Source organism: Parus major, chromosome 11, assembly GCF_001522545.3.
Source record: "Parus major isolate Abel chromosome 11, Parus_major1.1, whole genome shotgun sequence".
In the NCBI taxonomy this organism is placed as follows: domain Eukaryota; kingdom Metazoa; phylum Chordata; class Aves; order Passeriformes; family Paridae; genus Parus; species Parus major.
In genome coordinates, this window is record NC_031780.1 from 6,744,851 (window position 1) to 6,812,052 (window position 67,202).

Sequence of the window (67,202 nt, forward strand, 5' to 3'; positions counted from 1 at the left end):
CATGTTGTCCTTGTGTAGAACAGCATGTCTCTGAAAACCAGAGACAGCTCGAGCTTGTGCTGTCACTGTCCCTGTGGCTGGACGTGGTCAGCCTTTGTGTTAACAGACAGTGCTACCTGGAAAGGTTTATTCCTGCTTGTTGGTCTGATGAATCTCAAATTGCAATTTCTTATCCCTAAATTTTAATTTCCAGGTGTTGTGTAAAACAGATCATAACCAAAGCTTGAAATTGAAGCAAATTTTCAGTCCAGGAGATGTTCAGTGTTAAAACTGTTTTCCCTCAAAGAGGAGGGAGTCTGGAGCAGAGGAGGGAGGTAGAATTAGTGTAACATTTTCTTTTGAAAGTGAGTTCAAATTAGCATTGGCTTGTGTTGGTAACCCAGCTGAGAGTCTGTTACAAGTCCTGAGGCCATTTTCCATCTGATGAAGGAGTGGGAGACAGGGATCACATGAGGAAAGGATATAGCAGGCTGTGTCCAGAGACAGTTAGTGTAAGACACCAGGGCTTCTTGGAGTGTCTCCACATTATTCTAAAGTCTCTTGTTGGATTTTTTTTTTCAGGTCGCACCAGGAAACTCCTCTCTAGCACTGGAACTGCAGGAAGTGGAGCCCTTGGTGGTGCCCCAGGCTTCTCCCACCCGTGAGCGCTCCCCAGACGTCATTTCCTCTGCTTCCACAGCCATGTCCCAGGATATCCCAGAGATTGCTTCCGAGACCCTGCAGCGCAGCTTTGCGGCGGCTCCGCCCGGGCTCCCTGGGGAGGTGCTGGAGCCCGGGCACCACGCAGACAGTATGGCCTCAGCTGCCTCAGCCCTGCACTTGCTGTCTCCCAGGAACCGCCACAACTCTGAGCACAGCCACCACTCTTTGGACATGCCTCCAGTGGAGGTGGACAGACTGAATGCTCCATCATTACTGGAGACTGCTTTAACTCAGGAAAATGCATCTTCTGACAGTGTTGTGAGTCAGCCATGGCCAGCAGCTCCTGACATAACCCGGGAGACCAGGAACAGCATGGCAGACAGGTAATCACTTGGGTTTATCTGGCACAGGGCAGTTTGTTTGCACTTGCCAAACTGGCAGCTTGGTGAAAAGCTCTTATGTTGTGATTAATCCAGGGCAGTTCTCCATCCCTCTTTCCCTTAAATGATCTGATGAATCAGCCTTCCTGTGTGCTTAGGCTGTATGCTGTGTCCTGAACTACCTAGGCCACCTCTAACTATTTTTGCTCTCTGATACCCTTTGCAGCATAAATGATCTCTGTTAAGAAGGTGAAAAGTCTACTTTGTTGGCCTTAATGTTCACATGGAGACTTGAGATTTTTTTTTTGTGTGCTCTGGAAATCAAACCAGTACAAGCTACGTTCTGCCCCAGGTGATGCATTCCTGCAGGCTTTTATTGAATCAATTGACAGCATAACTGACAGGTTTGCTTATAGGTTAATTGTATGTCTCTCTTCTAGGATTGGCTCTGTGCAGCTAGTGTTATAAATAAACAAAGTACTTTAGCAGTCAGAAAATAAATGACAGTGGAGCAGGAATGAGGGATGGTGCAACATCACTTAGCCTGCTTAGAAGGAGCAATCTGTCATGTTGGACCAGTGCTGGGTTTGGTTTCATCACAGAATTAGTGATGATGTAGTCTGTCTTGTAGTGGGATGACAACAGTGAGATGTGTTTGGCATCTCCAGAGACCACTTATGTTGGGGCTGCCTGCACCATGTGAACCTGCAAACACCCTCCTTTTCAGCAGGACTAGAAGGCTGAGAGGGTCAGTGTTGTCCCTCAGGTAATCCTGGACTGTTCCCTCATCAGAATTGCAAAGAAAGGCCTCACCTAGTGCCTCCACAGCTGAGGATGTTGTTCCAGGAAACAGTCCCAACTGATGGCTCTGGGGAGGGCATTAAGACTGTGACAATATTTTTTTCTTTTACTCATAATATGAACCTGAGAAAATACTTTTCTAGGAGTTTGCAACTCCCCTCAATCTCACTCTGAATCCTTCAGGATGCCTTATATCAGAGTACCAGATCAGCTTTCTCTCACTGTGAGAGATTTTGCAAGTGCTCACTTCTTTTTAAAGTCCTTCCTGCAAGCTGCATTCAGGCAGACCTAACTAACAGTCTAGAAGCAGGTGCAGTTTGCTTTCAAAATCATTATGATACTCATAGTAGATCCAGTGTTACAATTCTGTCAGTTTGAGCTGACCCATCACATTCACACTGATGATTTTTACTTCACTTATCAGTGTTAAATGAGGAAAAACAAACCCAAGATGATGCTATTCATGGAAGTATGGTGTGCTGCCAGGTTTGAGTAGTGGCTTACCTCTCTTGCATGAATGTGTTGGGAGGTTGTTCTTGGTTAGTACTTCAAGCATTGCTGAGCTGCTTCTCCCTTTTTGAGGCCCCAGCGAAGCACATGGGCAAGTTCAAGTGTTTAGTGCCTCTACACAACACCTGCCTCTTCCTGGATCTGTGGGATCAGTGTGGGCTTAATTTTTGTTACAGACTTTCTATCAGGATCTCTCATGAGACATGGAGAGAGTGAATACCCAAGCTGATAGAGACTTTCATGATGGTATTTTCTTTTTTTCCCTCTCTAGCCCAAGGGATGAGGTTGAAGAAAAGCACAAGAGCTCTTCCTACCATAGACACAGCTACCACCTCCTGCAGCATGACAGCCAGGATGCCAGTGCAGAACAAAGGTACCAGAGTGCTCAGCCCCCTCTCTTGCCCTGCATGGACTCAGCTCAGGCTGCATTTGTGCCTCTGTCCCCAGCCAGCCTTCACATGTGGGGTGAATGTCTCTGCTTTGTCTCCTGACTTAACGTGTGTTTGCAGCTCAGCTTCCCTAACGTTCTGATGACTTCAGCTTATCTCAAGATTGGCCTCTGGGCACTCTCCAGTTTATTCTCTGTAGGGAAAGGTTTAATTGTGCTGCTTTTTAAAGCATGGGCCAAGCTTGGTTTAATTACCAGTAAAAACCTATTAAGGGATAATTTTCCAAATATTATACTTTATATAAGGTACCAAGGGTACTTCAGGAATAAGTTTCTTGCTTCTGACATCTTTCCTGCCTTATTAGCCTGCCTTATTTCCTGCCACAGGCCTGAAGTTCTGTGGGCACATTCTGTGTGCCTGACAAGCTCAGCCCTGTTTGACAGCTGAGGGTTGTCCACAATCCACACATAAATTCAGACTGAAATGTGCAGCCTGCATTGGAAACCGGTCAGCAGGTGATAGTCTCCAAGGTACTGAGGATCACAGACCTCAGGATCACCTGTTCCTTCTCTGTTCTTGCAATGCATTCTGTGTCCAGTGCTCGCTGTCTGTAGAGCTGTAAGGATGTGCTGTGCTTGGGCTCCCTGCTAGGCCATCCTGGAGCTCCTGTGCCAGTGTTTGCAGCTAAATGAGCATCACTCAGCCACGCTGCCTGGGCCCCTGCTGTCCCTAATGCAGGGACCCTCCAAGCTGTGCTGCACAGCACTCGAGCTCAGCCACAGCAGACCCAGATGAAAGCAGAGCAGCCTGTTCTGAGCTCTGTAGAGGTGACTGTGAAAGGTTAAGGTGGGGCTGTCTGTAGCTGACTCTGGCCACGTGTGGACGAAGAGCTGTGAATCCATCCCTGCAGTGAAGGCTGACACAGTCCGGTTTTGTGAGTGATGTCCTCTCCCCTGCTCTTCCTTCACAGTGACCATGATGATGAAGTTGCAAGCTTGGCTTCTACGTCAGGTGGATTTGGTGCCAAAGCATCTGTGCAGAGGCTGCCTGTGAAGGACTGGAAAGTCAAGGCATCCCCACGGGCTTCCCCAAAGCTGAAGCGGAAGGGCAAGAAAGATGATGGGTACGCTGTGCTTACCAGGGCACAGGAGGCTCCAGGACCAGCTGCACAGGGCCACAGCCTCTTGTAGCATTGGGGTCTGAGGCAGCAGCCAAGTGCTCCCAAGCCTCACCCCATTTGCAAAGGGCAGGAGCCCCACAGAAAGCATTGCTGGTTACTCAAACAATGACTGGCACTTGGGTGTGGGAATAGTTCTGCACTGTCTCCACCTGGGACTCAAATTCCAAAATATAGCCTGGGTTTGAGAAGAATGTGTGGGAGGTAAATTACACGTTGTGAAGGGACACTGGGCCCTTTCACTGGTTTCAGTGAAGGCTTTATTGGAACTGTGATGCTGTGAGTGTCACAATGGCCTCCATTTTTAATTAGCTTCTGAACAGTGGCACAGTGCCCTTGTTCAGCAATATCTGTCATTTGTTACCTGCTTGCTTCTTCAGTGTGTTTCTAAACATGCCTATATCAATATCCTGTAAATGAAAACTGGTGACTGGAAAGGTCTGTCCATGGCACATTAGGCCAATCTGTCTGCATCGGTGTGAGGAGAGCAGCACAGCTTCTGCACGGGGCTCCCTCCTCTTCTTGTGTTCCCATAGCTCCGTGATTTGATCACAACAAAGATGGGCAATGGCATTTAATGCTGGCTGTGGTCCTGCACAGTGACACTTGGAAGCTCTTGACCTCTGAAATGAGATTCACTTTTTCTGCCTCACTCCTTTTAAAGTTGCTGAGTGGGTACTGTCTGGGAACTAAAAGTGTTTACTTTTCTTCATAGATCTGTGACTTTGATGGAGACATGCAACATTAGTGAATCAGTTCTGTGTTTTTCTTTATTCTGCTGTATGAGCTGGAATGCGTCACTAGTTTCTTCACCTTGAGAGCTGGAGTCACACTAGATGATTTGTGCTCATTCATTCTAAATTGTAACAAATGAATACTTGTTTTTTCTTTGGTAAAATACTGGGAGACCTTCAAAAGGTGTTTGGCAAAGTCCTCCCTAGCTTCAAATTTGGACAAAACTGAAAATTCAGTGTGCAGTGTACTTTGTAACAGTCCTCATTAACACTTGGTTCAGGTCTCTTCCCTGCAAAGGGACCAGTCTGTAAGGAACATCAGGGTCTGTGAACGGTTCAAATGATAGTGTCACAGTGCTGAAAGGACTGGGATTTCATCACCTTCCCATCATTCTCCATGTTATACATGGCAAAATAGAATTATGAGCTGGAGTGTAAAATTCAAAGCAACCACAAAATGTGTGATCTGTTTTGGCAGAAGACTTGGATAGTAAGAGGAGTTAATTGACACAATTGGGTTACTACTCCTCTGTTTATTTCCAGGGATATGAACCAGTCACCAAGATCATCTAACAACCAGGTGAGTCAGAGCTGCTCTTCATGATGCTTCATATCTTACTAGGGAAGACCTAAGAGAAAGTTCATCTCAGTTCCTTGAAGTATCATGGGTCATGCCCTAGAAGATTGAGATGGGGCTGCCCTTGGGCTTGGAATTGTTCTGTGCTGACATGCAGCAGAGAAGGAGCTCTGTGGTCTCCAGACTGATGATTTCCTTCTCACTCTTATCTCTGCCTGCAGTAAGATAAGCTGTTCCCAGCAGAGAAAGGGTCATAAGGGATTGGCTTTGATGTGTGTGTCTCCTTGTTCCTTCCCCTTAAGGGTGGGTCCTCACACTCCTTGAATTATATTGAGCTGGTGAGGAGACAACATATATATTGTGTGTATGTGTATGTATATACATATATACACAGGGGTTGGCTCAATACTGAGCAGAAACCTCAGCTGATCTCCAGTCCTGTTAGAAATGAATGCTTGTCCTCTCCACATGTAGGTGACACCAGAGTTTCAGGATGAGCTGATGTGCATCCTGAGGAGCCAACAGCGGGAACTCTCCGAGCTGCGGCAGAACCAGATGGAACTCCTGCAGAGGCTCACAGATCACCTCGATGCCATCCAGAGCTCCCTCATGGGCCACATGGAGAGGGTGATTGACTCCCAGCAGGAGCAGGAGCGTATCCTTGTTTGCAAGCATTGAGTGGAAGGCTGCAAGGCAGACTAGAGGAGTGAGGAAGGCTCAGAAAGGTCAAGGATCTTGGGAGCATGGTGCCATAGGTGCAGTACAATTGCCTGGCTGCAGTATAACTATTTCAGTTCCTCTCAGACCCTATCTAAGGGCAAGAAACTCAGAAATAGAACACAGAAGAACTTTCTCTGTGCCACTGAATCTTGGTTACCCATTAAGCCATAAGTGCTTCAGTGATGGTGTAGACCAGAGGTGCACTTGGTACATTATCCCACCTCAGGCAGTGGCCAGTTGCACAGGAGTAATTATGGGCTACCCTTTCCTTCCTTCCTTCCTTAAGGCAAGTCAGTACTTGCACCAGAAATAGCATCTGGCTGCCACACTGCATATCTGGATATACAATTATCTTGTTTGTCCACATTTATTCATATGGTGATCTACAGGTCCCTTATGTGCTGCCTGGGAAGTGTTTCCTTTTGGTGCTTTCAAACCTGGTATCCAATTATTTGTATTGTATTATGAGTCACTGGATCCTGTGTACATTTGCTGCACTGAATTTGGTTATGTTCCCCAAACTGACCATCTCCAGCCTATCTCATGTCTGAAACCACTCTTAACTTCTATGACAATAGATTTCTCTATTAATTAGTCTTGGATTTTCCTTTTTTGACCACTAGTCTGATATTCGCAGATAATTTAGATGCCTTTCTAGTGAATTTCAGTGTCTAGAGCTATATAATAATAACAGAATAATTTTCCTTTCTCCACAACTTTATGCGTGGACTGAATTTTGTCAGTGGCTGAATTGTCATGTCATTGTTTGTTTTGTCAGAGTTTGGAGTTATTTTGTTTAAGATGTGTTTGTGTGATAGCTCCTTCAGAGAGGTTGCTTGCTTCATGAGGTATGAGTAGTCTGAAGCCTGGGTTTGCTCCCATGCACTGTATCACTTAGATCCACTAATTCCATCCTCTAGAAACATATTTACCAACTTGCTGTTTATGGATATTGGAGCTGATGGTTTCTGCTGTCCTGGTTTTGTCTCAGAGTTAATTTCTTCACAGCAGCTCATGTGTGTTATGTTTTGATTTGTGACCAAAACAATGCTGATAACACCCTGATGTTTTTGCTGGTTTTGCTTTTTCTAAGCCCTGTCAAGGCCTTCTCTGTTTCTCACGCTGCTCCACCATGATCAAAAATTGGGAGGAGACAGAGCCAGGACAGCTGACACTCAGTGACCAAAGGGATGCCCCACACTGTCTGGTGCTGTGCTTAACAGTAAAGGCTGGGGGAAAGGAGGAGGAAGAGGGGACACTTGGATTGATGGTGTTTGTCTCCCCCAGCCACCATTAGGTGTGAGGGAGCCCTGCTTTCACTGCCTGCACACATGCTCACCAGTGGAAAGTAGTAAATGAATTCCTTATTTTGTTTGGTTGGCATGTGCAGCTTTTGCTTAACCTCTTAAAGTGTCTTTACCTCAGCTTGGGAGTTTTCTCACTTTCACCCTGCCAGTTCTCTCCCCCATCCTGCTGCAGAGAAGTGAGTGAGTGGCTGGCTGGGGCTGAGCTGCTAATGGGGCAGCCAAGTTAATTACAGTATGCAGGAAACAGTACTGTCCAAATTATTTTAGCTGTTTGACTTTGCTGTCTTGCCTTCCAAAGCTCTTTTCTCACACTGATCAATTGTTTAAGAGCACCCTGTTTCAGGAACACAGCAGTAATGTTAGGAGACCACTCTTTCACCAGAGCTGCACATTTCCTCTCACTGAGCCTCTGGAGGTGAGGCTGCTGTCCACCTTTGTGGATGGGAATGTTGTGGGTAGACAGGAAATCTTTAGTTGTGCTCCTTAACACAAATTGTCCTTAGAGAGAAGACTGGACCGGGTGCTGATGGAAGGGCAGCAGCGCAATGGGCAGCTCCAGGAGCACCTGTCCCAGCAGCTGTCCCAGTCCCTGTCCACAGCTGTGTGTAACCGTCTGGAGAGGACCATTCGGGAGGAGATGAAGAAGACAGTGCCCCAGTGTGAGTGTGGCTGCCTAAGTCTGGGAGGTGGATCCCTGCAGGTAGCTCCATCAGCATCTAAAGCACACTGGGAAAGTGCTGGCATTGTATGAAGCAGGAGTTAGGGTGTGTGAACAGCAGTCTGTCTGCACAACACACTGCTCTGGGGCCCCCTGTAGTCTGAGGGGAGGGGCTGTGGTTTAGAAGCAGCATGAGGCTCCCAGAGGGAAGCCTCTCTTTCCAGAGAGTGTGGTCTGACCTTACATTATACTCTCTAAAACCTTTGGAGTCTGTTCAGTGGAGGAAGGTGAAAGAGGCTGATGAGTTGGGCAATGCTAAGACCTGTCTGGAGCAAACTTGAAGTTGTCTTTGCCCTTTCCCAATGCACTGGCACCATGCATGTAAGGAAATGTTCAAAAAACTGCTGGTGGGAAAGCCAGTAACTGCCTAAGGCAGGGCTACCTGCTATTCTGGATCAGGTCAGCTGTGACTTTGTCACACTAACTCCTGAAAACCTTCAAGGCTGGAGGTTCCACAACTCATGGTGATTTTCAGAGCTGTACTACTTTCCTAGCAAAAACTTCCTTCAAATGTCCAACCTTAGTTCCCCAAGCAAAGTTTACAATCATTGTCCCTTGCCGTGTCATATCCAAGAATCATTTGATTCCATTTTCTTTTCTAAGCTTTGAAGTGTGACTTTAGGCTTAAAGCTGCAATTTTGTCCTTTTTTTGTTATGCTTAGGCATTTCCAAGAGCATGGACCCTACCATCAGCCAGCTCAGTAATACTATTGCTGCCAAGCTCACTGCTGTTGAGGGGACACTGAAAGAGAATATTACCAAGCTAGTGAAATCAAAGGTAAGGAGTACTGGAGTAGCTTTTCCAGGGCACACTGAGTTGTTACCTGCCTGGGTAGAAACTTCTTATGCCTTTTCCTCTCACCTCTGTCTCTAGGTAATGCCAGTTTAGCTGCTGGTAGTCAAAGTTTTGTCATTAGAGGACAAGCTCTTTGTATACTCCCCTGCCCACTTTGCCTGATTAACACTTTTTTCATTGACCAAGTTGTACATTTTCTACTATAGTAGAATTTCTCACCAGTGACTTTTAGGGCCAACTCAGTCAAGTCAGTCAGCAAAGATTTGACTGGCTCCATTCTGTTCTCCATATCTACATTATTTAGGGGGCACAAACTGCTTACTTACCTTGGCAGGGAATGTTTGTTTGGGAAGGAAGGAGGAGAAGAGGACAGGCTGTGCCTGACTCTGCCACCTTCCCTTGCCCTACAGCAGAAGTACAGAGAAGGGGTGCTGGTTTTGGGCAGCCCCTGAGCAAGCAGAGGTTCTGGTGCAGCCTGGCCAGTGGGAAGAGCCAAGGGAGCACCCTTGGACACTGGGCTGTCCTTACCTGCTGTGGGTGTGTTGCAGGGACCTGGTGTTTGCTCATACCCTTAGTCCTGGAGCAGACTGTAGTTAATTTTCTGGAATCTTCTGTGTGTGTTTGTAAGAATCTTACAGACAGTGTTGTGAGGGCCACAGCTGACACTCTGCAGGGACCCATCCAGTCAGCCTACAGGGAGGCCTTCCAGAGCGTTGTGCTGCCAGCCTTTGAGAAGAGCTGCCAGTCCATGTTCCAGCAAATCAATGACACCTTCAAGCAGGGCACACAGGAATGTGAGTAGGTTTTCTTCTTCAAGTCTTCTCTGCACTACTTGCATTAGTGGTTGGCAACATGCTGGCCATATGTTTTTACCTTTCAGAGTTTCATTGGTGAGTGTTTAACCTCTTAGCCCATCCATGTGTTCTGTTTCATACTTGGGAAGGAGAAGTGGGGAGGTTTTTGTGGGTGGTGCCATAAGAGTAGGGATTCACTTCTGGTCTTTGTAGCCCACATAGCAAAACATTCAGCTGTGTTCTGGGGATCTGTGACTTCATCTATTGAGTAGGAAACCCAGCTGCAGGATTATTCCATCCTGGTGTCAGGAACATGATGAGTGGAGAGTGTAGTAGTCCTGTAGCTAGGCCCTCCTCTCAGAGGGGTAATGGATTGGAGAAGGTTTACAGAAGGGTACTGGGATGATCAAAGGTTAAACAGTGGCTGAACAGTGTGGGCATAGGCTGAACTAGAGTATACCCTTATGTAAGGAAAGCTATACACTGATGCACTGCAGAAAATCATTCCTGTTTTCAGGCTTGGGATGCAGATCCATGGCCTTTGGGGAAGCTGGACAGGTATTACTCTGCAGAGCTGGCTTCTGAGAGGGCCTGAATGTAGGCAGTGTTAGCATAGTGACTTCTGTTGGCCATAGATCTGCAGGGTGTCTCCAGCTGTTGTTTGTTTTGCACCTTCCTCTGTTGCACAAGTCTCCCACAAATATGAGAGCTTACATTCTTCTCCCTTTTGATCAGGCCAGTTCTTAAGATATTTTAAAATACAGGTTTTAAGTCTCAGGAGACATGATTTCCTTTTTGTCAGAAAAGTTCCCCCTCTTTCTTCATGAGCATTGAACTAATGCAGATCACAATTCACACTATGTATGAAATAAAACACCCTCACTCGTGCCTTTATCTCCCCTGAACAATGAGTGCCTGGAGAAGTCTATTGGAGGAGAACTGGTGGGTTTGTTGCTGTGTTGTGTGATCCTGTGTGATGGGGAGACTGGAGGATGGGTTTCTAGTTTAATATAATACAGCCCAAAACAAGGCTTGTGCTTCTCCTCTGTCCTGTGCTCATACACAGGCTCAGCAATTACTTCTGCTGGAGAACATGTAGAGCCTGGCAGCTGGATTTGTGCCCTGATCATCTCCACAGGTACAGATGGCACAAACATCTCCCTCTCTGCTTGTTGCAGATATCCAGCAGCTGGAGGCTCACTTGAAGAACAAGAAGGTACGAGAGCAGGAAGTGCGGGACCCGCTGCTGAACCAGCTTCGGCAGCTCATCAGCACCTTCCAGAGCACCACGGAGCAGCTGGCGTCCACCATCGCAGCCAGTGTCCATGCTGAGGTGCAGCACCAGCTGCACATCATCGTGGGCAAGTGAGTTGGCAGCTGGGCTTGTGGAAAGAGATGTCACTGAGATGTACCTGCATGTATCACAAGCACCTCTCCCTGCTTAGCTGTGGAAGCAAGCCAGGAGTGCTGCAGGGCTGCCTGTTGGCCCTGCACATATGGCAAAGCAAGTGGGTTGGTGACTGTTACCCACAGAAGGTTTCCCAGCTGTATTGGGAAGCTCAGGGCCTGCTTTTCCCCAGGTCCCATGTGCACAGTGGAGATCAGAAGGATCTAAGGCACCTCTAAGCACACTCAAATCTGAATACTTCCTGAAGATCATTTCAGAGGAATCTTTTGAAGGCTTTTCTTTACTCAGTGTCCTCAGGCATACAGTTTCTACATGCTACTCTCTCTCCCCAGAGCTGCTCTGCAGCAGTTTGTGCTTTGTCCTCCTGGTTTCAGGATGGGATCCCAGCAGTGCCTCCAGCACATTCATGCTGTGAGGCAGTGGCAGATTGCCAGGCAATGGGATTGGCTGGTGGTCACCTGTGGGGCAAAACAAGCCTGTCTATTTTGAGCCACCAGAACATATGTCAGAACACACTGGGGTCTTCAGTGCAGGCCAAAGTTGCCAGAAAGGACACGAGACTAAATTCTGGTCTTGTTGCATGGTCTGTGCTTGTTCCCAGGGAAGTCCTGCTTTTCTACCTGTGGTAGAGCAGGTTTGATGCTTTGTACCCTTTGTGAGAGGGGAGAATCCAGTCCTTGAGGGAAAAGGTGTCACACAGAGCAGCAGAGTCTGCACTGTGAAGTCCTCTTCTGTGGAGAAGTCACAGGCACAGTGTAAGTGTGTTCTCATTCTAAAGGTGTCATCTGCACACTAGGAACTACATCTGACAGATCTCCTGTAGGAGGCTGGCCCCATTTGGGTATAACCCCACAGCTTAGTCGCCTTGCTTGTGAGCCAGAGACATTGAAGATTTAAAACACTGTTTAATGAGAGACTTAGTGCCCTGAAATGTCACTTTCCTGCACAGAATCCCAGCATCTTCCAGGTGCACCCTGGGACTGGGACATTGTGGTGTTGGCCACAGAGTTGCCTGTGCCTCAGATCTGTTTGCATGAGCCCTTAGGGAGCCACACTACAATAAGCAAACCAGCCTGTGCTTTCTCACTGGTATAAGCTTTGTGCAGTGTTATCCCTTGGCTCTTCGTTCTCAAGTGCCCATGGGTTCTGTTTTGTTTTTTTCAGCATGCAGGAGTCTATTTTGGCCCAGGTGCAGAGAGTCATTAAAGGAGAAGTGAGCCTGGCTATGAAGGAGCAGCAAGCAGCTGTCACCTCGAGCATTGTCCAGGCAATGCGCTCGGCAGCCGGGACACCCATCCCCTCTACTCACATGGATTTCCAGTCCCAGCAGACTCACATCCTTCAGCTCCTCCAGCAGGGACACCTCAACCAAGCTTTCCAGCAGGTACCTAGCTTTCCTGGTAGTCATCCTCTGCTTGCTGGGGACTGAGAAGGAAAAAAGGACTCCTTGAGGGCGGGCACATAATCTCACAACAGTTTACACAGGAGTTGACTGAAAAGACCTGTGGCAGTGGAGTGCTTGAGGGGTGCAGTTGCTCTCATGCAGGTGGAGCCAGAGCCATGCAGGTTCCATGATTTGGTAGCAGTTTGGTAGCAGTAGTCATCCCTTGCCCATGTCCTGGCAGGACAGTGTCAGTGCTCCAGTAAACCATCGTGTTCTGCCATCAGCACTGACACGTGGAGCACCTCTGAAGAGCAACAGCTTCATAAGCCTCTCCAGGCAGATCTACCAGCTGGGGCCTGACCTTGCCTATGACTTTTGAACATGCAGGCAGATCTGTTTGAGCTGCTGCAAACTCCTCTGGCAATCATAGCACTGCTGGCCCTGCTCCATGCTGCTGACAGTAACCTGCTCCCCTCTGTCTGGTTGTGCTCTCTTCAGCTTGGAACAGACACAGGTGTCCTCAGAGCATAGAGCAACGACCTAAAGATGGCCCTGGTGACCTGTACAGCAGAGGTGCAGAGATTTTTGCTCCCAGAGGAGGCTGTCAAGCCACTGGGCATCCCAGAACTGTCATTCTGTCCTGTGTTCCTCACCTGCCTTTTGGTTCCTTTGCATTTCTAGCTGTGTCTTCCTTGCAGGCTCTAACAGCAGCTGATCTCAACCTGGTTCTATATGTCTGTGAGACTGTGGATACTCAGCAAGTATTTGGACAGCATCCATGCCCTCTGTCCCAGCCTGTGCTGCTCTCCCTCATTCAGCAGCTCTCCTCAGATCTGGGCACGCGGACAGAACTGAAATTGAAGTGAGTATGACCAGAGAACTGGGTCCTGTTCTTAGCCCTGGCTTTAAATTCACTGCCTCGAAGTGGGAGGTGGAACTTAGACAGAAGTTGGGGTTTCTGTAGCCTGTTACTGGCATGTTTACAGCCAGTGGTAACTCAGAAAAATGTCAGCATTGCCACAGAAAGCTTTTCTGCCCTGAGGTAGTAGTGGAAGGAATACCCAGCAGTAGGTGCTGGTACCTCTGGAATTGTAGCCTGTAAATATTTGCAGCCTGTGCAGTGATCCCCATTCCTCAAGGATTGATTTCCTTGTGGAGGCAAAAGGAGGGATAGTGCCATGTTCCCTGGACAGTCTAATAACCAGGGCAAGTTTGCTCTGTCCTCAACTCTTAACCCATCACTGGACTTTGTGTTGGTAGCTTCTTGTCGTGACTGTCAGCAAGGCTCAGTGGGAGGCTGCAGCAGGAGCTACTGGTACAATTTCTGGTGGATGTTCCAAGCTTGTGTGACAAAATAGTGACTGTACTGATACTTGCCATGAACATTTTTAGTGTCTGAGTCAAAACCCTGCTATCTGCACTTAAAAGCTGAATTGTTACGGTACCTACAGGTTTTGACTATGGCTTGTATGGAAAAATTACTTAAATCGAGTTTTTAAGTCAATAAGGACAAAGCAAGGTAGAAAAACTGAAAGAAGCTTCTAGTTATAGTCAAGTTACAGGCTGGTAACTGGGGTTAAAGCTGCTGCTGTAAAGTTTAAACTGGATTGTTATTGAAAACCTGCAGTGACCACATTGCCTTACTCAGGCTGTGTTTAAAAGCTGATGGCTCATCTGAACTTGAGTGTCTTGTTGGTAAAAGTCCTGATCTTCTCCCACCCCTTCCTGGATGGATTTTATTGTAACCCTACACAAACTGAGCCTCATTGCTGACGGGTTGTACTGTCTAATGAGTGACTAATTCTGCCTAAAGGTATTAGAGAAAATATTTGCTGAGAGTGTCCTCCAGCACCGTGGGGAGTCCTCGCTGGCTGTTGCCTCTGCCTTAGTTCCAGCAGCCAGGTTGTGGAGCAGGTGGGCAGGCTGGGTGGGAGCTGTAGGGTGACCTCACATGTTTAGGAAGGGATAGGTGGACTCTGCTGTGAGTCAGGAACATTTATTTCATGACAACTGAAAATACTGCAGAGTTTGGGTGGAGTGGGGAACAAAACTGTGCATCTTCAGTGCTAACACGAACTGAGTCGGATTCTGGGTTTGGTCCTAACCTTGCTCTCTCCTTCAGCTACTTGGAGGATGCAGTGATGCACCTGGACCAAAGCGACCCCATCACCCGAGACCACATGGGGTCAGTCATGAACCAGGTGCGGCAAAAGCTCTTCCAGTTCCTCCAGGTGGAACCCCACAACCCTCTGAGCAAACCTGCGCGTCGCCTCATGATCATGCTCCAGGGCCTGGTCACCCCTGGCATGACCTAGGAGGACCTGGCTGCCTGGTGGGCTGCTCCACCGAAGCCCACCCAGCAGATCCATAGTTACTAACGGCGTCTGGCTGGTGTTAAGAGCTCTTGCCAGAAAATCTATCAACACGTGTGTGATGTCTCCAAGGCGAACGCCATCTGTGTATAGTTCCAAATAGTCACTGAACATTCACTTGGCTTATTTTTCCTAAATAGCCTCTTTTTTGAGAGTTAAATCTCTTCTTCACCTGCCCATCCGTCCCCAAGGCTGGCTGGCAGTCCATGTCTCATGCAGCAGAAGCCGATGGATTTCTTACCCCTTTAGAAGTTTGGATCTGCTGCCGTCAGCAAGGGAGCAGCGAGGTGTGCGCTGAGCCCGAGCACAGGGGCTGCCAGCGCTCCTTGCTGCCCAGAAACCTGTACCCACACCTTAGTGAAGGGCTCAAACTCCCCCTCCCTGTCAGGCTGAAGGCACAGGGAGGAGGTCAGCTGAGCAAGAGGGATTAGTTAAAATTCATTAGTTAGTTAGTTACTCTGAGGTTCATTAATTCCAGATCCACAGTGGAGTGCCCAGCCCACCTGACCCAGAAAGGCAGGTTTGGGCAGGGGGTGATACCTCTGGAGTGCCCCAGGGAGGGGCTCTGGGTCAGGGTGCTGAGGCAGCAGCAAACTGCAAGAGCCCCGGGGGGGGCCGCCAGTTGTGCATCAGAGCATGTCCATGTTTCAGACATTAGTTTTGATTTTCCACCAAGGTTTTTTCTTCTTATCTAAATTTTGAAGTTTTGGGGGGTTTTGTTGTTCGTTTTTTTGTTTTTTTGGAAATAACATTAAGAACAATTCAATAAAAAACTTTTTGAGAAAAAAAAAAGTGGAGACTTCTTCTGTTGTGTGATGGAGGGAAGACTGAGGCGTCTTTGAGGATATCAAACGATCTCCAGGCTGGAGCCTGAGGTGAGAGGCCAGGATGCCCTCTCTATTCCCAGATTTTTTCTGAGTCTCTGCTCAAGCTTTCCTATGTGAGTCCAGCAGGGCATATTGGTCTTGCTTCCTGGGAGAGGCAGGAGGTGATAGTGGCCTGCTGGCTGTGAGGAGAGGACATTAATTCCCCTTTTCACAGCAAAAAGGTCTCTGGCTGTTCCTTCCTGGAGAAGAGAAGGCTCTGGGAAGACCTTGCAGCACCTTCCCAATACATAAAGGAGCTCCAGTGGAAGTGGAGAGGAACTTTGGACAAGGGCATAGAGTGACAGGACAAACGTGAATGGCTTCATACTGACAGGTGGCAGGATTAGATTGAATATTGGGGAAAGTGTATTCCCTGTGAGTACAGTGGGTCGCAGGTTTCCCGGAGAAGCTGTGAATTCCCCATCCCTGGGAGTGTTCACAAGACCAGTTGGCACAGGACTGGACGGTGCCCCTGCCGGTTTGGAACGAGATGGTTTTTCCGGTCCCGTCCAACCAAAACAATCGTGTGATTCCGTGAACTGCAAGGGCCGGGGTGCAGCCCCTCGGCGGGGCCGGCAGGGCGGGCCGGGGGCCGGTCCCGGGGCGGTGCCGGGCGGGCCGGGGGCGGGCGGCGGGGCCGGGGCTGCCGGCGGCGGCAGGCGCGGAGCACACGGCGGCGGCGGCGGCGCGGGGTCCGCACCATGGGCGGCGGCTGCTGGCGGCTGCTGGGCGTCGTGTGCCCGCTGCTCCTGCACCTCGGTGAGTGCCCCGGGCTCTCCCCGCCGGGGTTGGGGGACTGGCGGGTGGGAGCGGGACCCCCGGGCGCGTCCCGTCCCCTCTGTAGCCGCGGGGAGCGCGGTGCCCGGGTGCCCCATGGCTCAGCGATCCGTCCACCCCTGTCCCGTGTCCTGAGATGCCGGGCAAGGAGGAACGCGGCTTCACGGCGGTATCCGGGATCTCTGCTCGGGCGGGGACAGCTCCCGAGCTCTGGCTCTCCAGCCCTGTGTGCCCACCCCACGCAGCTGCTGGCTTTCCCTGCTGCCCTCGTTCACCGGGGCCGGAGAGCATCCCGATCTCTGGGGGACTGTTACCCGACAGGTCCGGCACCTCACTGGCACCAACGTGTCCCCTGCACACTCCCGCTCCTCCGAGAGCCGAGGGAGGATGCGGAGCACAGCGGTACCCAGTGACATCTCTGCTCCGAATAAGGATGGGGAGCCTGGGATTAACCTGGTCCGGCTGCACGGACGATGGAGGACAGGGACCACCAGACCTCTGATTGATTTTAGGCTCAGAGAGTGGGTGACTCCGACCCTTCCCTAGGAGCAGGATGGCTGCGTCGGCACCCGCTGGGGAGCTAGGGATGCTCTGCAGCGCCCTGGGAAACTTCCTCCGTGCTTTTTGCCTTGGGCTTTCTCCCGACGGAGCCGGGAGCAGGTTTTTCCCCATGGTTTTTCAGCAGAACAGCAGAGGTGATTTGCCCTCCTGCTTTGCTCGCCCTGCCCAGCCTCATGGCGAGGGAGCTGAGCGTAGGGGAGGGCTTGTGCCGGACATTAAAGGAGTCCAGGAGGTGAAACCTCAGCCTGCAGCAGGGACCAGCCGGCTGAGGGGATGTATCATCTGGCCTTGCCAGCTGCTGAGTCCTTGGGCTGGTGGGAGGCAAGCTTCTTCCCTGGGTCAAAAGAGGAGCAATGGATCCCACTTTATTGATACCTGCGATGTTTATGACCCACGTGTCTTGCATTAGTCCGATAGTTTCCTCGGTGCTGTACTCAGGGGGTTCTCATCACAAACACCTAGAGTGCCCTAGAGTGTTTGTAGCCGGACATGATCACCTAGAGTGATCATGTCCGGCTAGCACTGGTGTTCGTCTCTACTGCAGCCACTTTGCTCAGGACCCTGTTCCAGGGGTGCAGGCATGGGATGCCAAGAGCAAGGTGCACAGCTCCCTGGGGACATCCTGGCTGCCTCAGCAGTCATCAGGAAACTTTCAGCTGTTTCTGAAGTCACCACAGGGGTCTGCCACAGGGCTCTCCTCAATTAGAAACCTCCCTGGTGCACACCCATGTCACTTCCAGAACTTTCGGAACTCCTGTGAACTGGCACAGGGACCCCACATCTTCTGGCCTGCAGGACCTCTGGGGTAGAGCTGAGGACCATGCAGGTTTGCTCTGTGATCCAGTCACACACCAGCTCCTTTTGGGCTTCCCACCGCTCATGGATGCACTCGCAGCTCTCATGAACACACCCTGTCACCCATTGTCCCATGTATGGCACCAGGGCTTGGCCAGTGCCAGTGGTGAATCGTTTGAGAAGTGGAGAAGGGAATCGGGGCTTCTCAGAATGAAGCAGCCAGACTTGCACTTGTGCCTTTTCCTTTTGAACTTTTTCTTCCCCTTTCCCTCCCCCACTTCCCCTTCCTGCTTTCCCTACCCCTTTTCTCTTGATCCTTTCCCCTTTCTTGTTCACCTTTCCCCTTGCCTCTTTCTCTTCCACCTTCTTCTTCTCACCTTTCCTCTTCCCCTCCTTTCCACTTTCCTTTTGCCTTCCCCTTTCCCCTTTCCCCTTTCCTCCTTCCCTTCCCCTTTCTCTTTCTCTTCCCCACTTTCCCCTTCTCTTTCCCCCTTCCCCTTTCCTTTCTCCTTTCCCCCTCTTTCCCACTGCAGCCAGAGCAGGGACTTGAGCTTGCTGAGCCTTTGCTTTGTTTTTTTCTGTTGTAGTCACAAATTAATCTTTGCTGTCAGGGGATAAAGGCCGGGACAGATGGCTCTGGGGAGAGCCCGGGAGGCCCGAGGGGACGCGGCCGGCAGGAGACCTGCGGTGAATGGCAGCATCGCTGCGGGGTCGTCACATCGCGCCGGGCTCCCTGGCCAGGAGAGAAGGGTCATTACGAACGCCCAGGGAGGGTCCGGGGGGATGTTGAAGCCCCTCGCCACGTTTCAGAGCCCAGTGTCACCCCCACCCGGTGACACCCTTACGCCGCGCTCCCCTGAGCCGGGCAGGCGGGGGCTGCCGGGGGTCGGCGGGGGCTCAGCTCGGTCTCTCCCCTCTGTGCCCCGCAGCCGCGAGCCAGGAGCCCGTCAGCATGGCGGGGCAGTGCGACACCATCTACAGGGGCTTCGCCAGCTGCCTCATCAGCCTGGGGGAGAGCATGGCCCAGAGCGTCCGGCAGCAGCAGCAGGAGGAGGGCGGCGAGGAGGCGCAGGAGCTGGACACCATCTGCAAGTGAGTGTCCCCGTGGGAGCCGCTGGGATGGCGGGGTCACCTGCCACCAGCGCCGCTCCCGACTCCCGCCCTCCTCCCCAGGTCCTGGGATGATTTCCACACCTGCGCCAGCGAGGTGCTGTCGAGATGCCCCGTGGAAGCGGCCACCATCTGGGAGTCGCTGCGCCAGGAGTCCCGCAAGATCCAGTTCCAGGGGAACCTGCAGGAGCTGTGCAGCGCCCGGGGCCGCCTGGCCAGCCCCCAGGGCTCGCCGGCCGCTGAGACCAACCAGGCCACTCTGCGGAGCTCGGCCCCCTCCCTGCACCCCCGTCTGCTGGCCCTGCTGGCCCTGCCGCTGCTGCTGGCCCGGCTGTAGCCCTGCTGGCCCGCGGGGTGCCCAGGTGATGCCGGGTCGGTTCCCCCGGCTGCTGGCCGGTCCCCGCCATGCCCACCTCCCTCCGGGCATCCCTCGCGGGGCACGGTCCTCTCCCGCAGCACTTCAGATGGATTTATATTTATATTAAAAGACACTTTTACATTTCTCACGTCTCTCTGCCATGGGATGCTCCTTGAGCCCCTGCCAAGCCCCGTGTTTGCTCTGAGGAGTGGAGAGGAGATGCTCCCTGCACCAGTGCCCAAGAAGGGTCAGTGGGAGGGTCTGTGACTCCGTTCCCACCGTGTATTGCCCATGGCCATGCCAGGCAGTCCATGGGACCATGGACAGCCCCAGGAGGGGGCGATTCCCACTACCCTGGTGCTCCCCGACCCCTGCTTTTCAGGGCTGGCATAGCAGATACTCCCTTTAGGGGTGGGTCAAATGTTTTATTCGTTTTAAAGGGCACCTTAGGAAAACACAGGGTGCAGGCTTCTTTGTCTTTTTGGCAGCAAATAGCTTGTCCTCTGATGGGCACCTCCAGTGACATTTTCTGTTTTACACTCCTTTTATTCTGGCCTTGCTGTATTCATGGTTATGAAGAAAACTATGGGTTGCAGGGAAGAGAGAGTTTTTGGGATTTTTTTTTTTTAACCAAGATGATGGAGGTAAAAAAGCTAGGGAACTGGAAATCTCATCCAGGTTTACATGGACCTTGTTGAAGTTAAACCAAGATGATTTGTGGGTGTTGCACTTGGCTAAACTTGTATCTCATCAGTGGAAAATGCTCTAATTCCCATCCCTGTGGCTGTTATGCTGAAAACTTACGATATTTTCCCCAGCTACTAAAGCCCAGTGTGCAAACCAGCTCCCCAAGGCCTGGGCTGGCAAGGCATCCTCCCCACTCTCCTGGGCACAGCCACCACTCCCCACCCACTGCCTAAAGGGCCACTGGAATTGCATATGGGCCACCCCAGCTGTGGTGTGGCTCATTGCTGGTGTGGCCCCCAGGCCCCAGCAGCAGTGGTATGGGCATGTGGGAAACCATCCTACTTGGGAAAGGCAACAAAATCCTTTGGCCAACAACACAAATGCCACCGCTCTGAGGATTGTTCCAGGCTCAGTGGAGAGCAGGAGCCATGAGCTCCCATGTGCAGTGGGTGGCAAGTTGCTGCTGTTTCTGTGATTTCCTGACTTTAAGGGTGTCCCAAAAACATTCCAGCAGCTGGGCACATGGTTTTGGCCCAGGGAAGCCTTTGCACACTCTCCTGTGGCAGAAAACCTTCAGTGTGTGAGCAAGGAGCTCAGAAGCCACTGTCCCCATTGAGCCAGGGAAAAATATTGCTTGTTTCATCATAAAACCTGTTCCTGCAAAGTCTGGAAACTTAAACATGTGATTGGTAACCTCTGGGATGTCACCCTGGCTGTCCCAGTCCTCTGCCAGGCTCTCGGTCTGTGAAACGCTAAAAGGATTGCTGGTTCATCGCATGGGCCTCAGCTGTTGCTGCTGATTCCTCCGCTCTGTGGGGGACACTCTATTTATTTCCCGTTATTCATCTCACTAACCAGCCTGGAGCTGGCTGGGGGGGACACAAAACATCTGGTCTCCCGGCAGCCCTTGGCGGGGGAAGATGCTGATCCCGGGGCCGGTGCCCCATGGGACACGGGGCAGGACACCGCCCCAGCTCTCCTCATCCAGCAGCTGCCGCTCTCCGTGTGTAACGCCAGCGCCGGAGGATAATCCTCCGATTCTTTCCTTCCCAGTTCCTGACAATCCTGTGTTTAAGGGTGAATTAGTGCCGATCCCGGCAGGGTGGCTAAGAGGATAAACGCCGGCCGGGCGCCGGCCACGCACCGCGCAGCGCCCGCCGGCACCTCCGCGGGGGTGGGAGCGGTGGGGTGGCAGCGGGGCAGTGGGAGGTGGCCGGGGACACGGAGCGTCACCAGCCTGGTGCTGTGACAGGCTGACACCACGATGGTGACACTTGCAGACAACAAACTGTGCCACTCCGATCCAGCCGCAATCAAAGCCTGGGAAGATCTACTCACACCCACCAAACACTCCGGGTGCCTCACCCTGTGTGCAGAAACACGCACCACAGAAGGTCCCATGTCCTGGAAAATGTCACCGTACATGTCATGGACCCTAGGCTATGTCACCACGCGTCCTGAGCACCAGCACTTGCAGCTGAAAGGTGTCACAGCCTGCAGGAACTGATGGCTCTGGGAAGCCAGGGCTGGGATTTGGGGGTGCTGGCAAAGAGTGCACCTGTGGGTCACCACTGCCTGGTGACACCGCACGTGCAAGAGTCCCCAGCAAAGCACTGCCCAAACCCCAGTGTCACCTGTCACACCAATCCTCCTTCAGGGAGGTGCTGAGGGCAGCAGTGTGACAGCAAGGGTGGGCATGCTGACCCTAGGAAAGCTCCCTGGTGCTCCAAAACTCGGACATTGAGCCGGTGTCTGTCTTTCCATTGGGTTTAAGGGTTTGGGACAGTCCTGCAGCTGTGTCCTGCTGTGGGAAGGGACAACATCCTTGTTCCTTTCCCCAGAACAAACAGCTGGCTCCCTGCACACTGACAGCATCTTAAAGCAACTGTCCAGGCTGAAAGGAGCGGATGGTGGGGAATGAGACTGGTGGGTCCCGGCACCGGGAGCCTTTGGAGCACCCGTCATGCTGTGAAAACCCCTCATCCTGGTTACAAAACTCCGGTGACCTACTTTACACTCCCTGCTTTTGTTCTTAATTCCCAGATATGGCTGCTCTCCAGATTTTGCCCATCAAGGCAAATTAATTGGAGTAGATCCTAATTTGCTCTCTGCTATTCTTTGGGCAGAAGATTAAATGCTCTGCAGACATTATCTCCCTCTCTCTTCTCTAAGAGACAAACCTGAATTATTAAAAAAAAGAAAAAAAAAGGGATAAAGGCCAGCTGAGTCCAGCTGAGTTGATGATTGAAATCACTTTTGGTAATCGTAGAAGGGGCCAGGAAGGCCCTCATATCCCTGGGAAGTTGGAACCACATGGTGACACTATCCTGGGTGGCTGTGTGAGACAGCAGACGTGGCACAGTGACATGAGGGCCAACCTCTCACCATGCCACCCAACACCTCTGCCACACGATGGCTGAATTCTCCATTCCTTCCCCCAGGGAAATTCCTCCTGATGGAGCTGCCAGCTGGGGAATGACTCCTCGTCTGTGGGGACACACTTGGGTTTCTCTCACTGGATAGACAGGTGTGGAGGCTACCAGTAGAGGGGTAATGGTTCCTGGCCCTTGCATGGTCCCAGTGCCACTGTCCCAGCCTGGCATCCCCAAACAGGCACCAGTTTCACCACATCCAGCTTTGCTGGCACCCCAGGGGGAGCGGGAGCACTGGAAAACAAGCATAGCCTGGAGGACACTATGTCCCAGTGCTGGCCACTGTCCGAGTTTGCATGGGGATTTCTGCAGAGCCAAATGTCCAACTTTCCAAAAGGAAACACCAAAAGACAACCTCAATCCCTACAGATTGGAGGTAGTGGGAATAGCTGAGCCAGAGTCACCTCTGCTGTGGGGGCTGTGTTTAGCCCCCCACCTGGCACCCCATCTGCGCTCAGCTTTGGGGCTGTTTTATTCTCCAGAGAGGCATATGGAAAGTTGGATTTCTTTTTTAAGCAGCTTTAATTGAACATCCTCCTGTTACGACCTCTGCTCAGCCTTGCTGGGACAACCTTGAGCTCTGGCTCAGCATAGCTGCTGAGGCTTGGGCTTGCTGCCACACAGGGCAGGGATACAGCTCGGAGGAAATCCAGATTTCCCGCTTTAACCCATCCATTTGATGGCAGATGAGGGGCCCTGTTCTCCTGGCAAAGCAGAAAACCCTGGGATCCCCAAATTGCCCCATGCTCAGGATGTGCAGCAATGTCCCAGGCAGCTTTGTGGTGCTGGGTGATGCTGGAGGTGCTTCCAGCCATTCCCATCTTTCCATAGGGAATTACAGCTCATTGCATCCCAGGGAGACTCTGGAGTCAGCTGGCAGCACCACAGACAGGTGTGGGATGCAGAGGGAGCTCTGAAGTTCCCACTGCAAGCAGGGTTTTTGCTGGTGCTGGAGCCAGCTCTGGACCATCTCTGCATCTCCAGGGAGAAAGGATCCTGCACCTGTGGGCACCCAGCACTGCCCCGCTGGTCCCAGCCTGCCTTTAGCAGCTTCCAAAGGAGAAGCCTTGAAGAAGCCACTAACAGGGGATACAAAACTCTAAGGGAACCCATCCCTGCAGACAGGTGAGGGGTCTCAGGAGGGAGCAGCCAGGCTGCAGGACCAGGGGAGTGGTGGCTGCCCCATCCCTGGAAGTGTTCAAGGAAGGGGTCTGAGCAACCTGGCCTGGTGGAAGTCATCCCAGCCCATGGTAGGGGTTTGGAACTGGATGACTTTAAAGGTCCCTTCCAACACAAACCATTCCAGGATTTTGTGATTCTTCACAGACCTTCCTACCTCAAGGACTGAATCCTTCCCATGGGGCTAGAGGCAGGCTGTAGGTCTTGGGCATCAGAGCTGGCAGGGGATTTCTGAAGGGGTCAGCATGGAAGAGCAGGGGGAGGCCCCTCTCCAGGGGGACCAGCATCTTGGAAGGGAGGAGGCAAAAAAAGAAATGACAAGGAGACAACAGCCCATTTTACCCTTTTGTTAGACCCTGCTCAAGCGCAGCACTGCTTTGTGAGTGTGTCAGAAACCTGTTACCAGTCCCCTCTTGCAGGAGGGAGAAAAAAAAAAAGTTTTTTGGCTGGAGCAGTGCTGGTGGGAGCCCAGCACCCAGAGTCTGGCAGGACGAGCAGCTGCAGAGCCTCTCAGTGCTCAGAGCTTCACGGCCAGTGGCCCCAGCAGCAAGGTACTTATCCCGGTCAGAAAATTTTCTGCTGTAGCTGCAGAAAAGGCTCTAGATGGAATAACAGGCATCAGGAATCAACAGGCAATGACCCCAAAGTCAAACCGGGTGCCTGACCTGGCAGGCAGTGGATCACACGGATGAGCAGACAGTTCCCTACCTCATCTCTGGGTGTTTTGCCAGGCGGATGTTGGCTTTGTGCAGATGTCTGGTGTGAAGTTCTCTTGGCTCCAGTGGGTCTCAGAGCACCACCACAGCATAAATAATACAAGAGCTGCTCTGATTGAGGTTCTCAGAAGTCCGCGGTTCTGGCCCAAGGGTTCAATGCCTGTTGGCTCTTGGACATTTTTCAGCGGTGATGGACCTGGAACTGCCTCATTCAGTGTTCCCATGAGGCTGGTCAGGAAACAAAGCTGTGAGGAAGTGACTAATGGAAGATGCATCCCCTGAGGGAAACACATCCTTGCAGAGCACTTATCCCTGTGTGAGCATCTGTGACCAAGGGGAGGCAGCCCCACTGCTCTGCACCCGTCAGCCACGGTGGCAGAGAGGAATGCGCTGGTGGAACCAAGATGGATGACCTTGAGAAACAGCCTAAAATAACAGGATCAACCTAAACAGGGACACGTGCAAGGTTTCACATGTAAGACACAGGTTAAACCACCTCTCAGGGACAGCGTGGGGGATGTGTGGCTGTGGAAACCTCTCCAGGAAGAAAGTGAGTGGATTAGAGGGCTGAAAACCTACCAGCAGCACCATTACTGTGTGGGACAGCAAGAACTGGGGAGTTTCCCTTGCAGAGAACTGCACAGCTCACCAGATCTGTCAATTCCAGCCCAGGCAGCCCCTTCCCAACCTTCACACATTTCCACGTTTTGTTGGGAATTACACGGAGAAGAAGCTGATGACAATATAATGTGCATCAGCAGGTACAACTTTTACTACATTATGACTTACTAATCATTTTAAAACAGCCGAAGATCCCAGGAGCATTAAAATAAACCCGGCTATTTTTAAAAGCATGGTAGGAGTGTGAAAATAGCCCCGCTCCACCTGAACCGCCTAGGGAATGACGTGACAGCCAAGCTGGAAAACAAACCCGACAGCGTCGCGTTTGTATATCCCCAAGGGAAAGGAGTGCCGTCAGCATCCCTGCAAGGTGTCAGTCACCCCTCTCTCCCTCCTTTCGGGTCATCCAGGGCTGGGACGTGGAGTGTTTTGTTTGAGGATGAGGAAAGGCTATGAGGAAGAAAGTCCACAGGCAGTTACCAAGCAAACTTTGCGTGTTTTGTGGCACTTCGTAGCTGGGGCAAAGAAAGGATAAAGGAATGTGCCTCGTTATTCTGCTGTGCACAAGAGCTATCCCACAGGGACTGAGTTTTCCCTGCCAAGGAAGAGGACCAAGGCTTCCGGGCAATTCTCTTGCAAAGGGAATGTTTTTCCAGAGTCCCGCAGCCCAGCGGGGAGCCCTCGGAGCTGCTCCATGGGCTGTGGGCTCCAAGGCGCTGCTGGGGAGCTGTCAGAGCTGGATTTGGCTCCAAAGAAGAGGCACTGTGGCAGCTCTTCCAAGGCAGGAGCATGGGGAGCAGGAACATCACCCCTGCCAGCGACCACCGACCACCGGCTCAGCCCACGGAGCTGAAGAGGGACGCAGTGTTGGAAAACACCAACATCTATCAACATTAGCTTAAGTGTTGCAAAATGCCAAGAATGTCAACATTAGCTTAAGTCAGGCTGTTCTTTGATGTAAGATGTTTGTATACTTTCAAGCCTAATCAGCAAAAAAGGATACCTAATCAGTGGAACAGCCAGCAGCCAGCTCCCTCATTCAAGGATATCCTGGAACTAACGCGATTTGGGGATGTAATTAACAAAAATGTTAGTGTTTACTTATATAAACATTGCTAACTTGGCAAAATACTCCATGTCCCTGTACCCTAGAGCTATCTTCATTGTAACACTAAAAATCACTCCTGCTGGTCAAAAAGACCCTGCCCAGGTGAAGACCCTTCCCCTGAGCTGGACTTTCTTGATTTCTATGGAAATTACTAACCTATTTTAATAAAGGGGCTGTGTTTGGGAAATTACCAACCCTGAACTTCTCTGTGTAAGTAATGGCAGGGAAAGTTGGGGTGTGCTGGATTTGTGGAATAGCACCGAGCACCCAGGCTGGGGCAGCTCTGAAATAAACAATCCGTGTTTCTCTCGAGTGTGTCAGTATCAGTTCGATGCACACCAACGAACGAACTCGATCTTGTGGGTAACAGCAGGGCCAGAGCGGTGAGGGGTCCATGAGGGTGAGGAGTTCCAGGGGCCCGTGGGGCTGAGGGGTCTCAGACAGGGCTGAGGGGCCCCAGAGTCCTGAGGGGTCCCAGGCGGGGCTGAGGGGTCCCAGAGGCCTGAGGGGTCCCAGGCGGGGCTCAGGGGCCCCAGGGGATGCTGTGCGGCCCCGCAGCCCCTCACGCTCCCGGAGCCGCGGGCGGTCCCGAGCCGGCTCCGGGCTCTGGGCGGGTCCCGGGGGCCGATCCCGCCGGCCCCGGTAGGGGGCGGTAAAGCTCCCCCGCCCTCCCCGCGCCTCGGCCCCGCCCCTCGCCCCCTCCTCCAATCGCCGCTCGCGGTGCCCCCACCCTCCGGGCGTCCCCGGCGCGCGCTGATGACGTCAGAAGGCGGTGCCGCGCCGCGGCCGGAGCGGGCCGAGGTGAGTCCGGGATCGGCGGCCCCGGGACCGCCCGGCACCGGCTCCACCTCCGCCTTCCCTCCCTTACCCTCCCTCCCTCTCTCCGGGGGCGGCAGTGGTGCGGCCCGGGAGGCGCGGGCGCGGCCGGCCTCGGCCACACAGCCCTGCCGCTGCCCGGGACGCTGGGCCGCGGGGACGGGCGGGCCGGGGAGGGAGCCCTGCCCGCTCCCGGAGTATCCCCACAGTGGGGCGGGCCCGGTGCTTCCCAGCTCTGGAGCCGAACCTGATGCGGGACGAGCTCCCAGCGCCGGCACTGGTCCCTTTTCCAGTGTAGCGACAAACGGCCTGGGTTGGGATGAGTTCTGAAAACAAACAGTTTTGGGAATCCCGGTTGGTTTGGCTGATTCTGATCAGCCCTTGGCTCCGGCACAGCTGCTGCGGTGCTGCAGCAGCCCCAGCCCCGGGATTCCCCTCCGAAATCCACCAGAGGCTCGCAGTGAGAATGCCGGGTTAGGTCAGGTTTGTGTCAGGCAGTGAGAGGCACATTTGAGATGTTTTAGTGAGACGGCAGGCGAGGAGCTGAACCTCCACGGGGAGAAGCATAAATCCCATGTTCCTTCCCACCACTTCCAGCTGCAGCTCGGATAGTTTGTCACGCAGATAGTGTGCCGCCTGCCAAGTATGTGATTCCCACTCGGAGAGCTTGTAACGCTTGGAATTTATCTTAATTCCTTTCTCCACGTTCTTGGTGATTACTGCACAGGAGCATGTCCTGCACTGATGTGGAGTTAAGCATTTTGTTGCTGACTCTGGTGTGCAGCTCTGGGGTTCTGTAGCCTTCACTGGAACACTGAAGTGTACAAGGAGGAGCCACTGACATGCTGGAGTTGCTGCCAGATCTCAGTTAATGCCGTTAGTGGATTTATAGATGATACTTTCAAGTGTTTGATCCTTCCGTTTGGTTTTATTTATGGGTGGGATGTTTTACACAAGTCCTTCTCTACATGTTTAATTACTCTGTAATAATCTTATTTGTGGATGCTCTCATTCCATTTCTCTGTTAATTCAATATGCTTTAGGGTTCAGTAATGCTGGGAAAACTGTCCATGGGAGGCATTATTCAGGACTAACTAGATCTCTTAATTTTTTATCATGGTGCTTTAATTTGAATGAAGCTCCACCTCCAGGGCAGTGCTTGATGGAAGTCAGCTAACCTTTCTGTGAAGTTATTTTTTATTTCTACTGCCTGCACCCTACTACAGCATGTCTGTGCATGGATGGGTTGTTTGATTTCAGGAAGTTGCTGCCAGGAGGGAACTTCTTGCTTGAGAAGTTACTTTGATGATATTCGATTATAAAACTGAATCTTAACTGAAGCCTGGTTTTCTTTCCAGGTTGGATGAAGAGTCTGAACTTCTTCCAGGTGTCCCTTTAAACCATTTCTTATTTCTTCACTTGCTTCTCCTGATGGAAGACCGGCTGGGGTTCCTTTTCTGTTGTTCATGCTGAGCAGTTGCTTGGAGAGGTGGTGCGTGAGTGGAGATACACCTGGTGATGGTAAGACCTAAAATCAAGTTTTCAAGGCCAATGGTTTTTCTGTAGCCTTCTGTGGAGGCTCAGGCATGTGTTGATGGGCTCTGAGTCAAAGAAGGCAAATGTGAAGCTGCCCAGTGACTTCCTGAGCCAGAGGTGGCTCCTCCATCTCCTGACAAGTCCTGTTGTTTTAATCAGCACGTAAAGACTTGCCCAAGTGGAGCTGGTTTGGTTTTGTTGGGATACAGTGTGATGAGCAAGAGCACCTAGTCTGGAACAGCTGGTAGGAATTCCACTTCTTACAGGCAGCTCCAAATGGAAAGCCAGAAGTGCCACTTGATGTCTAAAGATGTAAAATAAAACTAAATTGTTGAAAGATGTAAGAGCCCACCTTGATTTGTCAGGGTTTGGAAGATGAGAGACTTGCTGACTGAAAGTTGCTCTGGGTAAGTGAACATCTCCCTTTTAGCAGGGGCTGCAGCAAGTTCAGTGGCAAAATGCACCTTAAAACCAGTGTCCCTCTAGCTCAATATTTCCTGCCTCTTCTGCTATTCCATTGATCCCCAGCAGCTAAGTAGTGAGAAGTTTAAGGCAGTGTAAAAATTCAATATAAAGAAAATCTTGGAAAGATGCATTAAGTGAACAAGTTGCTGAGGTACTCTGTGGACCTTCTGGTGAGCAAACTCAGAACTATAAGGTTTGGATTGGCTGCTGACTGAGGAAGTTGAGCAGATCTAACAAAACAAAAGAAAATGCTTGACTTTTTCCTTTATTTGATTTTTATTAAGTGATTGTGTCTAGACAAAAAGACCTCCAGAAGTCTTATGCAGCCTCAACTGCTCTGTGACTGATTCAGTGCTCAGCAGGGAACAGAAAACAAACGATCCCTAATAAAGAGAGATACTGTGTGATTTCCATGGACACATCTGTTCTGACCATGATTAGGTGTTTGTAGGCACTGCCTTAATTCACTTGTGATGAAAGCAGCAGGGCACTGTGCATGTTCTGTAGTAGAGAGAAGTGAAAATCCCGTATTCTCAATTTGTGATAGCATGGACCTACTGTTTTGGTTTTTCCCTCCATTTGAAGCTTTGCTACCTTGATTCCTCTTTATTTTTTTCTTTTCATTCTTTTTCTAAGATTCAAATGTGGGAGTTGCCCCAGCTGTGGCTGCTGCTGACGCTCCCCTGGGAACATGCCTTGATAGGGAATTAACACCAGTCAGTGATGGGCTGTGGGACAAGCAAAGTGCTTCCCGAGCCCCCCAAAGATGTGCAGCTAGACCTGGTTAAAAAAGTCGAACCTTACACAGGCCACAGTGACATCTACAAGCATTTCATCAAAGATGACTGCGGGGCTGTCATCAAAGCTGGCTCTCCTTCCCCTCCGCATCACACCAACCCCTATCCCGGGAACCCCCTGCCCGCGCACCAGCCCGAGCCCCGCAAGAACAAAGTGGCCAAATACCGCGCCAAGTTCGACCCCCGAGTGACGGCCAAGTACGACATTAAAGCGCTGATCGGGAGGGGCAGCTTCAGCCGCGTGGTGCGTGTGGAGCACAAGGCCACCAAGCAGCCCTACGCCATCAAGATGATCGAGACCAAGTACCGGGAGGGGCGGGAGGTGTGCGAGTCGGAGCTGAGCGTCCTGCGGCGCGTCCGCCACACCAACATCATCCAGCTGATCGAGGTGTTCGAGACCCAGGACCGCGTGTACATGGTCATGGAGCTGGCCACCGGCGGGGAGCTCTTCGACCGCATCATCGCCAAAGGCTCCTTCACCGAGAGGGACGCCACGCGGGTGCTGCAGATGGTGCTGGATGGGGTGAGGTACCTGCACACGCTGGGGATCACCCACCGGGACTTGAAGCCGGAGAACCTGCTCTACTACCACCCGGGAACGGATTCCAAGATCATGATCACGGACTTCGGGCTGGCGAGCGCGCGGAAGAAGGGAGACGACTGCCTGATGAAAACCACGTGTGGGACCCCGGAGTACATCGCTCCCGAGATCCTGGTCAGGAAGCCCTACACGAACTCTGTGGACATGTGGGCGCTGGGGGTGATCTCGTACATTCTTCTCAGCGGGACGATGCCCTTTGAGGACGACAACCGCACGCGCCTGTACCGGCAGATCCTGAAGGGAAAGTACAGCTACTCGGGCGAGGTGAGTGTGCTGAGGGGAAGGCAAACAAGAAGCTCTCCCTAGGTGTGTCTTTGTGATGACCAAAAGCTGGCTGTCATGTGGGTGGTAACATTACCAGGGGTAAAAAAAATTCAGTGATTCTGGCTTTTAAAGTCCTTTCCCATTTTCTGTCTGTTCCCAGTGCAGCATAGTGAGCTCCTTTAAAGAAAGTGTGTGCACAGAAAGAGGAAGCTTGCTATAGAACACAACTGGGAAGTTTGTGGGTTTCTAGCTGGGGGGACCTTGGCTGTGGTAAGCTGCTGTTAGAGGCTTTGCAGTTGAAACTTGTGCCAGGGTGTTTGAAATGTGGCACAGTCTGATTTCTGACACAAATCCAAGTGTAGTATGGAAACTAGCTTTGCTGAAAGACAGGGTTATGGCAGGCAAGGGGCACTTGCTTCTTCCATCTGGTAATGGGATTATTTCAGATATTGATCTGCATTGCTTCCTGAGCTTGGTACCTGAGAAAATGGAGGATTGAAGGATAGTTTTCATAGAAAAGGATGGAAAAAAGAGTCTTGGGGGATAATTTTTAGGCATTCTGTAAATGATAGTGGGGCTTGAAGGCGATTCTTGATCTTCAGAAGAAACAATTTGAAGTTAAACACTTCTAAATAACATCTTCACACTTCTCATTGAAACCCAGTTGACATTATCAATGCATGTTGCTATTGTTATGTCCTTGCCATATCATGCCCTTGACTACTGAGTGCAGGTCTGTATTCTCTGGATAAAAATTCAGGGCTGAAAAGTATGTGTAGAAAGGCAGTGTGAATATCCAAAGGCATGGCCTGGCTTCTGTTTGAAGAATGAGTGGACTAGGGCCCTTCCTCCAAAATAATTAACATTTGAAGGGGGTCTGATCAAACTCAGTGCAGCCATAAGCAATCTGGAGAGAGTGAATTGAGTGTTTTGATGGCTCCCTGGGGTAATCTATTTTGATGTCCACTGGTCCTTGTGCCAGAACGGACTGGTTTTGAGAAATATTGTGAATTACAACTAGGCCACGGAGACTTGTTGGTTGTACGTGCAGAGGTAGCCATGTGCCACAGAGAAAGCATTAAACTCCATTTTGGAAGTGTCAATGCACAAGCCTGAGGCATTTTACTTGTTATGCCATCACAAATTACACACTTTAGGAGTCTGTTATGGATACTGTGTGTGACATGAGTGGTTGTTTTGGAAAGCTGTTGATGCTTTACTGCTTGGAAAGCAAATGTGTGTCAGCCAGCAGCCTGTATCTGTTGCCTGGATGCTTTCTGTTCCTCTAGAGCCAGGCAAAACGGATGCTTTAATTTACCAGTGTAATTAAGCCTATGCCCCTAAATTGCACAGTGCTTGACTGTAGGCAGGTATTGGCAGGAGATGCAGTAAAGAGGCTGCTCACTTTGTGAAGAAATTCTAGGAGAAAACAAAGTGAGCCAGAGGTTTAAAGGTGTCTGCTGTGTTTCCCACAATCTTGCCAGCACTCTTAAAGCTATCTTCTAGGTTTTTAAATGCTTCCGAGTTTTTGATGTTCATAGACAATGGCTTTTCTTTTTTTTGTGTTACACTGGAAGAAGTGGGAAGATGTCAGACATGAGGCTGTTGGTAAGTTTGTCAGACTAATGGGAATGGCAGGAGCTCCAAGTCCTGGTTTCTTTGGAGTAGGAGTGGGCAGAATACTCGAGTGTGTTGCCGAAAGCATCTGTCTTGGATGGATGCAGGAGCAGAGGTTTCATGGTAATGACTGCTTTTCTTCTCTGTAATCTGAAAGTTGAGGATCTGAAGCAGAAGAGGAAACGTTGAAAGAAGCCTGTGAACTACAGTGCCCGGAGCTGACAGCTTGAGCTCTGTGACTCAGACAAGTTCCAGTGGGGAAGGAGGGAGCTGTTTTCAAGCTGTACCATGGCAGGCAGCAGCAGTGCCCTGAGTCTCAGTGCAGAGTCCTGCTTTTTGAAAAGTCTGACCCCAAAACCTGGGCACAGAGGACAAAGCTGTATTGAAAGAGGAACAAAAGCCAAGATACATGCTGACCTGAGAAGCAGCTCCATTTTCTTGGAGAAACAAGTGATCTCAAGTCCAGCTAATGTAATTGCTTTCTGACTGGGACCCTCTTACCCTGGCTCCTGTTCCTGGAGTGTGAGGCCTGTTTGAAGAGGCCATTAGCAGATCAATAGGAGAGGTGTCCCACAATAGGTTATTCAGGTACTGCTGACATCACTGCTCTGATTATCTCTTGTATCTCCTTCTATACTTTTTGAACTGCTTCGAGTAATGGCTAGGATGAGGAAGGAAGGACAGCTGGCTTTGTAACTTGGTGTGCTTTTTTTTCCTAAGCATCCTGAGTAAGGGGTAGGTGAGCTATTGACACTGTGTTCAATGCAGCCTGCTGCAAAATCATTCTTTTTCGCTTGTTTTGTTAAAACTTCCTAAAAAATAATGTTTGGGCATATTTTTAATTTAATTTTTAATTGAAATCTTGGAGATGAAGCTGATTTCTGGAATCTCTTCGTAGCTTAAAAAGTTGACTGAGGAATAAAGCTGGAATTACATTCTTAGTTTCCTTTGAATTTGAAAGCGCAGAATTGAAGATTGGACAATCATTATCCTGCTAGGACAGGCTTGCTCTGGTTCTGTTTCAAAGCTTCTCCTTCCGTTGAATACCAGTACTTTTATGTTGCTTTACACACCTGGGAAAACTGATGGAATAAATGGAAGATAATATATGCTATAGTTAAATTGGGAAACTTAGCTAAGGTGTATGATTGTTCTGATCTTGATATCTGACCTGGGCAAATCATTTCTCTCATGGGCTGTTCTCCTATTCATAGAACAGAATCAGCTTTTTGTGGTATGCTCACAGTGGGTGAGGTTGGTGTGTGCTGCTGTGAGAACATGTCTTAATCAAATAACCAAAAAAGCTTGTTCTAAATAATGATGCTGGTGGGTGCATTGATAGGAGAGACATGCTTGATATATGAAGGAAGTTGGGCATTGCAAGTCTGTAGAAGCTCTGCAAGGGGCTTAGCAGCCTGTAGGGAGATGATCTGGTTTTGTGTGACTTAGATTTTCCGATGGTTTTTGATAACAATCCTCACCAAAATCTCTTGAAGGAACTTTGCAGCTGTATTTTGATAGTGGCCTTCACATGGTTCAGCAGTTTGCTGATAAGCACAGAAGTGAAATATGTGATCAGATCCATAGGGGAGGACAAAACCTTCAGTGACAGTGATGACTGAAGGATCTGTTCCTTTCTGCCTAAAAGCCAGCAGGAGAAAGTTCCCTAACAAACCTGCACACTCTCTGATGATGCAGATTATTCAGAAGGTGAGAATGAGGGCTATGAACCTTGGAAGTCTACCTGAGTTTGAAGAGCAACTGGACAAATTAATGGAAGACAGATTGATGGGAGAGAATGACCAAAGGTCAGAGGAGAGGCCTGACTTGCAAATTTTATGTGCATTGCATTTCTACTTTTCTCTCCTTGAACATTCAGAATCTTAATGATCTTCTGCCCTAACTCAGAGTTTAAAGCACCAGGTTAAATGCAGGTGTTGAGTAAACTCTGCAGGTCCTGTGTGGATAGATTCAGGCTGGAAGAATGCCCTTAGTTACAGGAAAACCAAGTTGCTCTGGATGAGTAGCATGAATGATGTTCCCATAACGACGAACTCAGTCTGTGTGAGTAAAAAGATAAACCACTTTCTCCCCAAGCAGCTTTTCCTGCCTGCAGCTGATAGCAGAACCAGGAAGCATGGAGACTGCAGACAGTGCATTAGCAAACAAACTACCTGTGCTACCTGTCAGAAAGCAAGATAAAAATAAAGCCATTCCAAGGCACCTGGTGCGTGCTTACAGGATGAGTGCTTACCCAAGCACGTCTGCAGAGTGTTTCCAAAGTATCCTTGTAATTGTCCTCGTTGTGGGGGCTGGTTAAAAGACTGTGGAGGATTTGTAATCTCTCAAATCCCTTGTGTCACATAGTGGAGGAGACAGGTGACAGGCTTGTCAAATTTTAGTATTAATTTCCTGCATTTATTCAACATTTTGAGAGAGAATGTGGTAGAGCTTGAACCCAGACTGCTTCTGACTCAGTTGGGAGCTGGTTGCTGAATCGCCCATCCCACCCCAGAGGGACTGATCAGTCATTGTATTATGAATTTGATGACTGTGGTTGGATTTCCTATCAAATGACAAACTTAATCTAAAAAAGGCACAAGCAACAAAAAGAAACTGTAATTATTCTCAGTAACCTCCTTCCTCTAAAAGTTACAGTTGGAAATGTATAGTGGCAACTCACCTTTCTATTCTGCTTTTGTATTTTACTGTGGAAACTGGTCTCCTATAAGAGGAAAAAAATTATAATTTCTTATCAAAGAAAATCTCTTCATAATTCCTATCATTTTTGGGAGAATTTAGTCAGTATAGGACAAGCATTCTGAAACTTTGGATGAGGCTTTGTACATAAGTTTTGCAATGAAATAAGTTTTACACTGATGCTATGGCAGGTCTGGTTGGCTGCCAGTCCTGGAGTGATTCCTGCATGTTTGTACTTCTGGTCTCTTAAAATTAATTACATATACCTATGTAATTGAAAAAAAATCAGCCTTTTGTTGTTTTGATTATAAAAGTCCAATTACTTTATCAAAATATACCAGTTTAGAAAAAAAAAAATCAATTATTTCATACTGTATTAGCTTTTTTATACTTAGTTTGCCCCAGAAATCTGTCCAGGTTTTTTTCTTGCAGTTCATACCTTAAATGTTACATATCATTAAGTTTTGGTTATTAGATTATGTGCTAATTAAATTGGATAAAGAGTAGCAACTGCCCTGAAAGAGGGAAAGCTCTGGTGATCTTCTTGTAGTACATCTCCTGTTTAAGATGGGCATAAGGCAGACTGGCTTCCCTGAATTTGGACTGGAGTATGTCTTCAGGAAAACATTCAAAGCTAGTTTAAAATATAGCCAGGAGCAGAGAAGCACTACTGCACTCTAATTCTCCTTGGTCCTATATATTTTTTAATACAGGAGATTAAGTCCTATATGTACAAGAGGCCAGAAAAGCTGGTAGGTACGCCCCTTTATTTAAGATTTACCTTTGCAAAGTGTAGAGCTGTTCTTTGCTCTAAGAGGAGCTCAGTGCAAGAATCAGTGCACCTGATTCTTCTGGAAGTTCTCCGTTGGCTCAGTGCCTGGGAGGGTCTGGATGCAGCAGGACCCCTCCCTTGTGGGGTCCCCAGAAGGCCACACTGACACCTGGAGTTGCCCTCCATGGCAGTGCCAAGATGGTCTTTAGACCCATTAGATGCTTTTACAGGGTAGTCATCACCTTGGCCTCTGATGTCTGTGCCAGAAGAGAGGAGGGGTTCCAAAGCAGCAGGGTGGCCAATTTTCCATTCTTTTCCCTGGAGTTTGAGTGGCCCAAGCTGTTGAATGTAGTGTAACAGAAAAAACAGGAGCAGCTGAAGGCAAGATTTTAAAACACATTTGCAGTACTTACTGGCATGAACATACAAGTCTCTGGGACCATGTTTTAGCCTTCTTGGGGGAAGAAAGAGCTTTTTACTTAGAGCAGCTGCTATTTTTTCCTGTGAGCCACATTAGATGGTAGAAGTGTTTTACAATAGTCCTGTTCTTAGAGTAATGCAGGCATTTTTTTTTCCTGAAATCTAAAGCTGGCTTTTTTCTTCTGTGTAGGGAAGAATTGTTTTTTTATATAAATTGTTGAGCCCTTTGCCTGGAAAAAAGTAAAAACCCATCAATTTACAGAGGAATGTGCTTTTGCATTTCACATGGCTGTGTGAAAGCGGTGATTTTGAAGTAGAACAACGAGTGTTGGCAAGCTGCAGTCGCAGGGCTCTGCTGAAAAGGGCACTCTGCTCGCCTTTGAAGAGCTGGAGCACTTGAACAGGATGAAAGCTCCTCTTCAAGCCCGGCACAGAACACTGAGGCCAGTCCAATAAATGGACTTCTCTTGGCTTCTGCTCTTTCTTTTCTTTTAATGCACCACCTCAGTGGGTGTGAGGATAGGTGTGTTTGTGTTGCTCCATCTCCAAGAGCTGAAGTGTTTGTCCAGATCTCTCCCTCTGCAGGAAGGGACATCTTTGGAAATGTAATAACCTCAATTAAAACCTGGAAAATCCTCTATCCTTCTGCATGTATCAATGACCATGCTCCTGCAAAAACTCAGCATGCTGCATTGGTAAGCACTTAATTTACAGGTAAAGGAACACCTTTTCCAGTGAAAGGGCTTTGAAACCAGTGCATGCATTTGGAAATGGCTCTGGCTGCATCTTATGATTCTTCTTGAAGGTTGCTTCCTCCAATGGAATTGGAGTGACAGGGGCCTTTTTCCAAATCACTCCTTTTGCCTTTTTACTATGTACTTCAGCTTGTGTTGCAACACAAAGTGAAGACAGCCCCCAATGCTAGGGCAGGGTAAGCAAGGAGAGGGGTGATCTTTCTCTGCCTACACCTGCCATTTCCATACTGCTGCAATCTGCAACACTCAGTGTTAATAGCTTATATTTCACAGAGCTGTGCACGTCATCAGGACAGGGTGGAAACTGTCTAAGCCTCAAAGCCTCTAGAAACAAAGAAAGCAGGGAAGGAATCTCCTTGGGGAAGAGGAATGTGGGTTTATTCCCAACGATTTCATTCACAGCCCTTTTTCCTTGGGGCTGCTGTTCATACCAGTAGTACCTGCAGGTTTAAGGCAGAGTGAGGGACAGCAGCTGAGCATTTTGGTTAAGATTTTTGGAGTGAAAGACTGGGTTTGGGGAAGTGGTGCACCATGTAATATAAGGATGGAGGAAGGCAAGAACCACATCTGGGAGGAAGGGATTTACATAGTGCTGTGGTTTGACATATATTTTCATTCCTTCATCTGGGGGCCCTATAAAATCCTGTTAATGGTGGAATAGTATTTCTGCAGAATTAGGCATGTAGGGATAAAGGGACACTGGTAGGGTAGAAAAAGAATATTAAGCTGTCTCTGTACAGAATACATGTTATTAACAGAAAGGATTTGAACTATCAGCTACCATTGGTGTCTTTGACTCCTTTACATTTGCCTAAAAATAGCCTGGGCCGTTTCCTCTCTTACCTTTGGCTGACTGAGTCCTTGGTTTTCAGCTGTGCCTCAGATGTGTTGTTTTTTCTGATACCTTAGTGGAGTTGTATTTTGAGGCAAGACATGCTATTGCACACTCGTTGACTTAGGACCGAGGTTCAGAGAGTAAGAATATGTGTTAATTCTGCACTGGGAAGAGCTGTGACCTGCAGGAAGCCTGTCCCTAAATGCAGCACCTGTCCCCTCCTCCCCTTCCTTGGAAATGGTTACCCTGGGGATGGAGTCTGTGGAAGTCCAGCTGCTCCTGGTGGTGGGCTTGAGCCAGGTGTAGCCCTTGAGCAGAGTGTTTGCACTCTGGTTCTCTCATTGCTGTGGCACACATGGGAGTTTATCACAGGTTGTGGGGTGAGTGGATTGGGACATCTTGCACTGCTTCAGATGGGTTTCCTGGACCTGCTCTGCTGAGAACCTGAGGCCCCAGATGATTGTGTGGAAATATAACACCAGGACAGCACATGGAGGACTGGCTGGCACCTGTAAAACATTTTTGAAGTGGGCTTTCAAGGTGGAGCTGTAAAAGTGATGCACCCTGGAGAAAATTGCAGCATCTTCCTAACTCTGTTCTGAACCCCAGGCTGAGGCTTTGCAGGGCTGGCACCTGGCTGTAGTTCTAGCTGCTGCCCCTGCTACAGATTAAAAGCCACTTTTGTTTAATCAAAACTGAGCTCTGTGGGGAAGGGCTGTGAACATGTACCTTGCTGCAAATCACTTTGTGGCCTGTAATTGACCCTGCTGTAGAGAAAGGCAATTGAACCTGACATATTTGGAACAATCTGGTGTTGAAAGGTGTTTCGGATTTCCTCTGACCAGAATTTGGGACTTCCCTAGCATTTGCAGTGTGTTCCTGCCTTGGGATGTGATGAAGGAGGAGTTAAGCAGTGTGCTTGGCATAGGTAGGAAGTCAGGGTTTTAATATTACATAGTTCAAATCTCTTTTCAACTGCAAAATCTGTTTTGGGGAATTTCTGTTCATGATGAGCCAGAGGGCTGAAAAGGTGCTTCCTAAACCCAGAGGTTTTCTTGGCAGTCTCTTTGTCTAATCCCTGAAATCCCTAAATCTGACAAGACTGCAACTGCAGATTTGAGGCTGTGGACAGAGGGACCTGGATTAGTTGTTTGGGTGGTTCAAACTGGCAGTGGGTGCATCTGAGTTCCCTGGTTTGGAGCATGAGCTGCTCCTCCTCTCTCTGGTCTCACCTCCCCTGCTTTGCCCCCCTGCTGCCCCGAGTGACTGACAAGGTAGAAAAACCAGTCATGTTTTCCAATACCTTTGTTATTTCAAATGGAAGCTTTTATAGATTTTCCTGAAAACTGAGCTTTTGCTAATGCACCAGATTAGTGTTGATTGGTGACATGAGAGCCGTACACACAAGTCAAGGAGAGGCAGAACGTTCTGGAGGTGGCTGTTAAGAGATACCTGCTGTTCCTGCAGGGTTCCCTGAAGTGCTGGTGTGGACCCATGCCTGGCTCTGTGTCCACAGCTCGTGGACTTCCATAATCACGGCACTCCCTACGCATCCAGCGCTCCAGGCACTTCAAGTGATTAACCAAAGAGTCTGGTTTTATATCTCACCAAAAGTAGAATTGAGCTTTCTGATAAAAGTATTTGTGCATTTCCTACCTTTGTCTGTGTCTGAAGAGTAATTTCTAAGAAACTTTTTAGTAGTCTGATCATTTTGAGAATGATTATGTGGCTCACATGTGAGAAAGGTTTCTCGTTACAGCTGGGATGACTCTGAAGACTTTATATGCTGTTTTATCAGTGCTAATAGGAGTGCCTGGGTTACACTTTCTTACCTCTTTACACTTAGTCCTTTATATTTTTTTTTCATTTGCTTTTAGCTTTACAAGCTTCAGGAGTTCTTGGTGGCATTCTTCAGCTACTGATTGCTGTGTTTTGCTCGAGAGGGTGATAATGCAAAAATAAGGAGAACTTGACACGTGGCAGAGAATGTAAAATAATTTCATGGTGAAGTCCTCTTCCAAAGTTATAGGAGTTCCCATACTTCCAGTGTTTGGCACTGGAACTTGGAAAGGATGGATCTGACATTGGAGAGATCTTCAGCTATTTCATGAAATAGAAACTCATGGTCTCTGTTCCATGGTCTCTGAAAACTTCCTTTTTGGAAATGAACTGTGAAGCAGGGAGAGCGTGGGGGCCAAATCTTGTATTTCCCCAAACCTGTTGTGTTAAAAGTGGCATTTACTTACTGGTGGCTCACCAACAAACTGGAATATGGTAGTGATGGTGGTTCTCTAGAAATGACTGAAGATCCAGAGGTATTTGGGGGTTTATTGCCCAACCCAGGTGAGGGAAGTGCAGGTATGTTCATGATATTTACAGATGACATTGAATTGGAAGGACTGCAAAGGGCATTGAGTTCCAGATAGCCTTCTCAAATCTGAGCAATTCAGTAGGAGGTGTAGTTGTTTTTTTTTTAAAGTAAGGGTAAGTTATTGCACAAAAATAGGTGAAGAACAGAAAATTAGGAGGTGTTGGCTTCTGAGAAAAGGATCTGTCTATGAATCACAAACTGTTATGTGAGAGCAGTATCATACTTGTGGGAAAAGGCAAATATACTGAGGTGTATGAACAGAAAGGCAGCGTGTGGAGTGATCCTGCTGTGTTTAGTGGCTGCTGCAGATGCCAAGCTGAAGCTCTGACACTTCTGGGCAGCAGACTTCAAAAACACCACACCAAGCGGAGAGACTTGACAGAAGATCAACAAAAACAATTGTGATTCAAAAAAACCACAGTGTCCGGAAGACTAAAACATTTTTGGCTGTTTGGCCTAGGGAGCGTGTTGTCATAGCAGTTTGCAAATATGTAAAGGGCTGTTTCAAAGAGGAAGAGGAATAATCTCTTTTCCAGATTATGTCAAACAAGAGCCTTAAATGGCACTTAGAAAGATTCACACTGAACTTTTTACAGCACTGGTGTCTCCTGCTCCAAAAAAATGTTTACCCAGAGGATTTCTGAAGCTGTCTTGCAGAACAAGTGAGGCAGTCGTCTGTCAGGAGTGATGCATCTGTGGTGGATCCTTAGGGGACCATGGGATGGATTGGATGATCCTTGGGTGTCTGTTGCAGCCCTGCCTTTGCCCTGATTTCCCCAGGAAGCAAAGTTTATGGAACTGTGCTGTCTGTCTTTCAGTCTTCCAGAATTAACTATTTAAATTCTAAGGTCAGTGTCAACCCAGTTTGAGCAATTTGAAGGACTCAAAGTTACGAAGCTCAAAGCTATGAATTTTATGCAGTCAGTGGCTCAGTAGGAGAGAGAGCTAAAAAACATCTTCCTGCAGGAAAGGTAATTGAATATCAGTCCAAATTTACCCAAAGCTGATCAGCACATGTTTATTTCTGAAGTATTTATGGCACACTTGACCCTGTTAAGCATGTGGGATGGAGCTTGGGCAGGGATATGTGTTGGAAGGAGGGATGTGCTGCTGCGCTGGATGGGTTATGACAGGGCTGGCTGGGGCAGGGAGGAGAGAAGCACCTGCATGATAGAAACCTTTGTTACAAGAGACCTTTGGAGAGCTCTAATCCCATTCAGTTTGAGACAGGAGTGTTGCCAGCACTAGGTCATGTTGGCTGTGATTTCCTGAGTCTTGCAGGGCTTCAGGGATGAAGATCCTCCACCTCCCTGGTGACATTTTCCAGGGCTGCACCACCCTTCTCCTGCTATTTCCTGATACAGACCTTCCAAGGCACAGCTTCTCCCTGGTGCCCCTGTTTGGACCTGTTGTGTGGCTCTGTAATCCTTTTAACTACTTCTAAATAAATGTGGTATACTATTACATTGCTCTTAGGCTTCTCTTTGTCAGGCTGAACAAATCCAGCTCCTTTCACCCCTTCTTGAAGGCCACGTGTCAAAGACCCCTGGCGGTCTTGGAGGCTCTCACCTGGATCTTCTCCACAGTCTTTTTGAACCTGGGAATGGCCAGGCTCAACAGCAGGTAATAGGATTCCACATAGCAAACCAAAATGTTTTAATCTTCTTTTGGAAAGAGAAATGCCCCAACAGTGTAGGTAAGAACAGGGTAGGATTTTAACAGGGAAAAAGTTCTCATTGATATAAGAGTATAGCTGCAGAATTAGGAATATGTTACATTAGGGATTTTTGGTTTGTCCTTTTTCCTTCTTTTGTATGTGTAGTTTGGTGCAGTGTCAATGACATGTTTTGTTTTTCAGCAGGATCAATGTCTCCATCACTGAATAGCTGGGATGCTGAAAGAAATTTGAGAAGAAAATACAGAGAAATGTGTTGGATTGAGATCTAGAACAGTTATCCTGCTCTGAATTCTAACAAGAACGTCCCAAATAGTGCCAGGAAAGACAATTATTAAGCAGTGACCCAGGACTGAATTGTGGTAAACCTAGCAAAGCCTACTTAGAGTGTCTCCTGATGTTTTGTTTACTTTAAAATGGGCTATATCCACCTTGCCTACCCAAAACAGTGCTTTCTGAGAGAAAACCAGGAATGGCATTGGGTCACACTGGCCTAACTTGGGAAGCACTAAACCTGGAAATGCTCAGATGAAAGAGGCATCATTTCACCTCCTCTGAAACTATGACAGGGTTAGATTCTGGTTAAAACTGAAAGAGGAATATAAGGAAGAGGACTGTAAGGAAGAAAGGAGAGTCAAGCCAGACAGTGTGGCAGCTGGGGCTTGGACATTGCTGGTGTTTGCAGCACAGCTCCTCATCTTGATCCTTGTGGGTCCGTTCCAGCTCAGGATATTTTATAATTCTGTGATTCACCTGTGCTCATGGAGGTTAAAGGAGCTGTCCAGAGCAGCAGAGGAGAGCTGGTACCAGCCAGGGAGCAGGGCAGGGTTGGACTGGCAGCTAAGACTGTCTTAGGATTTACTCCCCCTTGTTCATTCCCTCATAAGCGCCCAGGGCTTGTGCACCGACAGCTTGGAGCTTGCAGGAGGGGGTTGTGTGTACGTGGGAGGTTATAAGCTTATCTGTTCATCCCCCCACTACTGCACTAATCAGTGTGATGAAAGAGATTCTTCCTCCCTGGGGAAGATCTTTCCTCCCTGTCAGGAACCACCATTTCTTAATTAAACTCTTACTCTGAATTTGTACGTAGAAACACGTATTGACTTCAGCTCCAGTTCACAGCCAATAAGTCTTAAGGTAATAAATAGTTCAGAGTGAGAGGGCATCATTCAGCTCAAATTTGATTTTTTTGGTAGTAAAAGCACTGAAGATGTCAGGATACCCAGATGTTAGGAACAGTCTGGGGAAGGTATTTTCCAGTTTAGTTACTGCAGATATTTCTGTAGGCTGATGCTATAGCAATACCTTTGGAAATTTCCAACTCATTCTGTTTTCATGGCAATCTCCAGCACTGTATACTTGGTGATCTCATCTGTTCACCTGCATCCTTCCAAGTCCAGGTCTCTTAACCCTGAGCTTCCTTAATAGACAATTTTTCAGTCAAGGTAATGGTTAAAGTCCCCTGTGTGCAGCTGTAAGTTGCTGACACATTTTCAAGAGATGTAAAGCGATCCAAGCTGAAATGTGGTATTACCCCATTTTAACAGCTATTCTCTAAGAATTGCACTTAGAAGAACCACCCCTGGCTGGAGAGAAAAGCTTTGTGTTTATTGTTTTTGTAGCTGCTGTAATTTTAGTGCATGATTCCAGCTGAATACTCAGTGCCTGTCCAGGGAAAATGGGCTGGCTATTTCCATTCGAAAAGCTGGGTTATAGAAGTTCACCACACCAGATGGCTGCGCATACTTATAATGCTGTGGATTATTAAAGGGCTGTTTTATTTTCCTCTTTCATCCTTCCTTTATTCCTCCTCCCCACATCAACAAATTAGTGCTGAATGCTTGGGAATCTGCCCTGCACAGACTTTAGCGCACTTCATCTTTTCACTGGAAACTTTTTGTTCCAGCTCTTTTGAACCAGTTGGTTTTGATCACCTCATTGCAGTTGTTTGGGGGCTGAATGTTGCCTGGGATGGTGCAAACCTGGTGTTACTGGAGCCCCAGCACAGCCCTAGGCTGGTTTGCTATGTCATGTGTCACAGTTGCTGTCCCCAACCTGCTCCTTTGGAGTTGACACTTTCTGATGTCATGTGGGGATCTCCTAAGTTAGACAAAACTGCTGCATCATGCAGAAATGCAGCATGGATAATGCAATGAAGAGAGTTCTTGGGGACCTTCTTGGAATCATTGAGGTTGGAAAAGACCTCTTAGAGCATCAAGTCCAGTTAATTTCCTTCTTAAAACTAACAGCACCAGAAACATCAGAATTTTAAGGTGCAGCTATTCTGAAAAATGACAGAAGCTGGAGAGATGTGCCCTGCCTTCAGCACCACGCATATATGTTAGATTGAGTCATTTTTGTGAAAAGAAAATAAATGTAAGTCATTAACTTGTTTGCAGTGCAGGCTTTGGTGACCGCTTTACAGCAGCCCCCATGGCAGGCAGAATAAAATTCAGGGACTTGGCTCTGGTATCCAAAATCTGCTCATTTTGATCAGCAGATCACAAGAAAGCTGCTCTGCCTCCGGAGTGTTGGCTCCTACCCCTGCCTAGGTCCGTCCAGTTGAGTGAGGAGATTGGCAGCAGTCACACAGGTCAGGGGTTTGTTTCCAGCACGCGTTGGGAGCTCTCTGCTGTGCTCAGGGCCTGTGCTCACATCAGCTGCAGGGGAGAGAGGTGGGATGGTTGTTCAAACCAGAGAACAACACATTGTTTGTTCCCCACATGCCAGCGTGCCCGGTGCCTCAATAGCTTTTATGCTGATGTGAATAACAAGCAGGGGTGGTGAAGAGATTTAATCACACAGAGCAGAGCACTGCACGCAATCACCCAGCCTAAGTGACACTCAGAGGAGGATCTCTTTCTTCTCCTCCTCCTCCAGCCTCGGAGCCTGAGTCTGAATAAAACATAACACACAACATAACACACTTGAGAGCTCTTTAAGGCATTGTAAAGGAGGCTGCTTTCCCCTGAGTTTGTTAACTAGCAAGGCTGGAATTTGCGGATGGCTGAAGCGCCCTGTGTTTTATGCAGCTTAGAAGGCCAGGAGATGCTTTTGTGGGGAATGCTAGTGCACCCTCAGAAGCAGCAGCTGGCATTCCTGAGGGACCAGAGCAAAGTGTCTCCACCATGGGAGTCTCTCCCATTGTCATTGAGGCTGTGGGATAGGTTTCATACTTGGTTGAAGTGCTGCTAATTCTGGACTCCGTTCCAGTCGCTCTCTTGGGTTGATGTAGCTACTTCTGCAGCCATGTGGTGAGTCATGCCAAGGAATGGCTGGGCTGAAAACCCCAGCTGAAAAATTTACAAAAACCCCCCGATTTGGCTCAGTTTGTTTGCATAAGCCAAACTATCTGTGCTGGCATGATGGGGAGTGCAGCATCGAAGGGGAATGACAACAGAAACGTGTTCCTGTCCTGTGATGTGGAGCATTGCTGCTAATAGTGATAAGGGCACGATGTGAAGGCAGTTCCCTCTTGCCAAGTGGATGCATTAAACCCAGTCTATTTGCTGGGGCAGGCTTAGTCCCAATAAATCTATATTGTGAAACTTCAAAGTAGACATCTGAAGGTTTTCTGTAGGAGAACCTTGCAGGGACCTGGGTACTGCTGTAGGGCTCCTCAGTCTCTTTGGTGCTTTGAAGCTTCTGCAGTGCTCAGTCAGACTCATCCTAGGAATCAGTGGGACTGGGATACAGTATTTTTGGCCTAAGAGCAATCTTTTGCAGCTGTGATAACATGCTTTGTGCTTCATGTTTTTGTAAAGACTGACTGGCAAGGGAGATCCAGGCCTTTTCCTCACCTTCCTCATAAATACTGCCTTTCTTCTCCTGAAAACAACAAACAACTTGGATATGAATCAGGAAATTAGTATGTATCCTTCCTTCAGTGGGCACTGTTGAGACTAAAAGCTGAGCTTGAAGTTCTTTTATTTGCACATAACTAACTAGAATCAGCTCTCTCTGAAGCTTTGTGCAACTCTTCTGTTCCCCCCCACTTTTTTTACCCCCTTTTAAATCGTGCTGGATCATGTTCTTTAGTCACTGTGCTAAATTCTGGAGTTACAGACATTACTTTCCACAAGATGTTTAGTCTTCCCTCCAGCATAAGGCAAATAGTCTCCATTGTTAAATGAGTCTGTATCCAGGGATTATCTCATGAGAAATGAGGTTTTTGAAGCAGACACTGCACCAGGTATCCCAGACAGAAGACCTGATTGCAGTTATTAGAAAAACTGGTCACATGTAGGAGGCCTCTGTTGTCATTCAGCTGGTACTGCTGAGGTTCAGCTCAAAATATGGCTATTCCACCTTTTTTTAAGGCATGTGTGGGTGCTAGGGCCTTGGCACAGGTTACCCAGAGAAGCTGTGGCTGCCCCATTCCTGGAAATGTTCAGGCCAGGTTGGATGGGGCTCACAGCAACCTGGGCTAGTGAAAGGTGTCCTCTCCATGGCAGGGGATTTGGACTAGATGAGCTTTAAGGTTCCTGTCAACCTTAGAACCATTCTGTGCTTCTCTGCAGGAAGGCACCAGAACTTTATCTTTCTGAAGGAATACAGCTTAACAAAGGGAGCAGAAGTTGTATTCAAACTGCATCACATTTGAAATTACTCTCTAGAGAAACAGAAATGCAAGTATTGGTGACTTCTCTTCATTTTTGTGGTATTTTGTGGCATTTTTGTGCCACAAAAGAGCAGGATTTGTCATTGCAGCACTGAGATTTAATGGCAAGGCTATCTGATAGAGTTTAGCTGATCCAATGTTTCCTGGCCACTGGATGGGAGCATTTTCCTTCCAAGGCATTCTCTGTCTCTCCTCAGGGAAGCAGATGGGCAGAATCTCCTGGATTGCTTCAGTCCTGTCATGTGAGCACACTTCATGTCCTGCACTCACATCCTCCCCAAACACCCAGTGTCAACCTTCCTCAGCTCCTACACAACCCTCTGCTGCAGTATTCATTTGGAGAGTTAGTGGGATTTTGCTAAGTTGAAACTGCTATTTTGTCAACTGATGAAAGTTTTCTGGAGAGTGGATGCTTTTCTCCAGGGACTGGGGTTGCAAATTGTGTTGGTAGAATGTAGTCTTACGTATTACTAAAGAAAAAGCTTTGGTGAAATAGGAAAGATGCATGTGGTGCAGCAAATCAAACCTCCAGCTGTGTAAACAGATCAATAAACTGATTTGTGTTTGCTGACCAGAAGAAAAATCTAATTGCAGGTACTCCATATTCAACATTCGTGGCGAAACTAGAGTAATTGGAATAATGAGAAATCCAATGTGCTTTTGTTTGGAGTTTATTCTTCTTTAGGATTCATTAAACTGGATGGGCCTCTGAAGGTTTAGGCTGGTTATATATCACAGTTCCTAGGCCTTCAGACTTCAAAGGTTTCTTCAAATTCCAAATCATCACATTTTCCATCTTTTAATAAGACTTCAAAAGATTGAAGTAATATTGTTCCTGGTGTTTAAAGGCTGATTTCACTCACCAGAATCTCATTTGACTGAAGTTTGAATGCATCTGGACAGCAAAATAGCTCCTGGGTTGCCTTAATTTCCAGGTTTCTGCAATTACTTACACCTGGAAGAGAAAACAATGCTCTCCTGCATGTCCTGAAGATGTATTTCCAAGTACTGTTGTGCCAGTTCTCAAGCACTTTTCATTCAAGCATCTCTTGCATTTATTTGGATTTAGGTAAAAAAGAGAAGATGGAGGTGCTGGCATGATGGCATTTCTGTGAGGGACCATATTGAGAAAGGTGAAAGGTTTTAGGGTAAGTGAGGAAGAAATACCCAGGATAAACCCATGAGATTGGAGTTGTGTGGATGTGTTTTCTTTATCTGAGGGGGACAAAAGCCATCTCAGGGTGGGTATCTTAAGTAATTTCAATTGCCAGTAACAGAAATGAAGATGGTAGGGAAGAGCTCTTAAAAAGCTACTGCACAGAGAGCAAACTGTCACCTGCATTTACCTTTACTTTGAGTTAAAGTTGGTAAATTTCATAGATGTATCATTATCTTGGATGTCCTATCAGGATTGTTTGGAAGTGGAAAATGAGTCCTCTGTGAAGGAGACACTCTGAGGCTCCTGGGAGGAGGAGAGGGAAAGAAGGAATTGGGGGTTGATGGAGTGTAGCCAGGTAATGATGAGTTTGTGATTTTACCTGAATGAATGGCTGAAAGGGAGTCATTAAAAAAACTTACATAAAATGGGTCTTTAAAAGCTTTTCAAGGCAAGCTTGGAAGAGTGGATGCAAAACCTCTTGTTGCCTGGGTTTCATTTGGATCTGTCCATTGGTGGAAAAGAGAGCCCAGAGGTCTGTAGCTGGAGATCCCGAGTGTGGAGGGAAGGTGACGTGGTGCCAGCTGACATATGGTACCACCTGGGATTAGCTGAGATTATACCAATGAAGATTAAATCCTGCAAGTTGATTCCCCTTGCTGTTATTTAACAAATGAAGTACCTTATCCAAAGTCTGCTGGAAATCTATAGGCTTGCAATGTGATTTATGTTCCCCCATGGCAGGGCAGATTCAGCTTTTTGGTTCTCTTGTGAATACCATGAGGGCTGAGCTCCATAATGGTCCATCATTCTACAAAACAGACCAGTGTGTTCAGTTACAATTGAACCTTTATTGTGCTTTGCCTGACTAATTTGAAAAAGGATTTTTGCTATTTCATTTACCTTCTTTATAAACAAACACTTTCAGGAGTCTGTGATCAAAATTTGTCCCTGTTCTGTTCTAACAAGCACCTGTTTTCTTTCTTACCATTCATTGCCAAGGTATATTTCATCAGCTAAGAAAAAGTCATTTAAGGCAGGTCATGACAAATTAATTTTATTTATATATTATATTATAATTATATTCTTTATAAAGCAGTAGACAGGGGAAGAAGAAATGGCATCAAGTTGCACCGGGGGAGGTTTAGATCAGATATTAGGAAAAAGTTCTTCACTGAAGGTGTGGTGAGGCACTGGAACAGGCTGTCCAGGGCAGTGGTGGAATTACCATCCCTGGAAGTGTTGAAAAGACCTGTGGATTTCACACTTGAGGAAATTATTTAGTGCTGAACATGGCAGTGCTGGGTTATGGTTGGACTTGATGATCTTCAAGGTGTTTTCCAACATTAATGATTCTATGATAGAAAAGCTAGAATTTGTATTTTATTAATGGATTTAATTATTGAAATGTAGAGTGGAGTTGATTTGTTTCAAGCACAGAAGTGGTATCTGTTTTGCAGGAGAAGGTTGTGCTTCCTCCCTGAGCACCAAGTATTTCCATTTCTATTCTGAATATGTTCAGGAAGATTTATAGGTTTTTATTCACATAGCAATATTTTCCTTATACAAGTAGTTAATATAATTTTCAGTGTCTTCTCTTGCATAGTTACTGGCAGTGATCATGTATCCCCCTTCAGCTGAGTAAGCCAGACTGTTTTAGTCCTTGTAAAATGAGACTGTGGTACCCTGATCCCCCTCACAGCCAGTTCCTCAACTAAAGTTCAAGTTCACCTTTCCTGGCCATGCACTGACAGGCCGTGGGCTGGGAGCAGTGCTGTAACTCTTACACCATCCTCCTTTTCATTAAAAAATCCTCCCAGGGATCTGTTCTCTTCCTGGTGCCTTGAATCTTTTGAAAAGAAAATTGCTTTCTATAGCAATGAATTACAAACCTCCAAAAAATCAGGACATACCTTTTTTAGACCTTTTGCACAAGAAAAGGGCATTATTTCTGGTTGTACAGTCAGTGAACCCTGAATTTTAAAATAGCTGTGTGCTTTTCTTCCTCACCCAATGAAGAGAAGAATGAGAGACATGGAATAGCAGACTTTTGCTTTTTTAACTAGACATGGGTGGGTCCACTCAGTTACATATATATCACCATTATTATATGGAAATCTTCGTTGCAGGAATCTGCTCAGGCTATTTTTAATGAAGCTTAGGATGTGATCTCCACAGAACTGAAAAATTCAGTATTGGTGGTTTCAGGACAGGTTTCAGGACCCCCAAAATACCCAGTGATTGCAGAAACCTGCTCTTGCCTGGCTCCATTGACCACTTGGGATTTTCTGGTTTTTTTCATGCTGCCTCCTCCTCTCTATCCTTACAGTGGAGGGTATTTTGTCACATTTATTTCCACCTTTGTCCACAGACCAGCCTTCTCCTCATGCTGAAGGAAATGTTCTCACTTCCCAACGTAGTGCAAATACAGTATTTTGTCAGAAATTAAACAATTCAACATTTGTGGCTGTAGATGTTTGACTCATAAGTTGTTATGGCCATTCTTGGGTGTGCTGGGAGGATATTTATTATAGGACTAATTAATTATTTTGGGCTAGTTTCTTTAAAACTAGCCTATTGTAAAACAAATTCCTTCCTCTTTCCATGGTAAACATTATTGAAAATTTCTTATATCTCACATTTCTATATATTTAGAACATTTTATGGGGGTTGTTTCCAGCTGGGCTGAGCTGCTGTTGCAGGGTTAACGAGTAGCAACATCTAAATTTCCATGTGGGAGCGAGACCAAGTTCCACAGCAGAAAATTCTGCCTAGTTTTGGTTCCAGGATCAATGCAGAGGTCAGTGCTTCCTCCCTAGATGTGTGCCTTAAGGTGAAGAGTCAGAAGAGCCCTGTGGGTCTGGTGTCAGAATCCTGGGGGTTCTGATACGGCTCCTGTCCCTGCAGTGACACTTGGACAGGGGAGGGTCAGCAATCAGATACAGTTACTGTACTTCTGTGTCTTCTAATAGTTGTGTGACTTTGGGAGCTGCTGTGAGAAGATGAGGCAGGAAGGACCAGCAGCTGGAGCAGGCCATGGTTCTGAGAGCCTGGTTGGTTCATGGTTCTGTGTGTGTCACGGTGCAGCAGCTGGAGCAAGCACAGGCGTGTGCTGGGTGTGCGGCTGAGTGTGTGACTGCTGGTGAACATGGGGCTGGACAAGGGGGAAAGGGCCTGGAGGCTGGGGGTGTCCATGTGTGTGTGTGTGGACACAAGGACAAAACTCCAGGAGGATCTGGGGACCCAGTGGACCAGGGAAGTCCCGGCCAGTGCTGGAGAGATGGTTGGATCTGACTGAGACCCTTGAGTGTGGGCGGTGGGTGTGGAAGTGTCTGCAGGCTGGAGGAGCTACTGAGTGCCTGAATCCAGCTGCTGGAGGGATGTACTCTGCACCTGTGTACCTGCAGATGTTTTCCATACTTCAGCCTCTTCCCCTAACGTGAAGTAGTTGTGTCTCATTCTTGGGCAGATACTGCTAGTTACAGCTTGGAAGAGTCGAGGGTAAAAGAGAGAAGGGAAGCAGCACAACGCCCCAAAGCGCCTTGCAGACATGGGAGGAATTAATTAATCAGTAAAGCTGTGCCGGGATGTTTCATTCCAACCATCTCTTTTGTGTTTCAGCCCTGGCCCAGTGTGTCCAACCTGGCCAAGGATTTCATCGACCGCCTGCTCACGGTGGACCCCAGTGACAGGATGACGGCTCTTCAGGCCCTGAAGCACCCGTGGGTGGTCAGCATGGCCGCCTCCTCCTCCATGAAGAACCTGCACCGTTCCATCTCGCAAAACCTTCTCAAGAGGGCGTCCTCCCGCTGCCAGAGCACCAAGTCAGCGCAGTCCACCCGCTCCAGCCGCTCCACCAAATCCAACAAGTCGCGCCGCGTGCGGGAGCGGGAGCTGCGGGAGCTCAACCTGCGCTACCAGCAGCAGTACACGGGCTGAGCGCCCTGCCAGAGGTCTCCTCTGTGCTGCAGGTGTGCACACACTCAGCGAGGAACAGCCAGGTTCCTCCCTCCCTCCCTCCAGGCGTTCCCCCCACCCATGAGGAGGTGTCCCCCTCACCCCGTGCAGAGGAGAGGGAACCTTGTGGTGGCCGTCACACCCTGCGAGCCGTGCCACGGGGTCTCGTGCCAGGAACGGGGGAGTCCTTGTGGGCTCAGAGCCTCAAGGAATGCACAAATTAAGGAGCCACGTGGGGAGAAGAGCTCTTTCTGTAGCCCAGGAGCTTGGTTGTTCATAGTTATTTATTAATTGCAGAGCGTTTAGTTTCTCACATTTGTGTATGGAAAAAAGAAGAAATCGCTTAGTGTGTCTGTGCATGCACGCCCATGTGTGCACATACACGTGTGGGGGTGTATATGTATTTAAAAATTATGTATACACAGATTTTGAGCTGGTTTAGTCAGACTCCGTGGTGCCTTTGCAGTGAAACTGGAATGAGTCATGTGCAGTTAGAAGTGGGATAGCTCTGACTCACTGGTGTGCTGCCCACCAGCTCCTCACCAAAGAGATGCCAGACAGCAGTTTTCCACCAGGGCTGGGAAGCTGCGAGGTTTCCCCCAAGGGCTGCCATCCTCCTGATGACGTCAAGGCTCACTTGCCTGACATCAAAGGTTTATCCCTGGAATTGTCCTTTCCCTGTTTGCAGCAAGACCAGTGCCTGTCCTGCAGGGTTTGTTTTTCTTGTGGCTCTGTTGTGTCTCTGACGTGTTACCCACCTTGCACCCTTCAGAAGAAGATTGAGAAGGTTGAGGTTTTTTTGTGCTAAGGGGAAAAAAGGGAGGAAGTTTTAGGGATGTGCTTCCCACCCCAGAGCTGGGATGGGCTATGATCACTGTAAGCACAGTGTTACTGACCATGTCACTGTGTTGCTGCCAGCACATCACTGCACCAGACTTTGGTGGTTCCAGGCGGCTCCCTGCCTGCAGATTTGACAGGGCTCCCCTGCTTTGTGTGCCTGTGCTGCCCCAGCACTGCCATCCCTGCTTTGGGACAGCGGTGTGGGAGCTGTTGGGGTGGCCAGAAGTGGTTCCATAGCATCAGGGTGAGCTCTTGAGTAGTGGAAGCCTGATCTAGGAGTGTCAGCAGTGACAATACCCTGGAGACATTGTACAAATCCCCTAGAGCTGTGAGGGGTGACTTAAGTTCACCTGGAAAAAGCTGCTTTTCAGGTGTCCTTGTGCCACGTAGCTGATGAGGTGGCCCCTTATGAAGGACTCTCAGGGGAGGTGGGGGCTGCAGAGCTGAGCTTTGTGCAAGCCTGCTGAGATATCTCCCCAACTAGTTAGAGCAGCAAAGTGGGGCTGATGGCACAGGCACAGGATGGATTTGGCTTCTCATGGTAGCAGAGATAAGATCAGCAGTGAAGGAAAATGCTGGTGCTTGAAACTTTTCTTACGAAGCCACACAATTTGCTTTGTGCTGTGCACTTGGGAAGGGCTTGCTTGGCTCTGGGCTGGAGGTGCAGGCAGTCCAAGCTCAAGGGCTGGTGAGCTTGGCCGCTTCCTAGGATTGATGCCTGTGCTACTGTGTTTCAGTTTCAGCAGGGCTGAAGTGGTCAGTCACATCTCCAAGGAGCTCTCACAGTCACTCCTAGTCAGGAAACAGCAAAGCTGCTTTAGTGGGAGAAGATTTGAGTTTTCTGTGCTGAGGCAAAAGATGAAAGGGGGATTTCTGGGGGTGTGCTTCCGGCCCCAAATGTGGGATGGGCTGTAAATAGCCTGGTGTGCCCAAGCATGTGGTGGGGAATGCAGCAGAAGAAACTTGAGGACAGCCACTATGTGTAGCAGGAGTGAATTTGAAATCCTTTGCGTGGTTTTGCCTGTTATTTTGAAAACCTCACATCCTCTGCAGGCTGCCCTTTCTCTGAGCAACCTGTCCTACCATGTCACACACAGTCTTTCTTCCATCAGCATTAACAGGTACTGCAGAATTCTGCAAATTTTGGGTTTTTTTCAACTCTGTGGTCTGCAAACAAAAATGTTTTCAGCATCTTTTACCTCTTCACATTGTTTTTCCCTAGTTTGTTACCATGAACTATAAACTAGATGTGATTTCTGACAAAGCAGGCAGCTTGCTACATTTTGCTTCATAAACAGTTTGGTGTCCCTCGTGGTACTGCAAACAGGTCTCCAAAAGCAGGAGCCCCTCTAAGGCCACTATCAGCTGGACCCTGGGGGCCCTGCAGGTCAGGTGGTGGCAGGAAGCTCCCTCAGAGCTCTTCTGGTTCTGAGCCATTACTTGAAGAGGCTTTGGTGTGTTTGGAGCTCACTTCAAGCACTGTGATTGCTTTTACCTCCCCAGATTATCCTGCATGTTTATCCATAAAACAGGGATTTTGCCTGTGTGGGGGTGTCAAACTGATGAACTGAGCCAAGACTTGTAGAACTGAGACCCTTCCCCTTAACCACTAGATCATCAAAATGCACAGGCATCATGCAGATGCCTGCCCATGCCGTTCCTTTATCCTTCTCTTATGGGATGAGGAATGCATAAAGCTCTGGGGTAACCAGGCTTGTTTCTCCACCTTCACAAAGCAGAACAAGAATCTTCTCATCTGTGACAATTTTTGCTTTGTTGATCTTTTCCACAACTGTTTTTTCACCAGGAGAAGTTCGGAGCGATTGTTTGTGGTTACTTTGGGCTGCAATATGTTTTGGGAAGCAGGAGGTTGCTGTGTAGGTTCCTGACAGTGTCAGGTTTTGGTGGTGATGCTCTGTGACTAGGGATGAATTGGCAGAAGGGAGGATCCTCATGTACATGAGAACACTGGATAGCTGCAGCTGCCTCTCCGTGGTATTGAGGTGTCTCCGGTCCTCGGGCACTCCACTGCTTGGGACTTGTGGGAAGAGGACCAAGGCCATCCCATAAAGAGCTTTGGCTTTTCTAAAAAAAGAACTCTAATTCTTTTCACAAATGCAACATTTTCTTGTTTGCATGGAAAAAAACAGTGTAAACTTGGAAAAATCTTTACAGGCTTTCCTTCCATCATTCAGTTTTAACACTTGGCTCGCTCCCTCTTGTTTTCCTAAATCCAGTATTTGTAGGAACTTTGTAGCCAGATGTGTGGGCTGAGGGAAGATGAACAGACCTCTGTCCAAGTGACCCTGGAGTCCTCAGTGATCTTTCACTCAGTCTGGAAAACTGTGATGGTCCAAATGCCACGTTGGAAGTTCCAGCTTAAGAACAATTCCTCAGGTGCTTTTATTCTTGCAAGAGAGACATGTTTCCAGTTTGGGTCTGGTGCGGGGGTTGGGGACAGGCAAAGTGCTGTAATTCTGAGCCATAGTCCAGGTGCCTTCAATCTGTCCTCTAAGAAGCTCTTCACTGTGAATTACCTTGATCATCTGTCTTCATCCCACAGGAGCAGCTCGGTGCTCAGTTGGTCTTAAGTCTCAGGAGTTTACACTTTTCAGGAGTGCCTTTTTGGGGGGATTTTAGAAACTAAAATCTCTCTGAAATGTTTTTTTCTGCTTTTTCATTTAATTTTTTTGATGTCCTTTGACTCTTAATGGTGGTTCTTAATTTGGCCTGCAGAGTGTTTTTTGGAAACCTTCCTCTGGTCCTGAATGTGCAGGGAGGACAGAGGTAACACCTGCCTGTTCCACACCACCACGCAATGCAGTCTCTGTATTAGCTGGGGTGCAGATCTGAGTTTTCTTCTGCTTTGCCTGCTTTGGTTCACGCAGGGGAAGTGGAGTTGGAATGACACCTAGTGGCAAATTGTGGTGTGTCCTTGTCCAAGCACAGCCCTCTCCTCGCTGTTTCTGGGTGAGATGCTCTTTGAGGAGTAAAGGGAATTTAGAATGTCTTTTGGAACTTAGCAGTACTGTGCAAAACAATCCCATCCTTTTGTCCTGGGAGTTTGGCTACTCTCTTGGGGGAGAGAATTACAGCTTCAAAGAATGTGGCCTCTTGGTTCCTTGATTTTTATTATTTTTGTTGTTGGTTATTGGAAAAGAATGCAAAAAAGTCTTCCAGAAATTGCATTAAGAGGTCTAAAGATTCGCATCCAAGTTTTTAAGTACGTAGTGTATTTTCCATAAGCAGTTACCATGTTTAATTTACTTCTCACTCAGGCTTCTAAAAATCTTAACACATCAACCTAGTGGGGGTAGAAACCACCCTTCCTTTGATCCTGAAGAGGTTTAACACTGCAGTTGTGATAGCATGCAGATGCTCCTGCTCTGTGTTGTTCTTGGAAGCACACAGCTGTACGTGAAGGAAAGCTTGAGAGCCTTGTCAGGAGCTCAAGCCCAGACGAGAGGGCTCAGACCTGCCTGCTTTGGTAGTGATGTGGAAACCAGCTGCAGTGTAGGGCCTGCTTCACGTGTTTGTTCTGGACATGATAAACCCTCACACTCTTCTTTGGAATCTGGGCACTTTCCTCTTTTAGGCCAGATATTTTCTGTTCTGGTAATTTACACCATTTCTGAGGCCCTGCTCCATTTCTCTGTCCTGTTGTCTACCCGGGTGTTTGGCTGCAGTACTAAGAGAGCCAACTTTTGTCTGATGCACAAACTGGAATAGGAATGATGGTTCACTTGGCTGCTGGGCAGCAGCTCTGGGTTTGGCTCTGCAGGAGCTGTGGCAAGTCCTGGGGCAAGGTAAAAGCTTCTGTATAGTGCCTTTGAGAACCTGCAGTGCAGGCTCAGCTCAGTCTTGTACCACATAGGGCAGCTACTGTGTGGCTGTTACAGGCTTCTAATTAGGCTGTGTGGGCCATATTATTTTAAATAATGATACTGAAGATTTGGGGGGGGGTTGAGGTGGGATAAATTAAAATCTCAGTTCTTTCACTTAATTTAGTTTTCTAAATGATGGAAAGCAGCACAGACATTGGCTTCTTTGGCACCAGTGTGAACCCTAGAATTTGCAGGGAGGGTGGTTGTGTCCAGGCCTCTCAACCACTCAGCTTTCTCCCAGAAAGTGTCACTGTACCACTCAGTGCATGTACCCAGCCCCAAGTTGCCTTCACCACTCTTGGGAGGGTTTTGGTGCTTTTTTTGACCACTCAGTCTCCTCTTTCACCCTGGATTAAGAGTGCAGCACTCCAAGGCAAGTGCCTGCATGTCAGCTGTGCCTTACTGTGCAGGAAACTTCCCAAAGAAATAAATGTGAACACCAGGGATGTGCGGTGGTAAGCGGCATCGTGGAGCTCAGTGCCTTCTGCCCTCGGGGTGCCGAGGGCATCGGGAGCTCTGCCTGGTGACAATTGTCCCTTCTCCCCCTGTCCCCTGCCTGGTGATGCTGTCAGTCCCTCGTGTGTGACGGGCGAGCTCTGGCTGCTGTTGCAGAGGCCGTTGCACTGTTTGTCTGCTGAGCGTGGAAGCGAAGTGTGGAGCAGATCCGCGGCCCCGGCGAGGTGTGATACAAACCAGCAGCTCCTGCATGAACACCCAGATGAGTTTTCCTGTTGCCTTTCACTACGGAAGGACACCTCCCGGGAAGCTCTGGGGATCGGACATCTTCCGGCACTCAATGTTATTTTTGGTTGCCCAGTTTCCGGTGCTGGGTTGGAACAGTTTGGAGGTGATTCCGGTCTCATCCTGTCGGTCTCCTCATGGGACTGTCTTGAGAAGTGTCCCATTCTGTGCCTTGCCTTTTGAGTCCTGGCTCTACTCTAAGGTCCTGTCAGATGAGGTCAGACCCATTGTAATTAGTCTGTAATGTTCAAGTTAGAGTGTACAGAATTATTTATTTGGTGTACTCGGTCTGCTAAAACATGTCCATGTATTCTGTGTACCCCATGGCTCTGCTGTCCTTACTTCTGCCTGGTGGATCACCCACGGGCTGGCTGCTGGAGGGCAACGATTTCCAGGCTGGGAATGATGGTCAGTAAGTACCTGGAGAGCCAGGAGGTTCTCACCCCTCTGTTCTTAGATCACAGCAAGAGGTACCAAAGTGCCCATCAAAGGGTTTGCTGGTTTCTTTACCACAGCTGCCAGGCCAGGAGCTGTTTAAGGGAGACCTTGTGCGGGGCTGGGGTGTCCATGGGGTGCCCTGGATGAGGCAGGCACTCAGGCTGTTGCTGGAAGATACAGTCGGGAGGCAGAACAGGCACTTTGGGACATTCTGTTTATTTTTCTTTGGCTGTAGACTGAGCCAGAGGAATGCTCTGATTTCTCCACACCCACTCATCACCTCTCCAGTTTTGCTCTGAGCAGCTTTTAAGGACCAGCAGGAAAACTTGTAATATCAAGTAATAACAGTGCACACCCCTCTTGAGCCACCTCCTCTCCAGGATTTTCCAGGGGCAGAGGAGCCCATCCCAGGGGTGGCAGAGCTGACAGGCAGCTCAGCACACAGATCACCTATAGTGCTACAGTTGGTCATTCCTGTTTGAAGTTCCCTATAGCCACCACTTCTCTCTGCCTGCATGGTCCATCCCCACATCTCTGTTGTTCACTTGCCTTTAAGGTGAGTTAGATGCTCCCTTCAAAGCAGACCACTGAATAAAACTAACTCTTACCCAGCCAAACTAAAATTTGTTAGCCCTAGGCTTTACTTGAACAGATTTTTATTTAAACTCAGTCATGTGGGCCAGACTGTTTGTGTTTGCCCTCCATTGATGTTCCATACCCCTTCCCATCAGTGTGTCCCTGTGTAGTGTCACACTGCTTAACAGAGTGATTACATTTTGAGGGCTGTGATTCACACAGTGAAGGTGTTGTATCACCTTCACATCACTGGTAAGGGAAACTAAACCCCACATCTCATGTTGGGGCAGTCTGATCCTGCTTCTTCTCTCCACAGTGCCTTATCACCAGCTCTGTTTTGAGAACCAGATTGTAATTCATTGAGCATGTGTCTTGCTACTCCCATGTCACACAAGGCTTTTTTTTTTCCCACCAGCTATTGTCTCAAGAACCCATTTGAGTGAAAGCCTGTCACCTGATCTTGAAATTTGTTTCCAGCTTCACATTTTCCTTTGCAATGGCCTTCAGTTTCCTGCCGTTACCTGGCAGATCTGCAGGTGTGAAGCAGCGTGCTGTTCTCCAGCCATCTTCTCCCACCTTCCCCAAGAGCTGGAGCTGCCCATGGCAATTCTCCCTTCCAGTTCTGTGTTTCCAGCTGCTACACAAATCACGGCTTTAAACTGCATGCAGGGATCCTTTAGGATCCTGTGTACCCAACACCCACCTTTCACTGCCAGCTGAGCAGTGCTTTGTGGTGCAGAGCTGAAGCTCCACAGTCCCTTCCCTGGTGGCACCTTGCACCTGGGTCAGTGGGAGGACCATTCTCCCAACCTTCAGCACTATCTAGGTTGGTGCCAGGGTCTGCTTGAAGACCCCCTGAGTAGCCCTTGGGCCACAGCCAGCCCTGCTCCCACTCTGCCTGAGCATCCTGTCCTAGTTTAATAGTTCCCCGTGTCCCAGCTGGGCACCAGCTCCAGCTCTGGGAAGTGCTGGTGTTCAGGACAAGCATGGGGTGCCCCAGGCTCCTCCATGTGTCTTTCACCCTGCCCTGCATTGTGAGAAGAAAGGAGCCAGAGGCAGTACTTGGTACAAGCAAATGCTGATGCTTTATTAATCCCAGTGAAGGGATCACGCTGGCAGCAGCTTTATCCCTGAGCAACGATGGTGTCGATCCAGTTACGGAACTGGCTGACACGAGTGTATATGGCCGGTGTGTTGATGTTGCAGTTGGAGGTTCCCCAGGAGACAATGCCAATCAAGATCCAGCCATTCCCAGTCTGGTACACCAGAGGTCCACCAGAGTCACCCTGCAGAGAAGATTCCTGCTTAGTGCTCCTGGCATTTGCTCCAAACCAGTCCCTGCCACCCCAGCCACCTGATCCCCTGCACCCAGCCAGGTGTCGCAGCTTAAATATCTGGTTCCATAAATGCAAGACCCCACGTACGCTGCTCCTCCACCCACCCTGTGCAGCAGGAGCTCCTTACCTGGCAAGAGGTGGCACCAGCCCCACCGGCACAGATCATGGCACTGGTGATTTTGTTGCCCCAGTACTGCATGCACTGGTTCTGGGGGATCAGGGGCACAGTCACCTGCTGCAGAACTGCTGCCAAGGCTTGGGCTAGGGGAAAGAAGAACCATTAGATCACCTTGGTATCTGTGAGTCTCCTGGAGAGCACACAGGTGCCCTGGGCAAGCTTCCACTGGTGCATGGGTGCTGCCATACAAAGTGCCTTCCTCCTCCATGCCAACAAACCCCTTCTTCCCCAGGATCACCTTGTGCAGGCAAGAGAAACGGCAGGCTTGTGCCTGTGCACAGTCATCCCTGGCTTTCACACACACCTACACCCCTGTGCACACTGGTACACACTCAGGTTTACTCCACTTCCCAGCTCCCCCCTTCCCACACATACAGGACATGTCACCCCCACAGGCACCCCTGAACCCTCAGAGCCCCGAGGAGGAACAGCAGCTACACGCAGCCCTCCCTGAAGCTGCAGGTTACGTACAGTTGGGGTTGGTGCGTCCCCAGCCGGTGGTGACGGCGCGGGCGTTGTTGGGCAGAACCAGGTTGGCAGGGGCCAGGCAGATGGTGGACACACGGGAGCTCAGCTGGGCGGGCGTGGACAGCCTCAGCAGGGTGATGTCGTTGTTCATGGTGTAGGGGTTCCAGCCGGGGTTGGTGATGGCCTGCAGAGAGAGGAGCACCTCAGCGCTTTGTGCCTGCCCTGTGGGAGCAGCCGCAGCACAGAGCTGCAGCCCCATCCCAGGACCAGGTCTCCTGGCTCACCCTGGACACGGTCTTCACTTGAACGGCCTCAGCGTTGGAAGCAAGGCTATATTCCCCGAGGACGACAACGTGGCTGCGCGGGCTGCGAGAGGTGAGAGGGAGTCAGGGACACGTGTCCAGCCAGCACCCCGGCTGGGAGCAGCACTGGGGGCAGCCACGGGCATGAGGAACCCAAGGGAAGCCACCATGGGGACAACTGGGGAGGAAGCCCTGGGCTGCTCAGGCCTCTGGGGCTGGCCTGAGTGCCACTCAGAGGTGCCCAGCGCCCTCCGAGCCCCTGGCCCTGGCCAGGCATCACTCCTTACTCGAAGTTGCAGTGGGCAGCTGTGACGACCCAGTACTGGCTGATCAGGGAGCCACCGCAGAAGTGGGATCCTGTGCGGGTCTGGGGAGGGAAGAGAGAAGAGCTGGGGCTGGGCAGGCTGAACACCCCCAAGCTGGGGACAGGCAGAGGTCCCCATGGTGCCCGACAGTGGCACTGGGCTGGCCATAGCAGTGCCCAGGAGCGGGATGGTGCTGTACCTGCAGGGACACCTGCCACGGCCATGAGCCGGGCACAGCGTTCTGCCCGTTGACAATCCTCTCGTTGTAGGTCACCGAGGGACTGATGGCGGGCACCCCGCAGCCTGCAGGAGAGGCACAGGGGCACAAGGGTGACCCAAAAGCTCAGGACTCGTATCTGGGGGCAGCTTGTGCTGGCATGGGTGGCTCAGTGTCACCCTCCCTGGCATCCTGCTGCACCCCGAGGACCTTCCCACACCCATGGGCAGCGCTTACCTGAGACGGCGCTGGCAAGGGCCAGGCAGGCAACTACCCACAGGAACGCCATCCTGAAAGGAGATAGGCTGAACCCCTGGGGACCACAAGCTTTATAGCAGCCAGGGAGCCACGTGGCTCATAGCTGGCCGGGTTAAGGTCACCCTGTGGCCTTGCAGTGGGTAGCAGTGACAGGCACGTACCACGCCTCACGCAAACAGGCACATGGGAAGGTACTGTCAAAAGACACCTGGAGGGCTTGGGCTTTTGCTGTCATGGGTTGTGTTAGTTCTGACTGCAGCCTGTGGAGCTGGAGTGGGAGAGCACCACAGGGCTGTGATGGAGGAGGGCACAGGGGGCTGGCTGTGGGCACACAGCTGGGTTTGCAGTGGGGCTGGACATGCTGGGGTGGGCACCAGTGCCTGGGGTGGGAGGTTATCCCGTGCTCAGACTTGTTTCAGATCTGCTGGGACTAGAGCTGTTTTTCCACATGGCCATGAAGTCCTGGCCTGAGCCAGAGGTGGTCCCAGCTGGATGTTCCCAGGGCTCAGGGCCAGCCTTTGAACAATGTCTGCGGTGCAAGTAAACAAGTGCCAGAACCAACGGGGGCAGGTGGGAAGGGGAGACACCTTCCCAGGCAGGTGGGAGCTGTGCCCCGCTGGGCAAGCACATCATGAGCCCCAGGGAGGACAGTGGGCACCTCCTCAAGCTGAAGTTGAGCCCTTCACTGAGCATCCCTCTAGCACTGCAGCCACCTGACCCAGGGCTGGGGCCCCCTCTGTCCTGGACAATGGGTATGTAGTGTCTGCATCATCCCCTGTGTCCTGTATGATCTCCTGGGCTGGCACAGGGTACAGGGAGCCAGATCTAGGGTGATGCTGAACACAGGGATAGATCCCTCCCTCTGTGCCACCCACATACCCTGATCCCTGCCCCAACCCTTCAGGGAGCAGAGCCTGGACACTGGAGAGCGAGTGCAGAGCTTAGGCCTTTATTTGCAGCAGTGGTACCATGCAAGGACAGTGGGGTGTGGCCCATCCCAGGGTGGGAAGCATGGTAGAGCATGGAGGTCTCCCAGGGCACTGCAGGGGCTGGGCACAAGGGTGTAGGCAGAGACACAGACTGCTCCTGGTCTTCATATGGCACCTGGGAGGAGATACCAAGGGCTGGCAGCAGCAGAGGATGGAGGGAGAGCCAGTGCTCAGGGTGATGCTGCCCATCATGGAGGAGCCTTGGAGCAAGGCAACGCACCAGGCACGACCACACTCCATGCAGCTTGAGAGCCTCCAACTCCAGTCCTGTATTGGATGCTGACAAATAAGCCAGAGCCAGGAGACTGGCAGGTCAGCAGGAACTCAGAGCTGTCCCTTTGTGCCAGCAGGGATAGGGCTGATGGCACTGTCCAGGGTGGGGAGACCACCTTGTGCTCTTCTCTGCATCCGTGAGCCACGATGAGCTGGCTCAGCTGCTCAGCTGCAGCCATGCAGGGCCCAGCTTGGTGGAGCAGCAACACCCAACCCCAGGGCTGAGCCCAGAGGACCTCCCAAGGCTGAAACCCTCCTGGCCAGCCTGGCCCCAGCAAGGCTCCAGTGTCCTCAGAGTTGGAATGGTAACAGCCTCCCATGGCTGGGACACACTGGCTCAGGGAGCTGTCTGGAGACTTGGGGAAACCCAAACATCCCTGCAGCCCCATGGAGATGTGAATTTTCCCCAGCTGCAGCCTCCTGTCCATTCTGCAACTCTTCTTTCTCCTGCAGGCAACGGGCCAGGCCTGAGCAGCCCCCAGTCACTGTCCCAGCAGGCCAGCAAAATAGCTACAGGTAGGATTTCCGCCAGTCCAGGTATCCCAGGACTGGTGCTTGCAGGGGACAATCTTCTCACAGGGCAAGACCAGAAGAGGGTGGCCTTTATCCAGACTGTCCCCAACACAGGACAAGGTGCTGTGTGTAGGGGATGCCACACGTCACCTCCATTCTCACCACGCACAGCCACAGAGCTGTCCCACACGGCCCCTACCCGGGACCAGCGGGGCACCGGTGCCAGGCAGGTCAGGCACACTTGCCCTTGCGAAGGCAGAAGGGCAGCTCTGGCACAGGGACCAGGATGGTGCTGAAGATGGGCCGGTAGCCTTCGGGCAGGACCTGGGGGTGCTGAGCCATCATTTCCAGCACCACGTGCCGCACTTCCTTGGAGACGTCACCGCGGATATCCAGCAAGGTGGAGATGTGCTCATCGCTGGGCAGAGAGCCAGGGGTGAGCCTGGGCACTGCTCGTGTCCTGCACAGCTCCCCCAATCCAGAGAAGCCAAGCCAAGGCCAGGGAAAAGGCAAAGTAGCATTTTCTTGAAAACAATCCCCCCAAACCGTTTGAATTTGTTTTTGACATTTCTAATTTGGTGTTTAGTCACTTTTCACAGTTTGTTTGGCCACCAAATACAGATGTGCAAATGCCACGGCAGAACTGCTGGTTTTTTTCACACCTTTGCCCTTGGGACTTTTCAAGAACCCTTCAAATCTGGAGCATGGGAAAAGGAAACCTCAGGGAGAAGGGGGTAAAGGCTCAGGTTTCTGCCTGCTCTGCTGTGCCACCTCACAGCATACAGCCCAAGACTATCTCTCCTGAGCAGGATCACCTATCCCCTCCTGCAGGGAGTACCTTACCTGACATCGGGGTACTTGTTGATGAAGCCCAGCACCTCCAGGCTGAGTAGTGCTGGGTCTTTGAGGCAGATCAGCTCCCGCAGGGCAAAAACAGCCTCCAGGCTCTGCTGGCTCTTGTCCAGGCCCTGGGAGGGAAAGCAGCCAGGTGTGAGACCCAGAGGAGGTCACTACAGTGGCTGGGCATACAGCTGTATCCTCAGTGCCTACGTGGGCCCTGAGCCCATGCAGCTGTGTCTTCCCATTCAGCATGTCCCTCCCATCAGGAGCTGCTGGGCAGGGCGATGGTTCCCAGAGTCCCTAATCCAGTCAGTTCCCCCCATACTGGCCTCACAGCCACCCACGTGTAAGAGCCCCATTTGCTCATGGGCTGTGGGCTGGAGGGGAGCAGGAGGATGAGGTGATGCTCCCTTTCCATGGTGCAGCCCCAGCACCCCACCGCAGCCAGGCCCCTCTCACCAGGCCACAGAAGAGCTCCCGGAGCTGCGTGGCGTCCTGCAGCAGGCGGTGGCACAGCTGGCCCCGCTCCTCCCGGCTCTTGCACACCATCTTCTTCTGCAGGAGTGCCCGCAGGTACTGGTTTGTCACCAGGAGCTCGCTCTCCGCCAGCAGGAGCTGGGCAGGGGACAGCTGTTAGCGCTGGCATTGCCTGCATGTCCAGACCCCAGCTCCCCAGAGAAAGGCAGAGGCAAAAGGGATTGATACAACACCAAGCTATGGGAACAATCTCCTGGGAAGCCCCTGGCCGAAGGGACAGAGAAAACAGCTGGATTTAGGGGAAGCCCTGAACATCTCTGTGTGGCAGTGCTCTTTGGACTCTCCGAAGGACACAGACTCTCCAGTGCTCCCAGCATCCTGCACCCCAGCACGGCCCCCCACTGCCCAGCCTCCCGGTCCCACAGACAGGCAGTTTGAAGGAGGTACCGTGAACAAGGGTTTCCTGACGCGGGAGAAGTTCTTTGCATACTTGTCAATCACTTCACACATGCTGCCGACGAGCTGGGACCCGGAGAGCCACTTGCGGGAAGGCAGCTGCAGGCAGAGGGGCTGAAGGGAGCAGAGGAGCAGTGTCTGTGCCCTGCATCACCGCAGAGCTGCCAGCTCAGGGCACCACAACACCCACACCTGCTGCCTGGCACCGCGGCTGCTTTGCCTTGCAAAGCCCCCAAGCCCCTGCTTGGGGCCAGCCAAAACTCAGTGTAAAAACAGCAGAGTGGTTAAGGTTAGCAAATTATGGAAACACTGGGGCTGTCCCTCCCTGACACCCTAAGAGCCTCATTTTGGGGCTTTATCTGGGTCATGATGTGCACCTGAGGTGTGAGCAATGAGCTGTTCCTCACACACTTGCTTTTTGGCCTGTCCTGCTGTGATTTTATTTTTAATTTCCATTTCACTTCCCTTGTGTAGACATAACATGTTTTTTGATTTCCTACTCCTGCCCTGCTGTCCTTGTTTGTCTTCCTGCTTGCAGGCACATACTCCTGTTTCTGCTGGGGCCACTGCTGCCTGCAAGCTCTTCACCCTTTGGCTCTTCCTTTGTTTTCATGGTATTCAAGCCCTAAATAGTAATGTTGTTAATTATTCCAGGTTTTTGGTCCAGGACTCCAGGAAAGCTAAATTTGACTACACTAGCAGGAAACGACTCGGGCAGTTGCACATGGATTCGTATCCTCCACACAGACTTTGCTGCTCTCCAGCTGGTTTGCTGCCATGGAGCAGCCAGAAGAAGGAGCGTGAGGCAGCTCGGGGGGGCTATGGCTCCTGGTCTCTGTCCGTTAGTGATTTGGAGGCCATGAGCCATCTGCCCCAGCGATACGGGGTGGTGCTGTTGGCGACAGACATCGGGTGGTTTATCAAGGTCTGGGGACAGGCTGGCAGAGATGTCTGCAAGGTGATAGCAGGGTACAGAGTACATGGCAGGGACCCTGGGCAGGAATAAACTCAAGCCTGGGGTGCTGCAGTAGGGCTGTTCTTGCTGAGTTCAGCTTTGTTGCAGCCCTGTCAGCCGCAGGTGCTGGACCAGCATACCTGCAGGTCCTGGAGCAGTTCTTCCAGCAGCAGCTGGGTGGCTTTCTTCTGCATCCTGTCTAGAGCAGCCTGGAGGGATGCAGGGACTTCTCTGCAGGCAGTGTCAGGGTGCAGGGAGGAGACAGAATTGCTAGGAGAGAGAAGAGAGGGTACAGGTAGCCTGGGAAACATAGTGGGAACATTGGTCCCAGGCAGGATGGGGGTGAGTGTTGCAACAAGAGCTACCAGCTGCTGGTGCAGGTTACCTCAGAGCCAGGTTGTTGTTGAGCACGGCCAGCAGGTGGGAGATGTAGTACTTGGGAACAGCCCGGTCCTGCTGGTGCTCCTTCCCGCACTGCACCAGGGCTTCCCGCAGGCTGCAACACAGCGAGGCAGCCGTGACGGGCAGGCAGAGCCCCAGGTGTCCCACCACAGGCACCTGGCCCTGGGATGCTCCTGGGGACACATGGACCTCCCACAACCCTCCCAGTTCACTTGGCTCCTTTCAGATCCTGCCACCAGGTTGGAGAGTGACAGGTTGTTGGACAGGGTGGGACAGGGGACCCATTCTGGATCCCCTGGGGAGGGCTCAGCACACAAACATTTGGGGCAGCAGGGCCCAAGAGCTGATGCCCCCTGAAGGCTGAGACAGCAGCCCCATGGGAAGACAGGCTGTTGAGCCTTCTGTGACCTGGATGAGCATTGGGTGCCCCACAGCAGATCTCTACCACCAGCTTGTGATGCTTAGCCATGACCCCAGGGTCTGTGAGGGTGGACAGGTATGTGAGTGGCTCCACTGACCGACCCAGGAATGCCTCAAGCTCCTCCAAGGCCATGTTGTAGATCTTCTGCTGCAGAGAGTCGGTGATCAAGGAAGCGACCTGGATGTTCTCATTCAGCATCTGCAGCAGAAGAGGAAAGTGGAGGTGATTCAGGGGGAGCCTGCAGGCCACGGACACCTTTTTGGAAGGTCTCAGCATGGCCATGCCCCATCTGTACCCATGTTCTTGGGGTCCCACCTGCATGACAATGGCAGGCAAGGCTGACTGGAAGAAGCCTTGATGGTCTGTCTCAGGTTCCTCTTCCCTGAACCATTCCTTGAACTCCACCTCCAGGGTCCTCTGCATCCACTCGAACACGCTAGCCTGCAGGATGGACACCCACCACAGGCAGCCCAAGAAGCCAAATACAGACTCCCTTGAGACCAAACATAGCACAGCAGCGAATCCTGGGCCTCATCCCAGGCTCATGGTCTGCAGCTGCTGTCAGAGCAGATTCTTGGCTCAGTGGGAGTCACTGGGTCCCCATCCCGCTCACTCACCTTGACTTTCATCACATATCTCCTCTCTGTTTGATCCACAAGCTCAGAGGACATCAAGGGATCCAGAGCAGAAACATCCACTTCTGGGAGGAGGTCAGGGTGACCCATCATCTCTGGGCTGGAAGGCAGAGGTGAGGCAGGGCTGGGAAGGCCTGTTTTCCAGGAGTTCCCACCCATCCCTCTGCCCTCCTGGTCGTCACCCCCTGGCAGCCAGGGACACTCTCCCAAGCCATCCATGAGCTGGTGAACAAGCCAGCTCTCCACAGCATCCCGCTTGTTGGTGCTGGGGTTGGTGCTGACCTGTGGTACACACGGAGCGCCCACTCGAGGAGGAGGAAGAGTCCCTGTTTGTCCAGGTCCTCCCGCAGGATCTCCTGGAGGTGGCTGGTGAGGGCCTGGTGGTAGGTGGCAGTGCAGACACTGAGGATGTTGTAGTGA

The 67,202-nt window shown here is 49.9% G+C and overlaps 5 protein-coding genes across 8 annotated transcripts in view; 3 read left to right on the forward strand and 2 right to left on the reverse strand.

Annotated features, from left to right (window-relative positions):
- The window catches only part of EDC4 (enhancer of mRNA decapping 4), a 33,153-nt gene extending 17,730 nt beyond the window's left edge, over window positions 1-15,423 (forward strand). Inside the window, exons 18-29 of the mRNA XM_015639577.3 lie at window positions 562-1,025; window positions 2,605-2,706; window positions 3,693-3,845; window positions 5,177-5,213; window positions 5,685-5,865; window positions 7,741-7,896; window positions 8,618-8,733; window positions 9,380-9,545; window positions 10,724-10,910; window positions 12,118-12,337; window positions 13,036-13,199; window positions 14,460-15,423. Coding sequence (XP_015495063.1) covers window positions 562-1,025; window positions 2,605-2,706; window positions 3,693-3,845; window positions 5,177-5,213; window positions 5,685-5,865; window positions 7,741-7,896; window positions 8,618-8,733; window positions 9,380-9,545; window positions 10,724-10,910; window positions 12,118-12,337; window positions 13,036-13,199; window positions 14,460-14,652 — 2,139 coding nt within the window. The 3' untranslated portion in view covers window positions 14,653-15,423. The remainder of the gene's footprint in view (window positions 1-561; window positions 1,026-2,604; window positions 2,707-3,692; window positions 3,846-5,176; window positions 5,214-5,684; window positions 5,866-7,740; window positions 7,897-8,617; window positions 8,734-9,379; window positions 9,546-10,723; window positions 10,911-12,117; window positions 12,338-13,035; window positions 13,200-14,459) is intronic.
- An 814-nt stretch (window positions 15,424-16,237) lies between these two features.
- Window positions 16,238-19,324, forward strand: NRN1L (neuritin 1 like). Its single transcript, XM_015639701.2, has 3 exons — window positions 16,238-16,334; window positions 18,638-18,800; window positions 18,882-19,324. The coding sequence occupies exons 1-3, from the start codon at window positions 16,277-16,279 to the stop codon at window positions 19,153-19,155; spliced, it is 495 nt and encodes a 164-aa protein (XP_015495187.1). The 5' UTR covers window positions 16,238-16,276; the 3' UTR covers window positions 19,156-19,324.
- A 7,336-nt stretch (window positions 19,325-26,660) lies between these two features.
- Window positions 26,661-57,061, forward strand: PSKH1 (protein serine kinase H1). Of its 2 annotated transcripts, none has more exons than XM_015639654.1 (4): window positions 26,661-26,720; window positions 28,094-28,678; window positions 29,373-30,398; window positions 50,942-57,061. In XM_015639654.1, exons 3-4 carry the CDS (start codon window positions 29,460-29,462, stop codon window positions 51,257-51,259), a joined length of 1,257 nt encoding a protein of 418 aa, XP_015495140.1. In that variant the 5' UTR covers window positions 26,661-26,720; window positions 28,094-28,678; window positions 29,373-29,459; the 3' UTR covers window positions 51,260-57,061. The 2 variants fall into 2 exon arrangements, with proteins under 2 accessions (XP_015495140.1, XP_015495138.1); XM_015639652.1 differs by having other exon boundaries at window positions 28,094-28,256.
- Window positions 57,062-58,817: 1,756 nt separating this feature from the next.
- Window positions 58,818-60,909, reverse strand: CTRL (chymotrypsin like). Its single transcript, XM_015639685.1, has 7 exons — window positions 60,801-60,909; window positions 60,546-60,649; window positions 60,329-60,408; window positions 60,024-60,105; window positions 59,743-59,923; window positions 59,221-59,354; window positions 58,818-59,042 (listed from the first exon to the last, which is right to left on the reverse strand). Exons 1-7 carry the CDS (start codon window positions 60,850-60,852, stop codon window positions 58,881-58,883), a joined length of 795 nt encoding a protein of 264 aa, XP_015495171.1. The 5' UTR covers window positions 60,853-60,909; the 3' UTR covers window positions 58,818-58,880.
- Window positions 60,910-61,747: 838 nt separating this feature from the next.
- Window positions 61,748-67,202, reverse strand: part of EXOC3L1 (exocyst complex component 3 like 1) — a 9,579-nt gene continuing 4,124 nt past the window's right edge. For 2 of the 3 annotated variants that reach the window (XM_033517146.1, XM_015639610.3), the window contains 10 exons: window positions 67,065-67,202; window positions 66,765-66,882; window positions 66,463-66,588; window positions 66,245-66,345; window positions 65,710-65,820; window positions 65,465-65,594; window positions 64,361-64,483; window positions 63,896-64,051; window positions 63,440-63,564; window positions 61,748-63,014 (listed from right to left, as the gene is read on the reverse strand). The exon at window positions 67,065-67,202 is cut by the window's right edge and continues 523 nt beyond it. In XM_033517146.1, coding sequence (XP_033373037.1) covers window positions 62,828-63,014; window positions 63,440-63,564; window positions 63,896-64,051; window positions 64,361-64,483; window positions 65,465-65,594; window positions 65,710-65,820; window positions 66,245-66,345; window positions 66,463-66,588; window positions 66,765-66,882; window positions 67,065-67,202 — 1,315 coding nt within the window. In that variant the 3' untranslated portion in view covers window positions 61,748-62,827. Of the gene's footprint in view, window positions 63,294-63,439; window positions 63,565-63,895; window positions 64,052-64,360; window positions 64,484-65,464; window positions 65,595-65,709; window positions 65,821-66,244; window positions 66,346-66,462; window positions 66,589-66,764; window positions 66,883-67,064 lie in introns of all 3 variants that reach the window. The other variant, XM_015639609.3, reaches the window with a different exon arrangement.

Coding starts and splice junctions, on each gene's coding strand:
- NRN1L (XM_015639701.2), top strand. CDS start 16,277: ATGGGCGGCGGCTGCTGGCGGCTGCTGGGCGTCGTGTGCCCGCTGCTC. Junction 16,335..18,637: donor CCCGCTGCTCCTGCACCTCG/GTGAGTGCCCCG, acceptor TGTGCCCCGCAG/CCGCGAGCCAGGAGCCCGTC. Junction 18,801..18,881: donor GAGCTGGACACCATCTGCAA/GTGAGTGTCCCC, acceptor CCTCCTCCCCAG/GTCCTGGGATGATTTCCACA.
- PSKH1 (XM_015639654.1), top strand. CDS start 29,460: ATGGGCTGTGGGACAAGCAAAGTGCTTCCCGAGCCCCCCAAAGATGTG. Junction 30,399..50,941: donor AGTACAGCTACTCGGGCGAG/GTGAGTGTGCTG, acceptor TTTGTGTTTCAG/CCCTGGCCCAGTGTGTCCAA.
- CTRL (XM_015639685.1), bottom strand. CDS start 60,852: ATGGCGTTCCTGTGGGTAGTTGCCTGCCTGGCCCTTGCCAGCGCCGTC. Junction 59,924..60,023: donor AAGTGAAGACCGTGTCCAGG/GTGAGCCAGGAG, acceptor CTCTCTCTGCAG/GCCATCACCAACCCCGGCTG. Junction 59,355..59,742: donor GGGACGCACCAACCCCAACT/GTACGTAACCTG, acceptor TCTTTCCCCTAG/CCCAAGCCTTGGCAGCAGTT.